The sequence below is a fragment of the Lipophrys pholis genome, assembly GCF_963383615.2.
Source record: "Lipophrys pholis genome assembly, chromosome: 2".
Taxonomy (NCBI): Eukaryota; Metazoa; Chordata; class Actinopteri; order Blenniiformes; family Blenniidae; genus Lipophrys; species Lipophrys pholis.
The window spans coordinates 4,545,104-4,617,192 of NC_137636.1; the positions used below are offsets into that span (position 1 = coordinate 4,545,104).

The 72,089-nt window shown below is 43.1% G+C and overlaps 2 protein-coding genes across 2 annotated transcripts in view; both read right to left on the minus strand.

The window, feature by feature from the left end:
- map2k5 (mitogen-activated protein kinase kinase 5) overlaps window positions 1-1,579 on the minus strand; it is a 67,682-nt gene extending 66,103 nt beyond the window's left edge. Inside the window, exon 1 of the mRNA XM_080458146.1 lies at window positions 1,176-1,579. Coding sequence (XP_080314272.1) covers window positions 1,176-1,274 — 99 coding nt within the window. The 5' untranslated portion in view covers window positions 1,275-1,579. The remainder of the gene's footprint in view (window positions 1-1,175) is intronic.
- Window positions 1,580-27,837: 26,258 nt separating this feature from the next.
- smad3a (SMAD family member 3a) lies at window positions 27,838-59,170 on the minus strand. Its single transcript, XM_080458416.1, has 8 exons — window positions 58,867-59,170; window positions 39,401-39,594; window positions 37,747-37,881; window positions 37,548-37,673; window positions 32,975-33,187; window positions 31,949-32,086; window positions 31,602-31,746; window positions 27,838-30,325 (listed from the first exon to the last, which is right to left on the minus strand). The coding sequence occupies exons 1-8, from the start codon at window positions 59,067-59,069 to the stop codon at window positions 30,202-30,204; spliced, it is 1,278 nt and encodes a 425-aa protein (XP_080314542.1). The 5' UTR covers window positions 59,070-59,170; the 3' UTR covers window positions 27,838-30,201.
- Between the last annotated feature and the right edge of the window lie 12,919 nt (window positions 59,171-72,089).

Sequence of the window (72,089 nt, forward strand, 5' to 3'; positions counted from 1 at the left end):
CGAAGCATGTTCTTTCTGTGAGTGTGTGGAGGCCCCGTTTACACAGTGTTTCAAGTGAAAACGCAGAAAGTTCGTTGCATTCTGGGCGTCAGTTTATCCAACAATGGTGCTCAGAGTCACTGAAAAATGCAACTAATTCAGAACAACTCCCAAGGTGAAGTTTTGAAAATTACTCCGACAGAGTTCTGAGTTGGTTAAAAATAAAAAAATAAAAAATAACTCACATTCTGCCCGCGATGGAGATTCTGAGGCAGAATGAACAGTGAGTCCATGTCTTTTGGTCTGATGTTAAATGTTAAATAAAGAGAACCAAAACAGAGAGGAAGCTTCTCATAAATAGATTTAAAAAAAAAAAAAAAAATTCAGCAGGCTTAGAAGAAGAACCACACCGAGTTAGAAAATACAACAGAAGCACAACTTTTCACTATGAGCTGACATGTTTACATTGTACAGAAGAATGAAGGAGTGTGGTGATGTGCAGACTGCAGAGCTTGTCTGTTGTTACCACTTTCTAAAAGCGGCACTTGAAAAAAGTTTCGGACTTTCAAAAAGTCCAAAACTTCACACAAGTGGCTCGTCGTGTCGTCAGAGCCCCGGAGTCGCCAGAAAACAATGTCTGTTTCCACAGAAACAGCATAAACACTGAAAAGAATGTAGTCAGCCTGCCAGGCCACCAGTTGGCACTGTTGTTTGTTTTTGTAATGAAACTACACAAACGTGCATGCAGAGAACAGCACATTAGAAACATTTTTAATGACTACGAGCGCCGTTGTTGTGTAAACTGACTCCCAAAATGCAACAAAAGTTTTCCGTTATCACTTGAAATCATTGTCGTTGGCCAAGGAGCAACAAGCAGCCTGACGTGTCTGATCTAGTTTATACTCCAGAGTGAACCGTAAACACACGTAACTGTGAACTGATTTGAGTTCTTACCCATTAATAACGTAAAAATATGACAAGACAATCTGGGTGACTCACTGCTGCCACCTGATGCACAGACGTGGTATTACTTCATTACTACATCCTGTACCTTTAATGAAAGTTCACACACTTTATTTCTGATTCGATTTAACTAACAAGTACAGTTTGGCGTTGGTATGTGTATTTTAGCTAAAAATTCAGCACGCAGTTGAGTTTCTGTGTGAAACGTTGGTTTATTTTAGGAGGAAATTCACCAGTAAGTCATTGAAGTTGAGCAGAGCCGGACAGTCCACGGAGGAGTCCATGTCCCCGGACGGAGTCTTGATCCGGATCACGATGGCCTCGGTGTCCATGGCTCGGAGCAGAAATTAGACTGAGATTGACTTTTAAAAAAGACAAACTTTAAAACTTCATCCCCATATTACTCGATGCTAAAGGGCTAATTTCCTGCTAGCATCCCGCTCGAGCGGCGGACTCTTCATAAAAACGTTCCCCGTTATCCTGCACCTCAGGCCCGGCTCCGGAGCCCCGACATGCCGGCACCGAGGCCGGCAGCTCGGCCTGTTCACCGCGTCCTCGGCGGGCCTCTGGAGGTCTCCTGGAGGAAGTTTCACTCTGAGCTGTGAGACATGTTTTAGCTCTGAAGCTAAATGAGAGGAAACCGGAACACGCTTCACATCAACATCCGCTCTGCCCATGTCAAAATAAAAGTCTGTGGCTCCAGACACTAAATATATTAAAATCTTAATTTGAAAGGTACGGATTGATTTTATTTAATTTTTTTTCATAAAAATTCGACTTTAGAAATAAATAGCTCTAATTTGAAATAGAATTTAATTCCATAAAGTTGAAGGTAATACTCAAAAATATAAGAAAATGAACATTATGAAACTTAAAATTCAAATTCTGTTATCAAAATAGTTTATATATATATATATATATTTTTTTTTTACAGGCACAAGATTAATGTCATGAGGATTTAAAGTCACTGTGTATTAAACAGGCCGCAATCTGGACGTCTGTTTGACAGCCGGAACTAGTTGACAAATGACACATAAAAATTATGGATATCTATGACAACTAGAATCAGTTGAAAGGTCACAAGCTGACTGTTTAGTCCAACTGCCTGTATAATTATTGATTTGTCACTAAAATAATGAGGGAAGTAGATCATGACAGGCAAGAGGAGATAGCACCTGAAGTTTAATGCAGAGTTTACAATATCTGAGTTATGACCATGTATTGCTTTAGTCGCAAGGCATTGAAACAGCAGTTTCATCAGCATTGTCAATTGACATTATCAATTGTCTGATTGGCGCAATTGTCAGGGTTCTCACCTCACAGAGAGAAGGTTGCCAGGGGGAGGTGTTTGTCGAGTTTGCCTGGGTTTCCTCTGGGTACTCTGGTTTCCTCCCACATTCCAAAATCATGCATGTGTTTGTAATTAGTAATACTAAATTGCCACTAAGTGGGAGTCCTGTGACAAGTCGGTCCTCAATATGGCTTTAAATGTATTTTCATTGACGTCCAGACAAGACGTAAATACAACATCCAAGAAAGACATGTAAAAGAACTTTCATTCCGAGCATGTCTTCTTGATGTATAGAGGTGATGTGTTTTGGACCACTTTTTGTTCAGTGGGATGTAACGTCAGCTAACATCCAGATTATAGAGCATCTTCCTCCACCTACAGCAGATTATAGAGCATCTTCCTCCACTAACAACAGATTATAGAGCAACATCCTCTAACTAACATTCTGATTATAGAGCATCTTCCTCCACTAACAGCAGATTATAGAGCATCTTCCTCCACTAACAACAGATTATAGAGCAACATCCTCTAACTAACATTCTGATTATAGAGCATCTTCCTCCACTAACATCCATATTATAGAGCATCTTCCTCCACTAACAGCAGATTATAGAGCATATTCCTCCACTAACAACAAATTATAGAGCAACATCCTCTAACTAACATTCTGATTATAGAGCATCTTCCTCCACTAACTGATGCAACTTCAGATCATTTTCATGAGTGACTCAGTCATGAAACTGACCCACACAGTGCTGACAGCTCAGCTAATGCTAATGCTAATGCTAACACTACAATAATCCAGAGGTGCAGTCGTGTGTAAGACATCTACATTGAGAAATAATTTAAAATTGTTCAAGTTACTTTTCAGTAATTAGTATGAAGATTCTTCAGAAGTCTCTAGTAAATGACATAGAAAAGAAAAGAAAAGAAAAGAAAAGAAAAGAAAAGAAAAGAAAAGAAAAGAAAAGAAAAGAAAAGAAAAGAAAAGAAAAGAATAGAATAGAATAGAATAGAATAGAATAGAATAGAATAGAATAGGACATTTCACAGTAACTTTGTAGCTCCAGTATGAATATGGGAATTACTTCAGGTCGTTCTTTTAAATGTTCAATGAAATGAAGCCCGCCTCATCTTTTCAGAGGAGTGCTCAGACGTGTGCACCACGTTCACTCCATATTAACGCAGCATCTTCATTTAATGGCTTCCACTTGACATTACTTGTTAGTGTAGCATCCAGGGTAAAACAAAGGGGCACTTAGCAGAGTTGTTGATTACGGCCTTATGATTGAGGAGCCTCGTCAGTCTCTCTGCTCCGTCTCTAAAGAGCTCCGATTGCACTTCCAAGAACAAGACATTGATCTGCAGGCAGTGTGAAGGCTCCTCTTCTGTTAATTTACAGCGTGCTGCACACAGACCTGATACAGATCAACATCTGTTGACCTTGGTTCCGTGGGAAGGTAACAACCTGTTGAAGCATACGTGGCTCTGATATAATGATGAGCCATGCAGCACTTGAGAAACATCTCGAAAGGCTGTGTGCTGTGTCTGCCGCTGCAGCAGGTCGAGTTTAATTGGCTGATTGAACATCTTTCTTCACCTCCGATTGGCCTGAGCACAAACCTCTGAACCAGTCATTACCAGTCCATTTAAAAACCAAAGGAAATGTTCAAAAAGAGGAGAAAAACAAAACCATGGGGCTAAGACTTGTGTGTGTTAGTATCTAGATCAGTGTGTATAGACAGATTTGTTTTCTTTTGCTTGCATTTTTATATTTGTGTTTGTAAGGAGAGTTGTGTAATTAGATGCTCGGAGTTTATAAATGCAACTATTTCGAAATGCTCAAGCAGATACACCGCTACTGGTCGTGCACACCACGGCCACAGTAAACAGTTGTTCTGCACATGCTCAGTAGATTCACAATAACAACAATGTTTTCCTCCAGAGTGTCATGACTCCCAGTTCATGTTCTCCTGGACTTGGTAGTTTTATTGTTGACAGTCGCTGTCAAACAATCCAACTTGGTCGTCCGTCCATGCAAATGTCCATGTTCTCCCCTTAACGTTTACTCGTGGCCTGGCATCCCAACTCCATCATTTTCAGTGTTTCTACCAATTCCATGTAAATGGATATTCCTCTCAATAAACACAAAACTATTCTGAGATGAAAACCATGCGTTTTCACTTGAAATGTTGACGTGTAAACAGGAACTAAGTACACGCTCACAAATCTCATGAACACAAAAACCACAGTCTGCACACACCAAACAAATAAGGTTATGCTCATAAAAATCTTTTCGCACACACACCGACAGATCAATCTGCTTCTATTAGCATCGTAAAAATCACCTCTTTTTTTCTTCTCACACACACACATACACAGACACAGACACATACACACACACTGAGGTTACAAGTTCATGGCATCGACCCCTCCTGAACTCATCTCATCACTTCCACCTGCGCCAACGGCCGGGTTAAACACCCATTGATTTCTATGTAATGTCTGAAATTATTACTTCCTCTAATTGTTACAGGAGAGTAAAGAGGAAAACAAAACAGGGCCATCAGGCGTCGAGATTAATGCCTCCAGCAGCACTGCCCTCTGATGAGGAGCAGCGGATCCATATGGCACTTTGTCAAACACGCTCTCCCAGGACTTGACGTTAGGGCCTTCTGCTTCAGGATGAAGCCCAGTCAGCAATCCGCCGTATCAGAAATCAAAGTCCTGACTTAGCTGGGAGGAGAAAGTGAACAAGGAAGGCCAGCATTCACTGTCTGGTAATTAAAAGCCATTTTATCAGCCCTCCTCTCTCCCCTCATGCCTCCTTTCGTGTTATTGACAAGATGCTTAGCACTAAGTGAGCTCAGTTTGACTCTAAATATATGAGGCACACTTATTTAACTTTCTCAGCAAACAGGGAAAAGCAAGTAAACGAGACAGAAAGGGGGCAGAACGGAACGATCCTCCACACTTTAAGCTTTGTTTGTGGCAGAAGCAGTCTGCCTTCACTTCCTCTTCCTCGTCCTCTTCCTCACCTGATGATTATTATTTCATTAGTCTATGTCAGATGTATTGGTTGGCTTGTTGTGTTTATTGATTAATGAGCCTCTGTCAGCAGCGTCTTCTCTCACTGTAATGCTGATATAGAAGATCTTGAAATGCTGTTTGTCTGCTCGTTAGACATCGATCCTCCTCGCAGATATTGACTGCTGGACGGGAGCTCTCACCGCCCTTTAACTTTCAGGGTAATTATTCAGAGCGGAAAAATGGGCGAGGTGGTAGTTTGAGGCCTTATTTACCCTCATGCAGGGATTTTTAAAATGAGGATCGGCTCCTGTTAAGTCTATATAGAGTGAACCTGTTAGAACTGTTTCATTCATGTTCCTGAACTAAAGCTTACTCTTTTGAACATTAACAATAGAAGCACACAGACATTCTAGTGGACAGACGACCAAGTTGGATTGTTTTTACACTGACTGTCGACTATAAAACTACCAAGTCCCAGAAGAACGTCAACTGAGAGTCATAACCGTCTGGACGCAAATATTGTTGTTATTGTCCGTCTACTGAGCATGTGCAGAACAACTATCTACTACAGCTGTGCATGAGCAATAGCAACATTTTAGAAACGTTGCGTTTTCCCCCGTTTCCATGGAGACCGAGTCTGTGTGTTTTCAAAAAGTTGCGTTTTCCCTCATTCACACTTGGATGGAGTACAAGCGTCTTCAAAAAGTTGTAATGTTTGACTTAAATATTTTTAATTTGAGAAAAAAAATATAGTACGTGTTCATATATAGTCAACAGTTGTACTTCTGTGCATTAAAGCTTATTTTTAAGGTCCCACATTATACCGTTTTTCAGCAGTTTCACATCGGTGTCAGAGGTCAGAGAACACTGTATTCAAAATGTATTTCCCCAAATCCAGCCTTGGTCCTGAAGTTCATTCAGTGTAAAAGTCCCTCTACTGAGCTGTACTGAGAACAGGCTGTTTCTATGTCTGTACCTTTAAATACCAATAACTGGTGTCTGTCCACGCCTACTTCACGCCACTCTCAGGGAGAAAAAAATGGCAGAAGAAAAAAAAAAAAAAGGCACCCGCATGTAATTTCAGAGGGCAGAGCTCATCTACCTGTGGGAAGGTCAAAGTGAGTGTCCACTACCAGACGGACTGGTTATTTTCACGCATGAAGTCATGCGGGGAAAATCTCTGAATCGCCTGTCCGAGCACACGTTCACTAAAAGATGAAGCAAGCTGGTGAGGGGGATGACAGACTTTCTTCACTTCGGGGGTCTCATGCACAGGCTGTAGGGGCACAGATTACTGGTAGAAAACGTTCTGCATAATATAGGACCTTTAACATCTTTCTATTGCAACCTTCTGTTTTGAAGTGTTTCCATATAAATTAGTACTTTGCCAATGATAAAGCGAAAACGGCATCCCCCAGACCCCCGATCCCCCCTGCTGCTGCTTCACCCTCCCTGAAGCTCGCTGGCGCCCCCGCTGGATGAGCCTTGCGCTGCCTGCGCAGATCCAGGGCAGATAAGAGGAGCTCGGGGTACGTGCAGGGCGGCGTCCAGCTCGGGTGCCCCGCAGCGAAGCCTCTGGCTGAAATAGAGCCGTGTCTCCTCAGCCTTGAAGCCTGAAGCTTGTTGTTTATTGATGCTGCCACGGTCCCGGCTCGGATCGATACCGCCGCCCTGCGATGGGCCTTCCGCACGCCGCCTCCAAATTGAGGTCAGGATATGTAGAGGGGTTATGGCACTACGGCAGACATGAATCGCCCACGAGGCTGTGATCATTTGTTACATCCTCCTTCAAAGTTCATCTCCACGCTGACCTGTGATGAAGCACGGGGAGTTTGCGAGTGACGGAGAAAAGCAGCAATGAGCGGAGGAGAGAAATGGATTGTGTGACTACCTCTGAGCTCTGGCAGCGGCTCGCCTCCTCAGCCGCTTCCTCACCTCTGAGCTCCCCTTTATGGCTGCATGTTGTTTCTGTTGTTTCTAATAAAGAGGAAATATCGGCGCCTTCCTGACCTGCTCATAGGGGCCATCGAGAAATTTATGGGGTACGTCTCCTCCATTGAGGCTGCATCTGAGCGGAGGCTGACATAAATAACCCGTCGCTGCTTCACCTGTGCCGCATCGGCTTCGGCTCCACTCTGTGGTCAAGTGACTCTATTAAATACAAGGTGTGTGTGTGTGTGTGTGTGTGTGTGTGTGTGTGTGTGTGTGTGTGTGTGTGTGTGTGTGTGTGTGTGTGTGTGTGTGTGTGTGTGTGTCTGTGTACTTAAGAATGAAAAATTTACTTTTTGTTGTAATAGACTGGTGGCAGCGTCTCAAACAGCACGAGCCTTAGTGCTTTGGGTGTTAGTTTACACAACAACGGTGCTCAGAGCAACTTTTTGAAAACACTCTGACTCTGTTGTCGTGTAAATGGGACAAAATGCAACTTTTCGAGGGGAAAAAAAAAATGCTCAGCTTCCGTGGCTGAAGGGGGAAAACACAACTTTTACCAAACAAATAACGTGAGCCGTTTCCATGGCAACACACATTGTTTTTGAAACGTCGCCATGTAAATGCGAAACTTTTTTGAAACCGAAATGCAAAAAGGATGTTTTTCAACGAGGCCTTTCACTTCTTTCTTCCGTTAACGGCTGTGTGAGTGTGTCAGATGTCGCATTGCAAATACTAGAATCATTTGTAAAAACTCTGATACTGGGGCAGACAGGAGATAATTAAAGGACAGCCACGCTAATACAAAATTAACAATTGCTTGTTTTTCAGGAGACGTCGTCACACTGAAGTTAAAATAAGACCTTCTGGGATTAACACTGTGATTGAATCACAGAAACACAAATAGAAATTAGGTCAAGCGCACAAATTTAGGCTCCTGACATTCACTCTTATTATAATAGTGCCGCTTTGCAAAATGCTGCAGTAAAAACATGAAAACATCATAAATAATACCTGCATTTAATGTATTCATTGGCTAATGGACAACTTTAGTGAAATAAAATCAAAAGTACAATAACGCAGGGAAACTGACCTGATTTTAGGTTGTTTAATATCTTTGATTGTTTTATATTTCATCATCTATGATACTTCCTGGTTTCTGAAGCAAAGTTTGAATCACACCAAGAACATGTAAACTCTACACAGAGCTCAGATCTTAATTTTCTCACAAAGTTAGCCTCATCGACACAACAATGTTCCAAGTGAACTTTTCACTCCGTCTCCGCAGAAACTGAAGGAAACACAACTTTTCCGAAATGCTGCTACCGGTCCTGCGCCTGGTCGTAGTGAATAGTTGTTCTGCACATGCTCAGTAGAGTGTCATGACTCCCGGTCCATATTCTCCTGGGACTTGCTAGTTTTATTTTGACAGTCACTGTAATAACAATCCAACTTGGTCGTCTGTCCATACTAATGGTTGTGTACTCTCATTGTGGCTGTTTATAGTGTGATATTCTCGGTGCCCATGTACGTGTGGTTTCATTACAAAAACAGCCAACAGCACCCACTAGTGGCGTGGCATGCTAACTACATCGTTTTCAGTGTTTCTGCCATTTCACTGTAAAACAACACCGTTTTAAAAATGTTGCAGTGTGAACACAAAACCTGACAAAAAATAATGTGTTTTCATGGGAAACCTTGTCGCGTAAACGAGATGTGACTCATAATGTAAATTAGCTGTGAGTAAAACACATTTAGACATACAGAGAGAGTGTGTGTGTGTGTGTGTGTGTGTGTGTGTGTGTGTGTGTGTGTGTGTGTGTATGTGTGTGTGTGTATAGAGTGTCAGGTGGCCTGTTTGTCAGCTGAAATATTCATCACACCGATCAACGGAAAGTCTGAATGCAGCTCAATAAGTGTGTGTGTGTGTGTGTGTGTGTGTGTGTGTGTGTGTGTGTGTGTGTGTGTGTGTGTGTGTGTGTGTGTGTGTGTGTGTGTGTGTGTGTGTGTGTGTGTGTGTGTGTGTGTGTGTGTGTGTGTGTCTTTCTCTTTCTGTAAGTGATGCCTCTGACCTTTGTTGTGTGAAAGAAGTCATGATGGTGAAGGCTCATGTGTCATATTAGAGCAGGTACAATCAACCCGGCAGTGAAAGTACTGAAGAAAGTAAAGACAGGTAGAAGAATTAAGATCTTTTTGTGCTTTTGTTTCCTCTGGTCTGTCTAACCTCAGAGTATTTGATGAAAGCTGTATTTCATAAAAGATTATTCAAAATTACTTTTTAATCACACTAATACATTTGTGATTCATTATTTCTTCATTTTAAGTTCAAGGTAAATTACATCATGTGGATTTTACTGGATTGAGAAGAAAATCCCCATAAAAAATACTGCTTAAAAAAAGTAATGTTTTACTTCTGCCTACAACTTTTCAAACATGTTGCATTGGATATATATATATATATATATATATATATATATATATATATATATATATATATATATATATATATATATATATGTATTTTGTTTGTGTCTGTTTTAACACGTCTGGAACAAATTAATAGTCAAAAAAGGTGAGTGGATACAAGTGACAATACAATGAAATCCACTTCTGGAGCTTTGATTAAGACCTGAAGTGTGCTTCATTTGGAGTATTTTCTCAGTAATCTATAATCTCATGTCTCTCCAGTTCCACGTCGTGCGGCGGTGGTAAATGCCGTGCCGGTTCCCGCCAAAGCCTCGCAGCCTGAGGCTCATTTCCTCCGCACACTCGCCGCCACTGAAGCCATTTAATGTTGAACAAAATGACGAGCTTGTTTGAAAGGGACACATTTTTCGCGGGAGGTTCAGTTAATCAGAGCAGGACCAAGCAAGGCCGGCCTTGATCTGCATGCAGCCCACAAAGAACTCCCAAATGTCTCGCTCCAGCGTTTTCATTTTTTTATTCCACCTAAAAAAAAATAAAAAATTATAAATTAAAAAAAAAAAAAAAACCAAGATTTCTTCTTTCACTTTTCAAAGACGCATGTGGTGGAAATTTAATAACCTCAGATGTTTCCTCCTATACTTGATGGAAGTTGTGGAGGCATTTAATACGTATTGTCTGATAGAGGCTCTTTCACATGATCAAGGATACGGCCCAAATTTGCTTTTTATAGGGAAATACATGAGTGTTTGTCAGGGTGCTGCTGCAGCGATCATTGTTGTGTGTGTGTGTGTGTGTGTGTGTGTGTGTGTGTGTGTGTGTGTGTGTGTGTGTGTGTGTGTGTGTGTGTGTGTGTGTGTGTGTGTGTGTGTGTGTGTGTGTCCACACTGCCTCATTGTGGGACATAACAAAGCCCTGGGAATACAACCTCCAGGGGTCTTACCTGGATGTGGCGGCCCCCACTTTTTCATTAAAAACTGCCATCGTGCAGCTGAGGCTCCGTTACACCACAATGTGACAGAAGTATACAAGGGCAAACATATGCGACCTGCAACCCAACCTTCAGATCTGCCCCAATAGATGGATCCCACGCTCGGCTCTATTTTACCACAACTTTGAATGCAAATGGGTGCGTCCTGTCTGTGCCGAGTGTGTGTGCATGCTCCATTGTGGGTGGCCTTGCCTGCAGTTCTCACACTCGTCCTGTTTAAGTAGTGAAACGTCTGCAGACTCAGTCATTCCCGAACCTGTCGGAGGAAACCACCCGGCAGTTGTTTCCCCAAAATAACACTTAGGGTGAGTTGATTTAATAAGGAGATATGTTTGTTTTCTGGAATACGAGGAAGAGGAGAAGTTTTCTCCGTGTCTTCTTCTGCAGTTTCCATGCTCCGTGTCGTCTTCACCATTTTTGGTGCATTTCTGTGCCATTTCAGCGCCACCTAAAGGCCTGGCATATCTACTGCATTGTTTCTGTTCATAGTTGACGTGTGGGCGGGATTTCTTTTTCAACAACGACGGGGAGAAAAAATGTCATTTTGGCTGGTGTGGACGGGGCCTTAGATTAACGTGAAAATATCAAGTATTCAAAATTACGAAAAAACTGACTGCAATCTTTTTTCCCAAAGTAACTAACATTTCAAGTGAAAATGCGAAGTTTTTGTGTTTTTGTTTCAGAAAAGTTCAGCGTGAATAATGTCCGTTTACAAGCGTAAACGGCAGAAACGCCTAAAACAATGTCGAGTCACTAGTGGGCGCTGTTGGAGGCAAAAGTTGTTGTTATTGTCCATCTACTGAGCACGTGCAGAACAACGATTCACCGCGGTGGTGGTGCACACGCGCAGTATCAGCGCTACGCAGTGTTTGTTGCACAAGCTTTGTCAAAAGTTCCACCTTGAAAAGCCGTTTTCAAAACGTTTATGTTTTCAGTGGCTCCGAACACCGTTGTGGTGTAAACAGACATCAAAAACACAATCAAAGTTTTGGATTTTCACTTCAATTTGTTGCCGTGTAACTGGTCCCTGAATCACGTCGACTGGACCTATTAAAACAGCCCTTGAATCATCAGATCATCATTTATTTTTTCTCCCTTTCCTTATTCAATCTAAATCTAAATACAACGTCATCTGCAAAGAAGCAAGAAGAGGAGAACGGAAAGAAAACAAAATGTATTTTATCAGGAAGAAACCTGCAGAACCAGAATGTAAAATTACAGACTTGGGGAAAAGTTTTACATTACAGTGTCACAGTAATCTGAGTATTTCACTTCTGATGAAACCTTTTTACGAGTTTCCCCTGAACTATGATACTCTTACTTTGTTTCTTTTTTATTGTAAATAAATACTGAGTACTCTTTCTCTTGTACTGTGTGAGTCAGTCCGTGTGACACTGCCCCCTGCTGGCGAGTAACAGAACTCCCCCAGTGGTGAATACGGTCGTTGTTACCAATCTACTGCCCCCCCCCCCCCCCCCCCCCCCCCCCACACCCCCCCACTGTGGAGTCATTTGTTATCAGCTCATGGCTGCACAGCGATGCAATTGGCCGGACTCCTGTGGGGTCAAAGGTCAAGCCTCTAAAAGGGAATTACTTCACTGACACAATAAGAGATGACATTTTATTTGACATCTTACCACCATCTCACCCCCCCCCCCCACCCCCCCCACACCCCACCCCACCCCCACAAACCTCCCCTGAACCCTAACTGCTCCCCAGGGGGCCTGTGTGTGTGTGTGTGTGTGTGTGTGTGTGTGTGTGTGTGTGTGTGTGTGTGTGTGTGTGTGTGTGTGTGTGTGTGTGTGTGTATTTGAAAGTTACTTTCACTCATGATGATTTCAAAAGTAATAGAGTACTTTGATGCAGCTCATACTTAACTGTTCTCGGAGATCCCGCTGCAGTGAGTGTGTAGAACACTTGTCAGTGTTTGTTTATGTGTGTAGTACTCTCATCAATGTGTATCTGCGTGTGGAGTACTCTTATTGGTGTGCAGTTGTATGTGAAGTATTCTTATCCGTGATTACCTGCGTGTGTAGTCTTGAGTATGTACCTCTGTGTATTTATTACTGTCGGCTGTGTTTAGACCGAACAGACTGGAAGATGGAACTCAGAATTCAAACGCAGTCGCAGGGTGTGTGTGTGTGTGTGTGTGTGTGTGTGTGTGTGTGTGTGTGTGTGTGTGTGTGTGTGATTGACAGCAGACACGTGTGTTACCCCCCCGAGGGGATTGGTGGACGCCGTGCAGCCCGTCTGTGGCAGGTCATTATCAGTGTGTCACATGGTGGCGTGACGGCTACTTCCTCTGAGACAACACACACACACACACACACACACACACACACACACACACACACAGAGGAATGCCTATCCAAGCCAATCAATCGGGCGATCAATCGGGGACCAACTGGCAATCCCCTGCAATCAATAGCCCCCTTGTTGCGCTGCTCCTGAAATGCCACAATGGCTGTGGCACTTAATTAAGTTGTTAATTGCTGCGTTAAGCTTTCTCAGGTAGCCTCCCCAGACGCTAATCGAGAGTGGCTGGACAATTCGGCTATCGGCAGCACTTTGCTAAATTTAATCACAAATCGCAGTAATGGCGGAGGCTGTAGTCCGGAGGCGGAGACGGAGGCAGGGAGGTTAATGTGGAGCACCGGCTCATCAGCCTGTTGCAGAGTCCACAGAGTCCCGCGGACTGCACGGGACTCCACCGTGACCTCTACATCTGGACGCTGCCGCGCAGCTGCGACAACATGCATGTTTGAACACTTCCACTGATTATACTGGATCCTCACAACAATCCCAGTGAGCGGAGGAGACAGATTCATGGACCCATGGCAGACCGCAGGCAGCACCGAGGCTGTTCGGAACTTAACTACGATCCCAGCTCTGAGCTGTGACGTAAAACAGGGCGGCACGGCGGAGAAGTGGTTAGGACTCTCACCTCACATTGACGTGTACATCTTTCGAGTCCACTTGGTGCGACATCGCCGAACTTGTAGAGTCGCCAAACACACGTCTCTGGACTGTGAGAGGAAACTTTTAATACCTGAAAACTATGCACAGAATTATTGTTGACGTCATCATGACGCTTGTAACAAAGGCCAATAACGTGTTCGGTTGTGTTGCAACTGGGAAAGATCTAAACGGGGCCCGGAATTGAACACCCCTGGCATAAGCAGCTTTCCACTGTTAATCAATTTCACCCATTCACACATGGAGGCGGCTGCCATGCGAGGCACTCGGTCCACCCACTGGGAGCAGTTTGGCGTTCAGCGTCTCGCTCGAGGACATTTCGACATGTGGACAGGTGGAGATGGGAAATCGAACTGGCAATCTTCCAATTGGGAGACGTCCGCTCTACCAAACGAGCCACGGCTGTTTAATCACCCCAAACTGCTGTCAGACCCGGGTTACACAACAATGGTTTCATGTTTCGTGTTTTCACTTCAGAAAAGTTTCGTGAGCTGCGTTCTCAGTGACTCTGAGCACCGTCGTCATAGAAACGGTCCAACAAAATGCTATAGAAGTTTTCCTTTTGTTGTCCTGAAGGAGGAAAAAAGTGACGAAGAAAAAAAAAACTAAACATACAAAGGGAGAACATTACACCACCAATTATTCAATGCAGTTTCACTAAATTTCTACTGAGAACAGAATGTACTGACACCAGTATCGGGTCCAGTACTGCATGCAGTACTCATGCACAGTTCGTCGATACAACCCAGCGAGTATTACGAGACATCGTATGTCAGCAACGTTGCCTGCAGTTAGGCAAGAGAACACGAGCAACGTTCACGATTTGGAGATTCTTTGAGATTAATGAGAAAATGACAGTAGATTATGTTCTGACTAAATATCAAGCGGAGCAGAAAGATAGTTCCTACAACAGGAGCAACTTTATCACCGAAGTCGCTCAGTAGTTTAACACCTTACTCTGAATTGTGCTACATGCTAAAGACTTTCGTCGCTCACACACCAGCGATGCTACATGCTAAACATGATTAAAGTCTGACTATTGGCCCGTTTACACGACAACGTTTCAGGTGACATCACCTCGTCTCTTAAAGAGGAGCGTTGCCTTTCCACTGCAGCAGCAGCAGACACGCTGACAGCGATGTAGTTAGTATGCCGGGCCACGGGAGGGCGCCGTTGCTTGGCTTTGCAATGAAACCACACAGATAAGTGTGCAGAGAATCCTGCTCTTTAAACGTGAACAAAATGGAGAGTACTCGAATCGGATGCTATCAGGGAGCGTCTCAACTATACAACTACCAATATCGACTATAAAGCTAGAAGACAGGCTGGGAGTCACGCCACTGCGGAGGCCGCCATCTTTGTTACTCACGCATGCGAAGAAGACGTATTTCACCACGGCCGAGGGGCTGCGTGACAGAAAAGTTCCGCCCTGGGAGCGGGCATGAATAAGTCACGTTTGCAGTAGATCCAATCACTGGTGTCGTCTAAACAGAGCCTCTGAAAGTGAAGAACATTTTGCGGTTACACTCATCGTCATGTCAACGGGGCCAATGACTGTCATTAACAGGGAGCTGGAGCATGCAGCGGCACACGGCAAACATACTGAAGGTATCGCTGACGAGTCTTTTTTTACTCCAAGGTTTTGTCTTGAGCTTTGATTAGAAGATTAGACTATAGATTTGAGGCAGACTGACGAAGAAGAAGTGTATTCCTGACGGCTGCATTCGATAAAACTGCTGAAATAAACCCGACTTTGATCTCCAGACAAAAGGACTCCACCTTCCTGCTATTATCCCTCCATTACCATCAGCACTACCACTTCCCCGTGAAACTGAAACCCTCTTTTTATTTATTTTTCTCATCCTCGCAATTATCGTCCCCTTCAGGAGGGATGGTGGGTGTGTGTGTGTGCGTGTGTGTGTGTGGGGGGGGGTATTTATGTCCAGCAGTTAGCAATGCATTGATTTAATACGTTTGTAATCAGGACGTACAGCTTCGGGCCCTGAAATGTTAATTTTTCCTGCTGCTTACAAAGTAGCCTTTGATTTTCTGTCACGGCAGTAATTACAGTGTTTTGCCACTAGACAGGCAGCGAGCTTTGTCTCCTCTAATTATGAGGTGATCATCGCCGGGGAGCCGGCGTGTTGGTCTCGGCCTTTTGTTCACACTATTTTCATTTTAGTATCACTGCTTATGGCTGTTACCGTGTGTGTGTGTGTGTGTGTGTGTGTGTGTGTGTGTGTGTGTGTGTGTGTGTGTGTGTGTGTGTGTGTGTGTGTGTGTGTGTGTGTGTTAATTACTGGAGTAAACAGTTGAATCCTGTCCAGGCCTCTTTGTGGCTGCAAAGGAGAGAGACTGTGGGGGGGGGGGGGGGGGGGGGGGTGAAGATGATTGGGGGTGTGGGGGGGGTAAATAGTTTTTACCATCTGGGGAGGGAAAAGGGGGAGGCAGGGGTGTGTGGGGTGGGGGTGGTGGGGCGTTTGGGGTTGAGCTCACAGAAAGGCCCGGTTGGTGTCCAGAGCTGCCTCGGGGTTGGAGGGTCCATATGGAAGCAAACACTTCACCGTGCGCTTTATTGCAAACCTTGCTGTTTTAATCAATGGAGAGACTGTTCACAGAGCCCGAAGCTCCTCGGCTCCCCGTCCTCCTCTCTCCTCTCCTCTCCTCTCCTCTCCTCTCCTCTCCTCTCCTCTCCTCTCCTCTCCTCCTCCTTAAATTGATAAAAGCTGCTTGTGGGACGTCCGTCTGATCTCGAGCATCTTTAACTTGTCCTCAATCGGCTCCCTGGGAAAACCTCTAATAACCAAACATCTGGATTTATTGGATCCACCTGGAATTCTGCTTCTGTCGCGAACCGAGGAAGGAGGAGGAGCGGAGAGGAGGAGAGGGTGGGGAGGAAGAAGTGGGAAAGGAGAGAGGAGAGGAGCTGGAAATTAAAACTAAAAACTGAGTCTGGCAGAAATTGACTCTTTTAATCGAGACGGAAGATGAAAAACCTGCAACAGGTGATAAGAGAGCGACCAGCCACTGCAGAGTGTGGGAGGAAACCAGAGTACTGGAGGAAACCCAGGCACACAGGGAAGAACATGCAAACCACACACTGAAGGTCCAGCCGGGATTTGAATCCGGGACCTTCTTGCTGTGAGGTGAGAGCGCTGACCACTGCTCCACCCAGTCCTGACTGTAGTTCATGTCAGTCAACGTGAAACACCACATGAATCCGTCTGCCCTGTTCAGTGTGAAGAGGCGTCCCTGTTCACGCGACTCAGAATAGCAGCTTCCAGCGCCCTCTGCTGCCCTCTGAGAGAACTGCACACACCTCTGAGCTGACATTATTCATTTACTTCCACATTTCCTCATATTTGCTCCAAACCTGCAGAAATGCGATGAAACACGATGAAACTAAGAGCCTCAGGATTTGCATGTGAAGGAGTCTTTTGAGTTGAAAACACGACCTATTCAGGCCCGTGAAGCAGATTTAGGACAGAAGTTCTTATTTCTTTTCCCGTTGGACACTGCAGAGCTCCAACCCTATGAGAGAGAAACATGCTGCCGCCAGCAGGCTGCTGGGCCTCCTTGATTATCTCTGGAACTCTGGAAATTAGTGTTGGGACTAAGTTTTCAAGATCTTTGTCTTGACTCAGTCTCGGTCCCTTAACGTCGGTTTGGTCTCAGGTTAGTCAGTCTTCACTAAAAACACGACTGTAAATCAGTTTTTAAAGCAGTTTTGAGGTAATTTATCAGGTAAGCTCTTGTCTGTTTCAGGTCGCAGTGGATCAGGGAGTTTTTTTTTTTTTTTTTTTTTTTTTTAATTGTTCAGCTTGAAGCTGTTTTCATGTTAAATAAGAATAAAACATTTTGAAACTTCAAATCACCTTATTTCAGTTTTGCCAAATGCAGCCAATGTCTCCAAGAATTCACATTTAGTTTACTGCTCTTGTTTTTAAGCGTCAAAATGGGTTTATTATTGAATTATTTGGGACATATCAACCATGTGTGAATCATCTTTTCCTTTTTGATTCTTGCTGTGTTTCAGATGTTGTGCTACTCTTTGTAAAACTTCATGAACAAACTTTCATGTAGTGACAAGTGAAAGCCACTCATGGAGAAACCCCAATAATCTGCATCATTTATACACCATAAGCTATATTCAAGTGCAACGATAGAAACAAGCAAAATTAACAGAGGAAAATCAAACAATAATAAGAATCATGGCTGTGAAGTTGTTTTTGGTTAAACACGTGGTCTGTATCTTTTGTTTCCATCAAGTTTGTTTTGTTTGTCAGAGTGAATTTATCTGGAACACAATAAAACTTTTATATCCACTCAGATGATTATTTTAAATTCTGGGATGCTGCGAGGCCAATTTGTCTAGAAACCGTTAGGATATCCGATGAGTATCTGTATAAACGTAGGTGAGAAAAAATATTAACCTCAAAAATCCTCAGGGAGGCTTTAGTCTGATTCGACGGGAACAATTTGAGATTTTATATTGTTGTATAAGTACACGACTGGAAATCCATTTCATCAGGTCTTCTTTTGATGGATTTCTGATTCTTCCTCAGCAGAGATCATTTAAAATGCACTGAGCTTATAAATAATCCACAGATACATCAGGATGATAAATCAAAAAACTATAATTTCGGGTTCCATTGATGGAATATTAACACCATCGGTCTCAATAATCGGTCCTCTCCCTTTCTCTCTTTCTCCAGAACAGCACGACGTCGCCACTTCCGGTTCTTCCTGTTAAAAAGTTTCTTTCTTTTCTGCTTTCCATCGTCTCCTCTTCTTGTTCGCCTGGAATTGTTTTTTCTTTCTCTGTAAAAGTGTCTTGAAAAGCTTGTTGTATTTGGTGGTATTGACCTTATTCCGCTCCGCCCACTTTCAATTCTCCTCTTCCGTATTTTGTCTTTGCACTTCCGGTTACTGAAAACTACATTGTGGTGGACGGCAGCACAGCTCTCTTTTTTTTAATCTCGTCTATAAAACATAACAAACAACGCTGCTACCAGGATATTCACGTGGGAAAACATGAAAACTGTCATGTTGCCTCATCCTTCCGCCCTGTTTTTGGCACCGAACAACGTCAATAGAAATAAATGAATCAGGACATCCAGCCTCTAGTAAAGCAAACAACACATAAATCTGAGTTAATCTCATACAAACAAACCCAAACAACTACCTCACACTTTCATTCACTGTTTAATAATCCACGAACCAATGCCTTACCTCTGTCTTTAGTCTCGTTTTAACACCCAGACACCAGTGCTGATTAGAGAGGTGGGCGGCCATCTTTCCTCTCACCTGTCTGCAGGTGTCGCTGACTTGAAGCTCCGCCCACATCTGAGTTTGGCTTCCTCGTCCACAAAGTGTTGGCCTGATGCAGCTCTGCTTCTGTCCACCTTGGCGTCTCTTTGACGGCTAAAATCTTCAAATAATCTTCAAATAAATTGAGTTTGTGTGTTTTGAATCTAGAATTAATCCGTGTTTCACGGCTAAAATACAATGGAAAGTTTATTTTTTACCCAAAACAACAAAAACGAACAAACCATCCAACCAACAAATGCACCATCCATCCATCCATCCATCCATCCATCCATCAAACCGATCAACCAACCAACCGACCCACCAAGCGAGCAAGTAACCAACCGACTGGCCTATCAAGCAACTGACCGACCGACCAACCGACCCAAACAAGCCACCACAGCCCCTCCCCCCTCTGCACCTGCAGGATATGGAGCTGACGACCCCCGAAGGCACAAAGTTTTTACAACTATATAGTTAATTTAAAACAAATGTACATATAATGTTGATTATTTAAACAGAACTTGGGGGAAAAAAGCAGGACTTTAACTTCTTAATTATTCTTGTTCACACTGCATTTACCATGCACACAGTCGCCTTAAGTGCAGATAAAAGCTCCCATCTGTTTGTAATTACAACCACATAATTTGAGTCATTGTGGAGAATCTTTTTGACTGCACATTCGATTAAAAGCGAAAACTTCCATCTTCTGTCCCACACCTTTCGTGCAGATGTTACCCCAATGTCTGAGTAGTGTGTGTGTGTGTGTGTGTGTGTGTGTGTGTGTGTGTGTGTGTGTGTGTGTGTGTGTGTGTGTGTGTGTGTGTGTGTGTGTGTGTGTGTGTGTGTGTGTGTGTGTGTGTGTGTGTGTGTGTGTGTGAGTCTCATGGTTAAAATCCTTCACAGCCCAGAAAACGACATCACTGTGAGACACTTTTCAATTCACCAAATCCCCCCAAATTAAATGATGTTTGACGCAGGCGATGTTGGATGTGCGTTCACGGTGTGTGATTTCCCGGCGGAGCCCGTGTGCGAGGCCGAGCAGGCGGCCTACAGGCTGCTCCAATAAAAAGCCATCATGTAACTGCACTTTACTGCCACTCCATGTCGGCGAGCCGCGTTATGACGCCCGGGGCCGCGGTGCAAGCTAATGATGGGAGGAGGATGGCGACGCCGCGTTGCCATAGAAGCCGGTTTCCAGTGGCTCGCCAGATGTTGAGCATCCAGCTGTGCATTGATCAGTGACAGGAAGGTCCCGGTGAGGTTTCCTCATCCGCACGAAACTGAGTCTGGTTCCACTTCCGGCCGTCCAACAGGAAGAGATACGATTGCCATTAATTACAAAAACACATCAGCTAGTCTGCAACACGACGAATAAACGATCAGAGCATGTAATTAACAGGAACCTCATCAAAACGCAGGCAGGCACGCCATTACATCAGCAGCTACTAACGGAGAGGAACGTGGACTCGCTGTTGCCACCCGGTGCGCAGAGGCGGTACTACCAAAACCTCACACGCTTCACCTTTAAAGATTTAGCAAAATAAAAGTGATTACTCTCACTCTGTCCCCTCAGCAGCTCTCATTTATAAGATCAGCTTCAGTTCTGCTGAGTTCTGGGAAACGAGTCGACTCAGCAGTTTGGGATCAGTGCTGCGTCACACACACGCACACACACACACACACACACACACACACACACACACACACACACACACACACCAGCACACAGACAACCTGAGCTGACGTCCTGCTTCAGGGACACAAAACCAGTCGTTTCTGTGTCGTCTTTCACTACAGAGAGACGGATCGGTAACATCATGTCCATCTTCTCCAGTCCAGTGTGGACCTGCAGCTCCTGTCACACACACACACACACACACACACACACACACACACACACACACACACACACACACACACACACACACACACACACACACACACACACACACACACACACACACACACACACACACACACACACACACGTTGGTGACGGGCCTCAACCAACACACACACACAACAATTAACCCGGCTATCAGCCTCCAATCAGGGAGAAGCTTTCCAGCTTTTTGGAGGGAAAACATGGAACATCTGGTGAGGCAGACAGGGGCTGGCGCTACACGATGGGAGAACAAGAGCCTGAAAGCTTCATTATGTCCCAGCTGTTGGGGTTGCTGTTGCCCTCAGCAAAAACAGCCCCGGCAGGATGATGTTTCCTGGCAAAGAACACTGCACACCATTTCAAGCAAGACCTCTTTATTTCATTCTGGTGTTTTGTGGAAAGTGGAGCCGGAGCAGATCTGGAAGAAGGAATAAAAACTCCCTTTTTTATTTTTATTTTTTTAATTGGTTTGGGTCAAATTCTGACTTAACAGGGACGGATCCAAAGAGGTTTCAGGTCGTCATTTCAGTGCCCGAAATATTGAATTTCATATAATCTTGTTTGACTCCCCCAGCGTTCACTCTTCCACCAACGCAGGAATCGAACCAAGGTTCCCTTCGAGGTGTGAGCTCACCTTTCAAACCAATGGAAGTCAGAGGGGAGGGGTCGCACAGTGGGGGGTTTATTTGGTCTTATCTTGGTTTTAATTAGGTGAAATTAAGACAAGCAACCGGGTGTGTAAAGTAAATTAAACTTTATTTATAAATCCAATAGATTTATCACAATAATTTCTTTGATTTTTACTTTTGGTTTAGCCCTCTCGCCTCACAGGAAGAAATCTACAGTATGAGGCCCCGTTCACAATGTTTCAAGTGAAAACGCATCGTTTTGGTCCCAGAAAAGTTTGGTGGGTTTGGCAACGTTTTGAAAACGAACCAAAAATGAGTTTGCACGTTGGGCCACAAGGTGGCGCTGTTGGTTGTTTTTCTAACGACACACACGCCGCCAGAGAGAAAAACGCTATAAACATCAACAATAGGAGAACGTGGACATTCCAGTGGACAGACGACCAATCTGGATTATTACAGTGACTATTCATCTAGAAAACTACCGAGTCGGAGCTTTTTCAAAATGTTCCGTTTTCAAAAAGTACCATTTTCAGTGTCTCCGTGTAAACAGAGCCCAAAATGAAACGGAGGTTTTGTCTTGTTGTGTAAGTGGGGCTTTCGTCCAGGTTTTGTGAAGCTTCCAGGAATCACAAGTAAGTTGGAATTGATAAGACTTTTCTTTTATAATCCCGATTCCATTTTCAGTTCTGCGTAACGACTTGGTTCTGTGTCGTTTGGGGGAAAAAGAGAAGGAACGGGTTAATTAGCAGCTTCTCTGTTTAAGTAACATGACCTAACAAACACAAGAGTGAGGTCTCACGAGGCCTGCAGCCTGCGGCTCCTCGCTGGGGTTCCAGGGAGTCCCCGGGACGTATGAACAGCCGAGGCCGTGGTCACGTTGCCGCCGCCGCTGGGTTGAGATTCACTCTGGAGCGTATTGAAAACGTGACATTCATTCATTCACTCCCTTTGATGGAATATCCACTTTGCAAGAATCGCAAGTTGCCTCCGTCCTCGTGAAATTCAACCGAACGTTGGGACGTCTGTGAGCCATGTTTCCTGCCGGCTGCACGGGGGAATGACCTCACCAGTTGTGAGAGCTCCACAGCGTGCGTGGTGACGTCCAGTGTGCCCGCCACGGTCGATTCACAATCATTCGCAAAATTGGCAAAAGATTCCAATGAAGTGAAACACTGGGAACCGGCTCTCAACAAGAAGCGGTTTTAACTCCCACCCGGAAGGAAAAGTCCTTCTCACAGTCCAGAAACATGTGTGAGGCGACTCCAAATCAGGGGTGGGCAACGAGTTTCCCCAAAGGGCCACGTGATGAAGTATCAATAATATTGAGGGTCAAGACATAAGTTGACCCGAGTATCGACCAATAAGAATCATCTGTGTCTTTTAAATCTTTCCCAGCCAATCATGATTATATTTTTCTACATTTCAAGTTCAGTAAATGATTAAATGAGAACTCTATTTTTCATTAATCATCGACTTTTTCTGCTGTAAAACACTAGTTTTGTGAGGTAACGTATCCCCGTCACACCCGGTAATGTAACCGTGACCATTTTAGATCAAATACATCCAATAACTAAAGCAAATTTCATTTGATTCAGGATTTTGCAGCGACGCCTGGAGGCCCTTTCGCAGAGCTGCTTGTGCTGCCCAGGTCTGCTCTAAATATTTGTAGAAGACGAACTACTCGGACTCGAACTCGGTTCCCTCTCGGTGTGAGAGTACAGCACAGTTCTCTGGTGAAGTGAAGAGAGTCGCGGCGCTCAGTGTGGAGTCAGGCTCAGGAGCTGCGAGGTCAGAGGTCACCATGTGAACCGGCAGACTTTCCTCACCTCTCTTAACTTTCCTTGTTTCGTGCGGCGGTGCAGCGGGTCGGACAGCTTGTTCGAGTCCGAGGCCATTAGTCGTGGGTCAGCTCCTCTGCAGCCTCCATTAATCAGAGCACTGACAGCCTGTGGACGTCAGTAAATATGTTTCCCTCCTTTCCCTCCTCCTCCTCTCTCTCTCCGTTCTCCTTGTTCTTTTCCTCGGGTTCCTTATTGTTGTTTTTTTTACCTCCAGTCGAGATTTTCTATATAAACACCACAGAGGTGGTAAACACCGCTGTGAGGCAAGCTTCCTCTGGGGGCGCCAGAGAGCTCCAGCTGTAAAAAAAAATCGACAGGACAAGAAGACGCCTTTTTCCCCCACAGACAGACTCAATAATGATTTTGAATTATTTTATTAAAACACACATTTTAAAGCTGAATTTAGCTTGATTGTAAGAGTTACGGGCTGTAAAGATTTAGCAGCTATCGGGATTATTTTTACCGTCTCAGGACCGTGCTCGCCACTACATATAAACATAACTATAAAAAAAAAAGCTGTTCTGTGTGTGTGTGTGTGTGTGTGTGTGTGTGTGTGTGTGTGTGTGTGTGTGTGTGTGTGGGCACGGGGCCAGCAGCAGCCGGTTGCTGGTCCCGGTGGTCCCGGCTGGCAGGTGGGCCGGTACCTGCTGCCGTCCAGCAGGTGAGCGGACGCTGCAGAAGTCTGCTCGCCTCTCCGCCTGTCACCAGACGTCTCATCAAAGTAACTCCAGAAGAGAAGCCAGCAAATCTGTGACACCAAACTCAATCACAACATCCAAGACTGGAAACTTTTCCTGTATTTATTGTAAATGACTTCACACAACCAACCTGCAATACCTGCTCAGACCACCAGGAGGCCGCAAACCATAAGTAGGGAATCCCTGTTCTAAAGAGTTAAATTAGAGAAAATAAAGCTGCGCCTCTTCTCTATGAATACTTGATTTTTAAGAGTACTGATAGAATGTTTTATTCAACTACGACAGAAATAGCATATTCAAATAACTACAAATATCTAAAATACTACCTATTTGCAATGTAATTTATAACTATTATTTATTTGAAGTAAATGACAAACACATACTTATAGAATAATATCTCAAAATACCACTTAATTGCAATCATGTATTTTTCATGTGCTACTTCCGTGAATTTAAAGAGTGTGGTAAACATGAAATATCATCATAACTTCCACTAGTTATGATTTTGAAAGATGGCAAAGTAGATTACATGATGTTATTTTTACTTGAGTCGATTTTCATAAATATGAAAAATACGGCTTAATGACAGTAATGTGAGTACCAGATTTTGTTAAGTCATATTTGACATAAAAAAAAAAAAGAAAAGTCTCTCTGACATTTAAGAACATTCACTCCTGCATGTTCAAATCAAAGTGTTGATCATTCAGGTCCATCAGCTGCTGCTCCAGAACCTTCTGACATTTGGTTCCCCACAATTACCCGTCTTGATTTTCTTCATCACGGAAACAGTTTCTCTTCTCCAGTCAATCACAAGTTTCTCAAACAGGTTTTCTATTTTTTCTTTAAATTGTGCTGTCAGTCAGACACAGTAGTAACGGAGGTTTTTCTGTGGCGCTGTAGCAGCTTTCTGTTGTCACACAGTGACATCTAGTGATCACAGATGGTATGTACTGATATATCTTGATATATAAATCACATGAGCAGAAAAACAAAAAGAAAAGTGTGACTTATTCCAAATTATAAATGGCGATTGTAATCGAAACCTTTTGTTTCTTGCGATTTTGCACATAGTAAATCGCAGCTGGTGACTTGAAGTATTTCTCGGAACTTGCGGTCAGAAGAGCAAAAAAAGGAGGAGGAGGAGGAGGAGGAGGAGGAGGAGGAAGAGATGAAGGGGAGCATGCTCCAAACAAATGGTGACCTTTGCACGGAGTGATTTGTTTACCTACAAATGTTGCGTCTGTCAGATTGACCTTCCCACAGAGACCACCCTCATCTGTTCCTCTTAGCTCCCACCCATCAACACACACACACACACACACACACACACACACACACACACACACACACACACACACGCACACACACACACACACACAGGTTTCTGCTGCGTGTCCACTCACCACACACACTCTGATCACTGCTGAACAATCACTGACAAATAAGTGTTGAAGATATAAACTCCTCCTTTATATCAGTCTACGCTAAATCAAACAGCTCAGTGGCTGCTGATGACGGTTCTCCTATGTCCTACTGTCCGGTTGTTGCCGTGACGACACAGGAGGCGCAGCAGTGAACCCACACAGACCCAAAAAGAGAACTTCCAGTCCGTCTACTTGTCGTTTAGTTGATGGTCTGTGATGAAAGGAAGAGATGAGCATACCGAGGTTTTCCTCCAGCGAGTTCTCCGTCTTGGTCGTCTGCTGGTTTGTTCCTGCTCTGTGGAGAAGCGTGTGCCTTCCTCTTCCTGTCACCTTTGCCCTCTACATCCATAACCTGGGTCTGATTACTGCCACCAGGTGTCCGAATAAGGTTTCAAAAAATTCTAAATGAACTGAACAACCTGATGAAAAGAAACAGAAATAGTTCAAATAGATAAATAAAATGGCTTCAAAAATAACAGAAAGGAAAACTAGTAGAACAAGTAAAGAAAAAGCAAACAATAAACAGCTACAATAGATCAAATTGATTAATCAAATAATTTTCAGTTTTCGGGTCTAAACTGAAGTTAAAAAACTTTAAAACTGCAACTCAAGGCTTTGTTTCTATATCAAAACTACCTGTACAAGTTTTTTCCTCTTTTTTTTCAAAATCTCTTTATTAACATTTTTCGTTAAAAATGAAATTTTAAATGAAAATCAGGTTAGAATCATCGTTAACAAACCAACAACAACAACAACAAAAAACATAAAACAGAGGATGTTGTTCACACAATAGGTTTTTAAAAAAAAAAGTTATTTCTTTTAAAGTTTCAACATGCAAACAACAGAACGTTTCCTCCACTTCTGCTTCTGAAGATTTCATCCTGTTAAAATGTTTTGTTTTTTCCTTCCCACCAACTCCTCTCATGTGGAATTGTTGGTTTTCATCTGTAAAGGTACCATGAAATGACAGCGTGGTATTTAGTGATACTTGTGTTGAATTCACCTGATGGTTGTAGTTCTCTTTGCAGCCAGCAGATGGAGCTGAGTATCCGGTTGTTGTTTTTTAACCATATCAGAGTGAGAGAAGTTCAACTGATCCATTCACATTCATTAGATTGATTTCTGGCTCAAAGCTTCACGACTTTTAAAATAACAATAAATATATTAGGAAAAATCACCATATTGAAAAATCCACAAATAAAAAATACAACATAAAATATTGACAAACACAATACTTTGTGATGTTTGGTCTCTTTCAATGAGCCTGTGGCGCTAAACTGATGATTTCCCCTCAGAATAATCCCGTTTTTAATCTTACTCATTAGAGTTTAAATTACACGTCAACAGACTTCAAATAAATTAGTTAAAATTTTCAAATAAATTAAGTCAAGGTGCAAAGTCCAAGCAGAAAGCATCAAAGTAATATATGTAATATAAACATTTGTAATATGTTAGTTTGTCTGTTGTGGTGGTAAAATTATTAAAGTAGATTGCATCATGTAAAGTGTATCTGAGCGTGAGTGAGATTACACTACTAAAATGCTGTAATCTGAGTATTTTTAGTCTGTTGCTTACAACCAGTCTCATTTTAAGAGCAGTGAAGTAGATTACAAAAAGTAAATCGTAATTACCTATTTGAGTAAAGTTACCTACTTATAAATGACACGTGACTTAATCAAAGTAATGTAACTATTTGTACTCAGTTGCTTTTGTCTGTTATGATAATTGTATTTTAGATTAAAGTCATGGACAGAAGAAAACTTCCTCCAGAGAGAGAAACTTCTGGAAAACCTTCCAGTGTGTTAAAAACCTCAAAGTTCTCTTTGACTCTGAGCTGGACTTTATTCCCCACATTAGGAACATAACAAAAACAGGATTTTATCACTAAAAGAACATAGCAACAGTCCGTCCGTTTCTCTCTCTGGCCAGCAGGAGGTGCTGATGCATGTTTTTTTTTTTTTATTATCTTCAGTTACTCAGATTATTGTAATGTAGTATCAGCAGTACGAGTGTTTCCCAGGGTGTTGTATATTTGTGTTTTATTTTTAATGTATTTTTAAGTATGTAGAGTACACTGTGCTATTAAACAATGAAAAGTGCTACACAAATAAAGTTTGAATTGATTTGATGGTAAAAGTACTAAATTAGTTGTAGTCTATCGCACAAACTGTGACTGTAAGATTATACTCCTAAAGTACAGTAATACAACTATTTGTACTGTTACTTACAACTCTTCTGATTTTAAAGGTAGCGAAGTAAATTACATGGAGTGAATTGTACTTAAAACAATTTAGTTAATTTTATTAGTAATACTCTATTACTCCTAAAACCAAACTGAAAATAGTTTTTTAACTTTTCCAAACTATTTGGACAGCTGAACATATTTTATTTATCCTTTTAAATACTAGTATTTTAGGGATTTCAGGATCGTTTCATCTTGAATAAACAGGTCAGCGTCATCAGCAAACAGTTTGATATTCATATATTTTTATTTTAATTGTAGATCGACAATAATACAGAAAACGTATAAAGCGTCACATCAACTTTTTATAGGCAGAGAAAAATAAAGGGTATAATTTTATACAAGGAATCTAAAAAAGAGCCGATTCGAAGACAAAAGGTAAATCACGACTAACAAAGACGATTAAAAGAAGGAGGGGAAACCAGAAGCACCGTAACTGGAAAAGTGTATAAAAATGAGGGTAAATACGTGGAGTGGTGGGGGTTTATGAAATACCCCCTACCCCCCCAGTCAGGACTGCTGAGCTCGACTCGCTGGTCTCAGATCAGTAGATGCTACCGTCTCTGAAACCAAATCAGCAGAGCGCAAGTTTAAGAAAAAACACTTCAATACAGATCAAACTCTACAGAGTGAAAGGTGAGCACCACCGGGCCGCTAACGCTGAGGGCCGAGGAACCGGAGGAACCCGGAAGAACCAAGAGGAACAATTAGGAACCGGGAGGAACCAGCAGGGACCATGAGGAACTAGGAAGAACCATTAGGAACCAAGAGGAACGAGCAGGAACCATTAGGAACTAGGAGGAACCAGCAGGAACCAGATCCACCTCAATCTCAGCAGGCCACTAAAAGAAGCAAAGCCACGACTCTTTTTAACCTCCAAGTTTCCAATAATAATAATACACAATTCACATGGAGCACTCTGTGTGTGTGTGTGTGTGTGTGTGTGTGTGTGTGTGTGTGTTTGCATTTTTTTAAACAGATTTGTCTGTGTCTCAAAATGTGTGTGTAATAAGATACGTGTGTGTGTGCCATTAGCTGTGTTGGAAAGGTGTGTTCACAGATGTGTACTATGTTTTGTGAGTGTGTACTTACAAATCTTACTACACGCACACAAATCTGCACGCACACACACGCACACACATACACACGCACACACACACAGTTTTCAGCTCCATAAATTCGTCTCTTCCTCACGTTTCTTCTCCTGCGTTGAAACCGTTGACATTATAAAGGTCAAAGGTCACATTAAAACGCTCATGTGGGTTTGCTATGTACAGAAATAAAAAGAACTATGAAGCTTCTCTTATTTACACGCCTCTAAGTATCTGAACATTTCCCTTTGTAAAGAGCCGTGCGTTCATGTGAACCTGCCTCGTCCTCTCAGGGAGGAACAAAACGTTTCAAGTGAAGACACCTAATCCGTAAAAAAAAAAAAAAAAAAAGGAGTGCGTTTACGCTGCAGCGGAGGACACACTGATGATGTAGTTAGTATGCCCGGCCACGGGAGGGCGCTGTTGCTTGATTTTGTAATGAACTGTTGTGGGAACAGGCCTTGTGTTTGACATCCCTGGTTTAATGGAGGAAAATGAAGAGAAATGATCAGTTGGAAACAAACCAGGACACGTTGAGGTTCCACCAATTTTAAACATCCGTAGACTATTGAAAGTCTTTTTAAAGGTTCGTAATAGTGATGCACCAATACAACTTTTTTTTTTAAAAGAACAAGTACTCGCCGATACCGAGTACTTATTAAACGTCATTAAGTTTAATTTATACTCAAAACGATATGTGAACCACTGCGCTATACGTAGTGATGATAATCGCTGTTTATGAGTGTATGAGTCACTTTAATCATGTTAAGCATGGAGTATCGCTGGTGTGAGGGCTCTGAAACCTTTTAGCATGTAGCATGTAGCATGGTTCAGACTTAAGTGCTGAGCAGTTAAAGTAATCGGGCTAACTGCTGGTCCAAACGTCTCCGGTGATGAAGTTGCTGGTGTTGTACGGAGGATCTTTCTCCTCCTCCTCATATTTTCGACAAATATAATTTACAGTCATACGTCGCCCGTGCTTTAATCCGAACCTGCCGCTGACTCCGCTGGTTGTATCGGGGACGCTTTCACGAGTATCAGACCCGATGCCGATACTTGTACTGGTATCGGTGCAACCCTAGTTTGAATCCAAACTGATAAAAGTCTTCATGGCCTTCATGGCTGAAAGTCTAAAATGCAGAAACAAAATCAGGTAAAACCAACAAAACTTTACAAAAAGTGAGAATAACGTTGAATAAGCGCCATGTTGACCCCTGTACAAAAAAAAATAGGATTTTTTTCTGAAACAGGAGAAAGAAAGACTTTTTTTTTTTTTTAAATGAAGCTCCTGTGGCTTGAAAAACATTGACAAAAATACAATTTTGAAGACTTGTGGACACGATGTTGACATCCTGACGTGGTGCAAGTCTCATTCAGCCACTGAGAGCGAGTATCAAAGTGCTACAGCCGGAGGAGAGGAAGAGGAGGAAGAGGAGGAGGGCGTCTCTCAGTCTGTGTTGAGTCACTGACGGGGGGAGGCGGTGGGCGGCGGCCTCCTCTAGGACACGCTGGAGCAGCGGATGCTGGGCGAGCCCATCTGTGTCAGCACCTTGTCCAGCCACTGCAGCGGCCCGTTGAGGTGCAGCTCGATCCAGCAGGGGGTGCTGGTCACCGTCTGACGCCTGGGGGCAGATCAAGAGGCGGAAGGTAAACTCTCGGCAAACTCAAAGATCTCCAAAAACCCAGAGTCCGGCGAGTGTGAAACACTTCAGACGCTCAGCGGAGGCAGAAAACACAGCAGGGGGGCAAATATCTGAGCAGGGCCGGCCGGGATTTGAACCCACGACCTTCTCACTGTGAAGCGAGAGCTGCAACATATCAGACACATGAGAGTCGAGATACACACACACACACACACACACACACACACACACACACACACACACACACACACACACACACACACACACACACACACACACACACACACACACACACACACACACACACACACAATAAATACGACTCTTCACTTTCTATCTGTTGGAATTAATCTTGGTTGATTTTGTGAATGAAGAAGGTATAAATAAAAGTTTAAACTAGACAATAAAGAGAGAGAGTGAAGGAGGAGGAGGAGGAGGAAGATGAGGAGGAGGAGGAAGAGGAGGAAGAGGAGGAAGAGGAGGAAGAGGAGGAAGAGGAGGAAGAGGAGGAAGAGGAGGAAGAGGAGGAGGGCCGATCTGCTCCAGTAACCTGAATCCTGTTTCTAAAGTGTCTCCACATGTCAGTGTTGCTCCTGCTGGAGCTTTCTCCTCTGTGGAAACCCTCCAGCCAATCATCTACCCTCTTCCTCCTCCTCTCTCCTCTTCCTCCTCCTCCTCCTCCTCCTCCTCTCTTACTATCAGTGAGTCAGACTGTGGAAAACAGGGCGGGACAGAAGAGGGAAAGTCTGACATCTCTTTCTGACACAGCACATGTGTGTTTGTTTAAAAATAGTCTGCAGTGCCAGCTCAGGCCCGCACACACACGCACGCACGCACGCACGCACGCACGCACGCACACACGCACGCACACACGCACGCACACACACACCAGGGGCTCTGAGGGGCTTCACAGTCTGCTTCTATCGTCTCAGCCTCAGACTTGATATCTGCTTTTAAAGTTGCTCTCCGTCACAGAAAGTCAACTTCCACCACAGTCTCAACCAGATGATCACAGCGGGGAGTCGAACCCGGGACCCGCCACATTCAGGATCTACACTTTACCCATAAAATCAACAATTCATCAAATGCAAACTGCTTCTGTGATAACTTTAATTAATTATTCAAATATTTTTGTTCGAGGTTTTATTATTTTCCTCTGTGTGTGTGTGTGTGTGTGTGTGTGTGTGTGTGTGTGTGTGTGTGTGTGTGTGTGTGTGTGTGTGTGTGTGTGTGTGTGTGTGTGGCTGCTCCTCACCTGTACTCGGCCCCCCAGCCTTTGACGAAGCTCATGCGGATGGTGCACATCCTGGTGAGCTGGTAAACGGCCTCGAAGCCCTGGTTGACGGACTGAGCCAGCAGAGCTGCAAACTCCTGGTTGTTGAAGATCTTCAGGTTACACCCTGAGGGGAACATCAGGCCCGGGACGATCCGTCAGAGAACAAACATCACCTGATCACTTTACCCTGCGATCAGCAGAGCACTCTCCACACACAAACACACACACACACACACACACACACACACACACACGCACACACACACACACACACACACACACACACACACACACACACACACACACACACACACACACACACACACCTGGAGGGATCTTGCAGACGGTGGCCGGGTGCCAGCCGTACCGCTGGTTACAGTTGGGACTCTGGACAAAGATGGCGCTGTCACTGAGACACTCTGCGAACACCTCCCCTCCGATGTAATAGAGCCGCACGCCTCGGCCTGAAGAGAACACCCAGACCAACACATGGAGCTCACACCACGAACACAGGGGGAAGAAACCGACCAGCCACAACATTATGACCACCTGCAGATCACTGGCAGAGCTCTGAAGGTTTTTCTGTGGTTCCTGACACAGGAAGCTGTGAAGTGGAGCCTCCATGGAGCACAATGTTTGTCCCGCACATCCCACAAATGCTGCATTTGATTGAGCTCTGGTAATTTGGAGGTCAAGTGAACAAATAAAACTGTTTAAAATGACTCAAAAATTTGCCTGAATTTACTCTTGAATTATCAATTTAAAAACTGGTTTGAAATACAATCACAACTAATGCCAACTATGGACAAAACTATTATAAAATATATTATAAAATCATTTTTCCGAAAACAAAACAATTCAGAAGTCCAAACATGTCCAACCCATACTACCCATACAACCCAACTACAGTCATCGCTGGTTCAAAATACTCACATATTTAATGTGGTTGTGTCCAATGTAAGTACAAACATGTGCAAATTACATTCAAAAGGAGTCCAGAAAGTGCAGAATGTCTCTGACATGTATACAGAACTAATCAAAAGTTGTCCCCTTAGATATATTACATTCCTCACATTAATGCTCCATGTCTTGGTAACATGCACCTGATGGAGGACTGAACGCTTCCCAGCAGAGGCTTCACATTGTTCCCATCATGCATCATGTGTTCCCCTGGTAAGCCACGCCCACACACCTGTCCACCCAGGTCATGAAGAAATAAATCCTGATTGGAGCAGACCCCCGCCCAGTGGTCAGAGATGTTGTTTCCATTTGTCTACTTGTAACACCTACAGACCCTCGTGTGGTCATAATATTGAGGCTGATTGTCGCCAGTTCGGGGCTGCGTGTCATACCGATGTGTCTGCGTGTCAGCTCCACGGCGGCGTTGCGGTTGACGTTGGACAGCAGGCCCAGGCAGAAGCGCTCGGAGTTGGACGGGTCCGTGAAGCCGTCCACGGTCAGCGAGGGCTGCGAGGCGTGGAAAGTCTCTCCGACCCGCTGGTTCAGCTCGTAGTACGAGATGGAGCACCAGAAGGCCGGCTCGCAGTACGTCACCGGCTGGAGGTCTGACGGAGGGACAGACAGCTTTAATGGAACCGACATGGGAGGAAGATAAAGAGGCTGCACCGGCATCTCACAAAGATTATCTCCAGACACACACCAGGAACACTGTGGCCGGTTTCCAGGTCTCCAGGAAACCAGAAGTACGACTCGTCACAGGAGTGACCAACAACCACAATACCTTATACCCCCCCCCCCCCCCCCCCCCCCCCCCCAAAAAAGTCATATTGAGCTTTGGTTTACTTCAATTTGCTTTTTTTCTGTCATATCACTACACTAATGATAACACATTGCCAGGAAGTCAGTATAAGCTGCATATATTCACAACAACGCTTTAAAAGGCAGGAAGGGTATTTAACATAAAAATGTAGGTTAGAGGTTCAAAAGTTTTCTGTGTGACCTCCCGAATAGTCTCACATCAGCATTAGGACTGAAATATAATATTTACCTTCGCCAGTGAAAGTTGGAGCAAAAATTATGTTTTTGTCAGCGTGTATTTATTGGTTTGTATGTACGGATTTGAACTACTGACCCGAGTTGCACACTTTCTGTAAATCAGGTCCTGTTTACACAACAATATCTTCAACTACAAGGGAAAACTTTGGTACCATTTTGAGAGTCCTTTTACACGACAAGAGTACTCAGAGTCACTGAAAACCCAACTTTTTGGAATGAGCTCTAAAGGAGGAACTTTTTGAAAACGACTCCCGACTCCATGGAAACAGAGGAATAGGCAACTTTTATGAAACGCTGTGATTTTATTACAAATACAAGCAAAGGTGCCAACTTGTGGCCTGGTATGTTTACTACATGGTTTTCAATGTTTCTGCTGCTTCCTTGGAATCAGACGTTTTCAAAACATTGTCGTGTAATTGCAAATCTTTTCTGAAATGAAAGTGCAAAAACTATGCATTTTCCCTTGAAATGCTGTCGTGTAAACTGGGCCTCAGTCTCACTCTTCTTTCATATTTTTTTGTCATTTTAAATTTGCGGAGAGTAAATAATACAATGTGTGGGGAAAATAATTTAGTCTAAATGAGATCATTTGCTAATGTTGATATTGTAATAATAATAATAATAATAATAATAATAATAATAATAATAATAACAACATTCGTACCTGAAACGCTATCTGGAATTTCACAAATGCTTATTTTATCATTTCTAATATATGATTACACTTAGCATATTTTCCAAATTAAAAGATGCACCTGAGAATTAGTCGTATCTGTCAAAAAGTCACAAAGAGTAAAAAAAACACGCATAAGTCTAAAGGCCGGCACACACTACAGGATTTTTTTAAATCTTCACAGATCAAGAGACCACACAGTTTATGGTCACATAAGATCTTCCTCTTCTGAGCTGTTAGTGTGTGGAGTGACTAAAGAGCTCAACACACACTAACTGATTCCTCAGCAGAGTTTCAGGCTCTTCACCATAGATCGTTTTTACTCTTCTGTTGTCATTTTTATTTTTGTCTACTCACTTTGGCTTCAGCCACAACGGTTTTAAATAGTCTATAAATACAGACGACTTGACTTGGAATCCTCAGAGCGGAGACGGAGTGTTGAGAGCCATCTTTTTGACATAATAAAATAAATCCTGGTCACTGAGGCTTTGAAGGATGTTTCTGTTCTTGTTCTTGACTTGTTCCCAAGTCTGTTTAGTTCCACGAGGGTTTATCTGTAATAATGAGGTTATTAATAAAGGTCACGACTGATATAACTGCAGAAACATGAATTTATGGAGCGCACATCTACTCTGCCGTCACAGTGATGAATTAATATTCCAACACGAAATGCATTCACCCAGTGGAAACAGCCTCAAAACAAATTAATGGAAAATATAAATTTAAAGAAGCAGTGAGCAATAATAAAGTAAAACTGAGTGATCACAGCACCGTGCAGGTTCACTTATATTGTCCAATGAATTAATATCGTATAATCTCATGAAGTCAGGTATTAACAAGTCGGGAACTTTCTGGCTTTGGCTGCAGCAGCAGTGCTGCTTTCAGCCTGGTTGGTTTTCATCCCGCCACTCATGACATCACGCTGCTCGGCTCCTCTTGAGCAGAACACACACTACAGGATTTCTCATCGCAAATATTGAACATGTTCATTATTTATGATCTCTCTTTCCGAAACCTTCCGAGTGGATCGAACTGGATAAAATTACTCTCAACACTCCCCACACCACAGGAAGATCAGACACGATATTTTTTGCAGACATCTGACAATCGGGCCTGTGCTCCCGATGCTCGGGAGGCGAGATCAGGACAAAAACAGGCCCAATTATCCTGCAGTGTGCGCCGGGCTTCAGTCATTTTGATTTATTAGTTGGTTTTCCATATGAGTCACATGAGCAGCAAAACCACTAAGTCAGTGTAACATATAGTCTTGAGCATACGGTAAAATTAATTCAGTAAATAATTGATTCGTCTTCCAGGTATTTCTTTTTTTTTTTTTTTCTTCAGGATTTAAAGGGAAAAGTCCTGCTGGGAAAAAGAGCCTGGATGTGAAGCTCAGGTCTGTCTCACACTTTAAAAAGCATCCATCCATCTTCGACACTGCTTTCTGGTACTTCAGCAGGGTCACATGGTTAGAATGTAGGTCCGCTGTCAAAGTCTTTGGTCCACAAATCTACTTTTGAGTGGACCAAAGCTTTGAAGCGACCTCATTCCTGCAGAATGAAAACCTCTGAAGTACAGAAAGGAGGGCAATACTACAACTAGATGAGCTTTTAACGGATCACTTGGAAACAGAATTCTTCATTTTATTTCTAAAAAAAAGACATAATAGATGATAAAAGGGTGCAATTACAAAAACAGATGAGGAACAATGATAGAGGAGGCTGAAATGATGACATATGGGGGGAAAAGGGGGCTGAGGTGGCTGCAGAGGGAAGAAAAACATTCGGGAGAGCTGGCGTCACAAATGTCAAAGCCATGCGCCGTTTCCCAGAAACTTTTTACCAGAGAAAATGTGGAAACTCGATCCTCAGTGGAGGCTCAAGGCACGCGCGCACACACACACCCACACACACACACACACACACACACACACACACACACACACACACACACACACACACACACACACACGCACACACGCACACACACACACACTTGTGTCCAGATGGGATAAACGTAGGATGTTGTTATTGACGTTAGCGCTCATGGTGAGAAGACAAAGGCTTCTTTCATCACCTGCTTTCCTCAAATCAAACACAGAATTCCCACCGGGCTGATGCACCATTGAAGTGTGTGTGTGTGTGTGTGTGTGTGTGTGTGTGTGTGTATGTGTGTGTGTGTGTGTGTGTGTGTGTGTGTGTGTGTGTGTGTGGTGTGTGTGTGTGTGTGTGTGTGTGTGTGTGTGTGTGTGTGTGTGTGTGTGTGTGTGTAAGAAGGTAGGTAGATAAAAAGTACACAAATGCACAAATGTTGTATTTTGGTGGCTTCTGGGACATTGTATTGACTTACATTCATTTCCTGCAGACTCAAATCCTAAAATAAAAAAAACCACCCTACCCTGTACATACTCCTAAAGTTATTCCGACCTCAAAGCATGATTGATCCAAAAAAATACCGTAACATTCCAGATGGAAACTCAATTTTTAAGGGAAAGTTTTATTCCCAAGCCTTTCTTTAACCACTTTCCTAACACCAACCATAGTATAACGTAAAAACCTCAAAACGAGTCTTTTGTTTTTAAACATAGCTCAATATGTGTCTCAATCATGACCAGATTCTTTATAGTTTATTTTCAAAGTAGATATTAAATTCCTTGGGGAGATAAATATTCAGAAGTATGCCAGATTTTATCCCTCCAGGGGTAAAAGCAAATTATTTAAATGAATTGTATTATTGTGTTTAAATAACCTACAATGCATTTTTTCACTCCACAAGTTCAATACTCATATTGCCTTTTTTCCAGTATGCATATATGTATCTATACTTTTCTAACTATGAATTTTCTATTGAATTCCTTATGTCTAACTGTTTCTGTGGCAATAACTCGTAGTCCCTAATGGATCAGTGTACAATCAGGTTTGAGTACTCAACAGTGCAAAACAACCCCAAAAATATATTACATGAAGAAAACTTTGATGATTCACAAACGGCTGTACCAGGACCGACCCCCGGGGGCACTGTGTGACACACACAAAGTTATAAATTGTTGTTGCTACATAAAAATTGTGAACCAGGAACACCAAGAGGATGTCCTCTATTGATTGTGACGCTCTTTTCTTGTGTGGACCATGTTTAAGTCCCCACAAGAGAATTTGTCCCCAGAGTGTGAGACACGTCGGAGGTCGTGTTCCTCATGCCGATAGGTAAACAACAAAACACACACCAACACTTCTCACCTAGGTTACTGTGAGTGGGTGAGACGGGGTTTGGGGACAGGTTTGGGGAGCTGGTGTCCATGCTGTGTGTCATCTGGTGGTCGCTGGTCTCTCCATCCTCACTGAGGTAGCCCGGCGGCGGTGTTTCTGAGCAACAAAAACCACCGATTATCATCCGTTCATCACACACAGCTCTGTAAAGTGCATCTTGAGCTGGTACCTGGTATGTAGTTGCTCTGAGGCTCGATGCCAGCGGGGAAGTTGGTGTTTTCAGGGATTGAATGGCTGTAGTCATCCAGAGGAGGGAACTCACTGGGGATTTCTATGTGTCTGGGCACCAGCACTGGTGGGAGCACTGGGGGGGGGGGGGGGGGGGGGGGGGGGACAAGTCAAGACATAAACACACCGTGCAAACGATTCCTGAGAACTGGAGTGATACAGCTAAAAGTACATCTAACCAGTCAAATGAAAGAAATATAACCTACAAAGATAAATATTTCAAAAATTCGGTCCGCTAAAGTGTTCCTCCTATCTTATCTAATCTTGGTCACTTCTCAGGGGAAAGCGTTTCGGGAACCTTCTACACATTTTAATAACTTCTTCTTCACTGCTTTCCAAGCTAATACTACATTGCTGGTATGACGTTAGGCAAGCTTTCAGTCCCGCAGATCCTCATCGTCTGTGTCGTGTCTAAGGATCATTTCAAGGAAAAAGGCATTTTCAAAGAATGCCTGTTTTTTCATGTAAGGCCACTACTTGGTGCTGTTGGTTGTTTTTGTAATGAAACCACACAAACATAGTCTCATAGAAAAATACACTGAAAACATTAGCAATTGGAATTCACAGACATTCGTATGGACAGACGACCAGGTTGGATTGTTATTACGGTGACTGTCAAAATAAAACTACCAAGTCCCAGGAGAATATGGACTGGAAGTCATGACATCACAGAGAAAACATTGTTGTTATTGTCCATCGACTGAGCATGTGCAGGAGAATTATTTACTATGGTCGTAGTGCGCAGGTGCAGGTGCAGGAGCAGAGTTTAAGAAAAGTTGGAGCATTTTCAAAAATTCCATTTTGGTAGCTGTTTTCAAAAAGTTGCTTTTTCAGTGGCTGTGAAAACGAACACCCAAAACATAAGGAGAGTTTTCCACTTTCGCTTGAAATTGTTGTTGCGTAAATGAGGCCTAAAATGCAACATTTCTCATTGATTAAATTAAGAAATTATTATAAAAAGATTTTGGGTGACTTCATAAAGTCATTCCTCGGGCCTGTTTTGGTCTGCAAGCCGTATGTTTGACGCTCCCAACTAACAATGTAGCCTCAGAAATTCATTTCACATGTGAAGGAAATAAACACATGTGGTGCAGCTCTTTCATAATAAGGAAGTAATTAGAAATTCGACTATAAAATGAGCCATGTGCAATGACTTATGAGAAAAATATGCTATAAACCCCCACGATAAAAACAAGGCTATAAAAATGTGCCTTGGAAAAAAAAAATTCTAAATAAAAGAGGAATTGACTGGATGAAAAGGGCAAAAATCTGAATTGAAATCGTTCATCAAGCAAAAAGATCTGCGATAACCAAAGGTGTTCCACAAGAGTCAGTTTTAGGACTTTCACTTCTTAATGTCTATTCGTTTCCCCTTGTTGACACGCTGAAGACACACACTTCTACTTTCAGTTCCACAGTTTCACTGATGACGCTCAGCTCTGAAGCCATCGTAGCTCCCGGAGAACGTTTTACAGCTCGAACAGGAGAAAACAGGTGCTGAGCAGGATTTTCATCAATCACTGGTGGAGCACCGAAGTAAATTTACAGTTTGGAAGGACTAACTGGCTGCAGGTCTGAGGGGAACAGTTCCATACCGGGGGTCTCCACTCTCTGGTAGTGGTACGGGTTGACGCACACTTCATCCTTCTTGGTGTGGAAGGCGTACTCGCACAGGTCCAACGCTCGCAGCTCGTGGTGGGACTGTAGGTCCGGCCAGCGCCACAGGCGACAGTAGATGACGTGTGGGAGTCCTTTTCTGTGGGAAACCTGCAGGCGGCCATCCAGAGACCTGAAGACAGGAAGAGAGCGAGAAGCAGAAACAATCAGCATCAATCAGCAACTTTCTGTCTGAAATTCTGATGGATTTTAATCAATTTGAGCTAAAAATACATGAAATCCTCCTTTTGTGCATTCAGTTTAAGCATCAAACATTTTTGGAATTTCCTCTGTTATTGTTTTGCATGTTCTGTGTTTTTATTTTGATTGTGACAACTTCCACATATTAACTGCATTTCCCTCCAGATTACTTGAAGCTAAGACCCAATTTAGATGGCAACACTTGAAGTAAAAAATTATAAATTTTGCGTTTTTGTTTTAAATTTGAAACTTATAATAGCACTCTTTTACCGGTAAGGCCGACTCAGAACAAAATTGTGGTGTTTGTGGCCCCTGAACTGAAACTGCTTTGGTCTAATGCTTTTAATTTATAAGAGACATTTGGATAAAAAGACATAAGTGGAAAGAAAAAATTGGTGGTGTTTCGGGACGTGAACATGTGTTTGGAGGTTCACAGGATCGAGTCCCAGGCTCCTAGTATGTGTAGTTAACTAATTTTCCAGGATTAATAATGTTTCTTTTCTTCTTCTCATGGTTTTACACTTAAGCTTCTTTTGTCTATTTCACAGTGAAAAGTTCTGTCCTATATGGTCTATAGAGCCCAAAAACTGTAATATCTGATCATGTGCAGAACATCATGAAGCCTGACATTCTATGAAAAGTTTTAAATAGTTTGAGAGTTGTGGGTGATGAGGGAGCATACACACACACACTCTGCACAAAGCCGTGACCTGAAAACACTCCGTGTGGTGTTTACTCCTGGCGAGGGTCCCAGCTGTTTGGCTATGAGCTTCTGTCTAATAATAACTAACCGGCAGTGGGATTACTGTACGTGTAACAGCAGTTCATTGTGTTGTGTAACATCTGCACTCATCTGCAACACAATGCTGCGGGCGGGATGCTGATTGAGGCCGCCGCGGAGCGAGCGGCAGCAGTTTGACGCTGCACATTGACATAATGAGGTTGTTGCCTGCAATCTCAGAGTACAATGACCCATGAAAAAAAAACAAAAAATGGAAAAACACACACTCGTCATCTTACGCAAGTAGCAATGGCAGCATATGTTGCCTCTATATGCGCCTCCCTCCCACACACACACACACACACACTCAGTGAGGGTCAAAGGCTTAAACTAAAGCCCCCTCAGAAGGGCAAATATCTACCTCTGAATAAAAACAAGGTCAACCATGTCCAGCTCCTGCAGAGCTCCACACTGCCTCATCTGGGTCAGCCATTATACATCCATCAAGGAAAGGAGGCTGCTTCAATTTTTCATGGCAAAGCTTTCATTCACCGCCTCTGTGTTGTAAAAGCAGTAGAAGGATGGGGGAAGTGGGGGGCGAATTAGCAAACGGTACATAATGTACCAGCAACATTTCAGACGCATTCAGCTGGAGGACCAAGACGGTGGCGGAGAGAAGCTCAGGATCCCAAACCCGGATGTGTTGACGACTTCCATCATCAGCTCAGTCGACACTTTTATCTTTTGTCGGTCAGAAAGTGAAGACGCAACGCTTTTACGCTTTTCGCTGCAGAAACGGAAACCGAGTTGGAGCGTTTTCAAAAAGTTGTGTTTTCAGTGCCTCCGAGCACCGCCGTCGTGTAAACAGGCCCCCCAACACATAACTACAGTTTTACGTTTTCAATTGAAAACGTTGTGGCCTCAGTTAGTTTTGCACTAATTGCACATGATCCCACATCCACAATTACCTGCAAGACCATCAGTACTGATCTGGAAACCGACTGAGCCTGTTGGGTTTCTTTAGCTCAGATCATAAATATGGTGACACCGCTTCAACCGACCGGACGGGGCCAATCAGATCCAATAGAAATCTTTATAAGTGGTAGTCATGATCAGTTAAATGTGATTAGTTACGATGCATGAAACCACAAAACAAATTCTTCAACCAAATCATGACCAAGCATGAAGACTAATTACATGAAGACTTAAAGTTTAAGATAATTCTTCATGTGAACTGTCATCGCTTAGAATATAATCCATCAAAATCAATGTTGTTTTGAATTTTTGACTTGGCAGGAATATTTTCATCATAAAAAAATCCACTTTGCACCTCTTTTATGGTAACTTTTGCGTTCCTATGAGTTCCTCATTGACAACAAATGCAGTTCTTCAGACAAAAGACATTTTAAAAATCATAATAATAATAAAAACCTTGATATGTATGATTAGTGAAAGGATTTGATGAAACGTGCTTCCAATGTACGTCTTAAACATGCACGTTCGTCCCCAGCGGGGACCTGAGGGCCTCCATCATTACCACTAAAAGCAGTTTCCATCCATGTTTCGGAGGTTAGTCATGGAAAAAGAGAAGCGTGTGAAAGGCTCCTGCAGCATGACGTGGACGCCTCAACTTTCTTTTGCTTGACGCTGCATGTTCTGCAGAGGGAAAAATGCACATTCACACAGTTTATGAGGAAACCTGACGAGTAGATGTAGAGTAGACGTCAAACATGAGGCCTGGGGGCCAAAACTGGGCCCCGATCCAGTCAAGCAACCAAATGGTAAAAATTTGAAAGAAAGCAATTTTTTTTTTTTCCGTTTCAAACACGCTTTAAAAGTGTGCACGAACATCTCCAGAGCGGAATGACTCATGTTCCGCGATGGGACAGAAGAAGTCCCAGAAGATGTGTGTGACGGTCAGAGAGGACTGATGAGACGTTCCTGGTATGAACGTGTGGGCACAGAGTTCCACACACTGCAGCAGCTTTTCAGAGATTTCCAGTCACAAGATCACAAAGAAAGAGTTTCAGTAACCGTGAGTCACTAATAGGTTCAATAGCGGATCTGCACATGTGCGGCATGTGAGGGTCGACACTCAGAAACCAGTGCTATGACTTTATTGAGCTGAAATCAAATTCAACCCCTGGACTTAAACTGTAAATGTGTGCAGGTCAGTTAGTGTTGTTACACAGCACTGTGAGGGAATACTAAATGCTTGTGCCAGCTGCATTCAGATTTGCTTGACATCGTTTATGTGGAGACTTGCGCGATAATTCCACTTGGTTTTAAAGCCAAGACAATGTTTCCAGTGAAAACGCAAAGTTCCATATCAGCATGCATTTCAAATCGCCAAATACCAACTCAACTGCAATAAGTAATGTTTCCATACACTGTGCATTCATAGAAAATCAAAAGGACAGGGTTTAAAATATGAAAGAAACGTGTGATTATTATTCAATACCAAAGCCACTGATACAGGCTGAACTATTTCTCGACGTGGCTCATGTTATCAAAACTGTGTAGGAACTGTTAGGATACTGTTATGATATATTGATATGATATAATATAATTATCTCGCACATTGACACAACAGGAACTGACAGATTAAAAAGTTAACCTGGAAAAAGCCTGGAAATACTCAACATGCACCAGAGAATCAATGAAAGAGAGTGTGTGTGTGTGTGTGTGTGTGTGTGTGTGTGTGTGTGTGTGTGTGTGTGTGTGTGTGTGTGTGTGTGTGTGTGTGTGTGTGTGTGTGTGTGTGTGTGTAAAGGTTTCAGTTTCGGGTCATTGAGCACAATCGTTCTGACACAGATTCACTGGAAGAGAAAATCCATCTCAATCTGTCTCTTCTCACTTCAGATCATCAGTTTCTGAACGAGTCCTCGGACAAACGTTGACGCGATGGAGAAATGTTAAACTGTGCTATCCTGAGATGATCTGACAGTCAGAAGTTGAAATGAGACAGCAGCACTGAAGTCCAGTCTGGAGATTTGTGAGGTGAAATGTTGGTGCGCGTCTACGTCTTCCAGCGATTTTCGGAAACTTTTCCAATATTATCAACAATTAGAGTCTCTGTTTGCTTCATTTATTTAATTCCTGAAGTTGCCAGATCTTCATTCATTCACTTCTTTAATTGATCAAATTAAAAATATAAATAAATCCATTATTATGTTTATAATAATTATAATAATAGTTCTTATCATTATCATTATTATTATTATTAAACTTATTTACTCCTACCCCTTTACTCAAAATACTAGAATTAAAATGTATATGAATACTGATGTTGGTATAGAATATATCACTAATCTATATTATAACACTGATACTAATAATAATCTTGTACGTAGATGACATTGTTATTTATACATATTGAAATACCATGCAGCGGCCACATTTGAGTCAATTCAGAGTGACAATTTTGTTAAGTGTACGAAAACTTTAAACTTATAAGATATTTTTTTTGTAACGATATAATATCTAATAGGATTCTGTGGGAGCATTTATTCAAGTCAGAGTGATGTCAAGATGAACTAACGGACACACACACACTGTGCTGAGGTGAGTGATTGTGCAGATTATTGTAGATTTGTGTGTTTTGGGCTGACTCACTGAACACACTCAGACAGCAGATTGAGCTACACTAAGCCGGGGGTGGAATGGGGGGGAAAAACAAACACTGTGGGGCATGTCCTGCTACGCTCACAGACACAAACATACACACTCTGTGTGTGTGTGTGTGTGTGTGTGTGTGTGTGTGTGTGTGTGTGTGTGTGTGTGTGTGTGTGTTAAGGCTGGACGCACACACACACTGATCATCAACATCTGAGCTCCAGAAACTGACCTCCTTAAAGTTAACTTCTTCCAAACTATTTTAGTTTAAAGGTATGAGCAGTGACGGAACGAAGTATCATGAACTAGCAATACTACTATGAACTCCTAGTAACTTGTTAGTATTACAGAGTAGCACACAGAGGTTTTGTGGTTCGTCACATTTGTGGTCGCAGAGCTGCTGTCTCGCTCCGTCCTGCTCACTGAACTAGCCGTTAGCTTCAGTACAAATCAAAAATACAGCTGTTAGTTTTGTTTAAGTCCTGTTTAATAGACGATGAAGGCCGCAGTATTCGTTAACTCAATTCTCACCCGACATGAAAGTTGTTACGTTGGAAGTTGCATTAGCATTAGCCTGTATCCAGAGTAGCTGCGATTGAGATTAGCATGATAAAATAGCAGTTAGTTCCTCTTTAAGAGCTGTCCGTGTGTCGGTGGTTTATCTCGGCTGTTTCAGCTTCTAGAGCATCTTCCTTCCATTAACTGATAACTAACTTGTTTACACGACAACGCTCCAAGTAGCAACACCTCGTTCATTTCAGAAAAGTTACGCGAGAGACACTGAAATGGATGTAGTCATCATACGAGGCCACAAGGTGGCGCTGTTAGTTGTTTTTTGCAATGAAACCACACACATATGTATGCAGAGAACTATACACTGGCAACTTTAACAAAATCGAGAGTACCAGATATTTGTGTGACAAATTACTTGCCATTAGGGGAGAATCTCAACTATAAAACTATCAATATCGACTATAAAACTACAATACAGACCTCCACTACGGAGGCCGCCATGTTTGTTACGCATGAGCAGAAATACTATTTAGCACAGTGGTGGCGTGCACGCGCGGCGCTCTGTAGCCTCCAGCGGTCTCTGCGGCCGGAGGAATTCGCAAGTGTCAAAGAAAAGTTCCACCTTGGGAGCTGGTATGACAAACTGATGGTTGCAGTGCCTCCGAGCAACGCTGTTGTGTAAACGGACCCCCGAAACGGAACTAAAGTTTTGCCGTTACATTCCTTTTTGTTGTTGTGTACCTGGGGCGTTAATCAGTAAATCAATACATTGAGCCACACAGTGCTAACAGCTCAGCTAATGCTAACACTTCAATAATACAGTTATGTGAACATAATTAACAAATCGCAGAAAGACAGAGAAAATTGAAAGTAGCCTACAAGAAGTACTAACTTCTAATTTTCTTTAACTTCTAAAATCAAGAACTCAAGTCAAAAAAACATGCACTGGGGGTCCTTGAGCAAGACCCTCGGACCCCCCAGCTCTCCAGGACACATTCGTAAATGAGATTTCTAATCTCAATGTGGTTCTCCTGGCTAAATAAAGGTAATTCAAGAACACATTTTACAAGCATTAATGTATTGTATTAATAGGTTTTTTCTGAATAAGCGCCTGTTGACATGGCAACCATTTGAAAAGAAAAAGCAAAACTTTCATAGCATGGTCAAAACATTGTCATGTAAATGGGGCCGAAGTAAACAAATCACTTCTACATAAATCCGAACGTAATAATGAAAATGTGTCAACTTCTTCACAGATGCGCTCAAGAGTTTTCTGTATTGTATTTTGCACAAGACTGCAAATTAGTTGTATTTAAAAATCACCAAATTTGGCAGGTTTGATTGGAAAAAAAAATAAAAAGTGTTGATAAACTAGAAGGACATCACTGTGAAAGCATGTAAACACGAGACGCTGCAGCAACAATCTGTCCTCTGAGGGCACAGCAGGCGAGGACAAAGTGGCTGATGGATAAAGAAAGGAGGGTGCTGCTGGACAAAAGGACCGGCAGCCTGTCTGCACAGCTCAGAGCGGCTCACAGTGTCTGTGACCGAGCCCCTCCTCCGTCTGCCCCACAATCCCCACCCCACCGGGCGGGGGGGGGGGGGGGGGGGGGGGGGGTGTAGGGACGGTGGGGGCGTATGGCTGAAATGGCCTTTGTGCCTTTCATAAAGTCTGTGGAGGCCGGACCCACAGACCGACTGCAGTGTGTGACACTCCAACAACAACACCAGGAGAGACAAATCGTTCCAGAGGATCTGCAGGAAACTCACACTGGCTTCTTTCTGCTTCACGTTTTTTTTTGTTTTTTTAATATTCAAGTTCAACTGTTGGTGAATTAATTTACTCCCGACAGAAGTGTGTACAGAGCAACATGCTGGGAAAATATAATAACCGCTCTAAAATTATGGTAAACTAAATTTTGTAGTTTAGCAACAGCAGAGGCGACAGAATTACATAATTCAGACCCATTTACACAACTCAAGTGAAAATACATAGTTTTTGCATTTTTGTTTCAGGAAAGCTCTTGAAAATGATGTCCGTTTACACGACAATGTGTGGGTGGGTGACTGTCAACTATAAATCTACCAATATAGACTATAGAACTAGAATATAGACTGGGCGTGATGCCACTCTGGGGACCGCCATGTTTGTTATTGTCCATCTAACCACACATGAGCAGAAGAACTATTTGCCATGGCGGTGTTGCACATGTGCGATCGCAGCGCTTCCGCTGTCTACTCAGGGTCAGAGCCCGAGCGTTATTCCAAAAGTTTCACCTTGGGAGCGATTTTTAAGAAGTTGCCTTTTCAGTGGCTCAGAGCACAGTTTTCCTTCAAAAAAGACACCCAAAACACAACAAAACTTTTGCGTTTTCATTGAAAAAGTTGTCGCGTAAACGGGGCTTCAGGGTAATTCGGGATCGGATCATTTAAACACACATCCCTCTGGTCGTAGTAAATTGTTTTTGTGCACGAGTGAGTAGATGAACAACAGAAATGGAGGATTCAGAGTGTTTGTCCTGTTTTGAATCCAACAGTGTTTCTGACAACAAACACGTAGCTAACATTTACTACACCATCATCTGCATACGGGGAGAACATCTCTAACATTACTGAGATAACTTGATGTTTTTTTTCTACCACTGGAGTATGGAAGAGTACTTACTCAGGATACTTTATAAATAAATATCTACTCACCAGACTCAATCACTGTAAAAATTAGGTAACTAGTCTGTCACTAGTAAATACAAGACAATGTGAATAATTCACCTGCTGGGTGCTAACAGTGGACTTAATGAAAAACCATTTTTTGTGAGTAACTTGTAAGTAAATGCAGTACTTCTAAAGGTTAAATAGGTTAATAGGTTTTAACCTAATAGGTTTAAATAGTCACTCACTTTTTGTTTATACACTAATAACAAACTGATGATGCTACAGCGAACAGACAGTGAAATAACCCGTCTCTTTGTACAGTAAGTAGTTAGAGACAGTGATACTTTTAAAAGAAGTAACTAGTTACTTGACTCAATTACTTTCAGTTTTCATGAAGAATAGCAGCCATATACTAAAGATAAAGTGAGCAGTGGACGCAGTCAGAGGGAGGTAACTACTCTATAACTACTCTATAACTTCTTTAAAAACTCAACTAGTTTTTAAAGAACTAGTAACTGTAGTGAAGTTACAGAGATTTGTACTCCTCAGCTAATAATTGCAGCCTGGTTGTACTTTCGAGGCAGTTTTACATTACGGTGGAGATTTTCCTGAGAGTAAAACTAGTTTCCAGTCATGTTTTTTTTCAGTTTACTCGTCTTCTCTCATCACAGAAAGTAAAAAAAGTAACAGGGTCCAAACGTTGGCCTGTGTCTGCATTCCTGCAGTGGTGAGGCTCATGTGGCGAAACATATTCCACCAGTCACCTCCCACTCTCTCTGGAAAAGCCATCAGACGTCTCTAACAAAGGTGGTGGAGGGAACAGAGAGGGGCGGCCCGCCGTGGACTTCAGTGATATCATCCGGCTGAAGTGTGCGGGGGCCGTGGAGGAGGAGGAGGAGGAGGAGGAAGAGAACCAGGGTGAAATAGGAAACCAGCAGACGGACGAGCGAGCGGCTGGGCCAGACGACAAACAGCAGAGTCGGCGGAGGACTGGGAACCATTAGGTTTTACTGCTAATGCTCCTTCCCTCTATCCAAATGATGAATGAGTGAAAATATTCCACATGCAAGTCGTCAACACAAACACACACACACACACACACACACGGTTTGCATCCAGTGGAAATGCAATCACTTCATACTCTGAAAGAAAGAAACTCCACAAACAGGAATCCATCTATCTTATCATCCATCCATCATCAGTCCATCATTCATCAATTTGTCCATCCATAATCCATCATTTGTCTATCATCCACCTGTCTATCCATCCCTTTATCCATCGTTCGTCTAGCGATCATCTATCCATCTATCCGTCCATCATTATTCTATCTGTCATCCATCCATCCGTTCATCTATCCATCCATCCATCCATCTAACATGTCTCCATCATTCATCTATCTATCATCCATCCGTCCAGCCATCCATCTATAATACAACATCCATCCATCCATCCATCCATCATCCATCCATCCACCATCCAGTTTCCTCATTCTTTTGAGGATTTTATTGATTGGCATCACCGGTGAGTACTTTCTCCTAAACTAAACGTCTCCTAAAGTCTGTTTTTTAATCCTCGTCCTTCTTGTTGTCTGTAGAATAATCTGTAATCGTCTCTTTTTAAAGCCACATGGACTCGTCCTCCTCACTTCCAGCTGTAGTCCAGCAGCAGCTCGCAGGGTTAGACCAGCAGAGCACAAAGGCACAGTGTTGTCTGCCGAGCGTGTGTGTGTGTGTGTGTGTGTGTGTGTGTGTGTGTGTGTGTGTGCAGATAGTGAGGCGGCCCAGGCCAAGTCTAGGCAGAGCCGTCTCTAACTAACCCTCCACCCGCGGAGCAGCCACAGACCAAACAGCAGCCCACACCCTGCTGGAAGGGAGCATTCCTCTGAGCTGAGTACGTACACACACACACACACACACACACACACACACACACACACACACACACACACACACACACAAACATAAACAGAAGCTCATCAGGTTAGACGACAGGAGATGTTTTCATGCCTCCTTAATAAACTAAAAAAATCTTCTCTTTTTTTGTTTCAGAAAAGTTCCACATTTCCACGGCAACATTTTGGGGAATCTGTTTCCATTACAAATGCAGAAGTGCTGAAGAAGATGCACGTTGGGCCACGAGTTGGTGATGCTGGTTGTTTTTGTGATGAAACCACACATACATGCAGAGAACAATACACTGTAAACATTAACCGGAATAATTAATGGGAGAACATTCATATGGACAGACGACCAAGTTGGATTGTTATCACGGTGACTGTCAACCATAAAACTACCAAGTCCCAGGAGAACATGGAGTCAAGACACTCTGGAGGAAAACATTGGATGGATGTATGATCTTGAAGGAAATTCAAATTGTCAGGTGATTACAGATAAAATAAAACTCCTGTCATACAAGGGCACTTATCGGCAAAATAAATATTTTTTGTTTAGATCCAAAAATAAGATGACGTACTGTGATCACACTGATCCATAATCTGTGCTACCAAAATGTCCCCATACTGTGACATCATCACTGCGTGACATCCTGAGCTGCCAGGTGAGACAGGTTTTTAAGGTCAAAGCTCTTTTGTTACAGCAAAGTACACACGCATGCACACACCCACACACCCACCCACCCACACACACACACACACACACACACACACACACACACACACTCAGCTTGTTACCAGCCACACGCAGACAGACAACACCTAAACCGTGTGACCTGTCCTCGACCCCGAGCTGTCTCCGATGACTCAGGTGTGAGACTTCACCTGAGAGCTGACTGAAGAAATGACAAAGAGTGTGTGTGTATGTTTTAGCCATACTGGTGAGGACCTGCAGCTGATAAAACACTGGCACATGACACACTCGGCACTGTCAGGAATTCCCCCCTCGGATTGACAAAGTATTTTCTCTTCTATAGGGACTAAAACTGACGTAACTGACTATTTTAGGTGAAGCTGAGGTTAGATCACGTGTCATGAGTCATGTCCATTACACTTTAAATCATTTTGTTTTAAATATGTGTTTTAATGAAATAATTAAAGGTTTATTCACCACTAATTTCTTTTACTTCACGAAAGTGATTGCCACTGCAACAACGGCTAAGGCCCACCTCACAATTTAAACTGATAGATTTCTGGAGGAAGCTGGTTTACACCTTGTTAAGTCTAACTGGAAGGGCACTACCTCCCATTTGATCCTGTGGTACGTCTCCTAAATGATGATTCTCCTCTTTCCCTCAAGGAGAAAACAAGAAAAACAAAACCTGGCTGTCATGCAGCCAATACGATTGAAGACTAGCGGAAGAAACCTGCAGACACTGGGAGCTTTTTTGGACGTCACAAACAGAAAAATATCATCAGCAAAGATTCATTGAAAAACAAAAAACAACCAAATCAATGTGAACGAATCTCACTTGAAAGGTTGAAGGACGTCATGGTCTTGTGACCAAAGACAATATAAAAAAAAATTTCTGACAGTGTCAGAAATTTGTGGTGATGGTGACTGCTGCTGCGACCTGCGTCAACTAACTGACCAGTAGAAATGCATCAAATCGTGGGGGTGAGGGTGGAGGTGGGGGTGTGAGATAGGGAAGTGGGAGGAAATATGAAAAACTAAATCATAAAGAGTTCTGCTTCATCAGTTCAGAAAATAACAACTGCTGCATAATAATGATACCGGAGCTTTAGTTACAATTCTGTCATTTATAATAGATTCACATCAAGAGGGTTCGATGAACTCCTCTTTGAAAAGCATCAGACTCTTTCTTCTAGAGCTTCAGATTTGACCAGAAGCAGAAACATCTGGCCGCAAAAAGCACAAACTGAAGACGTATTACAAACCAAAAAAAAAAAACAACACACAAGGCACAAACAATTATTTCCTCATACAGACCGGATGTACACACCTCCAGATGGCAGGATGTGTGTGTGCGTGCGCGTGTGTGTGTGTGTGTGTGTGTGTGTGTGTGTGTGTGTGTGTGTGTGTGTGTGTGTGTGTGTGTGTGTGTGTGTGTGTGTGTGTGTGTGTGTGTGTGTGTGTGTGTGTGTGTGTGTGTGTGTGTGTGTGTGTGTGTGTGTGTGTGTGTGTGAACCACTGCGACCACAGTCTGCCTCTGATAAACTGCAGAATCCAAACAGTCGTTCTCTTGCTTCATCTTTGGGTTTCCTCTTCACCTCCAGTCCAAATCCTCTCCTCATCTCTCATCTCTCCACTTTTCACTTTTTCATTTCCCTCCGGTTCACTGAGGTTGCCGAAGCATTCGTCAGACACCTGAAGCGTAAATGCGTGAGAGCGTGATACCCTCCTACATTTTTCATGAGCTCAACACACACACACGCACACGCACACACACACGCACACGCGCACACACACACACACACAGTCTGTAAAAGTCACTGTACAATGGATTTCAAAAACTAAATTCGAAGTGGATATGAAAACTTCCACTCTGAATGCTCAAGAATATTCAGAACTCCGAAAAATCAACGACAACAACGAAAAATCTAGAAAATGTTACCTGTTGTGGAACTCTCACATCTTCTTGAACTCTGACAAAACATAAAACTTGGCAACTTCGAAAGCCATTATACATTCTTGAACCCTCCTGTACTGCAGAACTTTTCTAGAACTCTGGCAAAGTGTGATACTTTCAAAAAATATGAGAACTCTCACATGTTCTAGAACTCCAGGATGTTGGAACAACTCTCACATACTTAAGAACTCTGACAAAGACACACCGTACAGTTCTCACACATTGTGGAACTCAAAAACGTTTTAGGACCCCTGACAAATTCTAGAACCTTTAACAAATTCTGAAAATCTCTAGAACCCTTGAATTTGACAAACCCTGCAACTTTTGACAAATTCCAGAATAATAAAACTGTCACACAATGTGGAACTCTAAGAAAACTTTCTAAGAACATTGTCAAATTCTAGAACCTTTGACACATTATGCAAAACTCATATATTCTAGAACCCTGAACAATAATAGAACCTTCCACAAACTTTGGAACCATCAGATATTTTTAAATTCTGACACATTTGAGAAGCTTTGAAAAATTCAAGAACCCTCAAACATTCCGAACCCCTCACGAATATTTCACTCTGCAGAACCCTCATGCATCCTAGAAAGGTTCCTTCTCTTTGGAGGAACCAAGTGTGGTCAGGCGCCTGATGAAAGGTTGAACGTATCGGCGCAGCACAGATGTGGAAAGATGGAAAATGTGTTTTTGTGTTGATTAAAGTGCAGGATACGTCGTGTCATCCCCATCTCTCATTAAAATAAAGTTTGTCTTCCTCGTGTCAGGTTGTTCCTTGCAGCACCGCTCACACGTCTCCGGGAATCCCCCGCTCCCCTTCAGCGCTTCCAATTACCTTTTTATCTCTCAGTTTACCTTTCAGAGCTCCTGACATGAAGGCCTGGCTGATGTAAGCTTTGTTTCTTCAGATAAAACTCACTACATTTTGAACAAAACCTTTCAAATCTAGAAAAGAACAAACTTCTGAACATGCTCAGGAATTTGTTTGGACACAGAACTTTCACCCATACACAAATTATGGAAGTTTCTGGTGCGTAAATCCTCACGGGACTAAACAAAAACTTCAATTAGAACTACTGCATGAGCATAAAAACTACAAAATGCTAAGAAAACAGTCCGATTTCACCACCTGAAGCCTTTAAACCTTCCACTAAGTGGAAGCAGATCTTGTGAGGTCACTGTTGTAATGAGGTGTGTTATCTTCTCAGACCGGGCAGGATTACAGCGTCTCTGGGTAAACAATGTCTAGTGAGCCTGCTGCTCAGTGAGGTTTCATTCACACAATGTTTTCAAGTGAAAACTGCAAACTTCCAGTGCATTTTGGTGCTCGGAGTCACTGAAAACGCAACATTTTGAAAAAGCTCCGACTCCAACTGTACCCACTAGTGGTGAAACATGAAAACTACACTGTTGTGGTGTAAACAGACATCGTTTTCAGAACGTTGCCTGGTAAAAGTGAAACTTTTCTAAAAACACAAAAACGACGCGTTTTTACTTAAAACGTTGTATAAACTAACCATTTAAAGAAATACAGACATGTCTGACTGCTGATACGACCCACTCTGTCTCTCTCTCTTTTTCCACTCTTCTGATTCCACATCTTTCTCATGCAATCCTTTCATCGCTTTACACCTTCCCTCAGTCCTGCCTCGACATGCAGCCCTGTGAATCAGACTGTCGGGGAGGAGGGATGTGCATGCACAGCATAAAAACGCTCTCCGGCACGGTGTGGCTCGAACTCAGAGAGAGTGGAGGGAGGTGAACGTGAGGAATCCTCTGCCCCGGGCTCTGTTCAAAGACACAACACTCACATACCACATACATGCATCACGCACCTTCATTAAATTCAAATACCACCAAAGTTCCCACAGTGCCGCCGCTATAGGAGCTCTATGTTGTTCTAGTCCCAGTCAGCCCCCGCCCTGTTCACCCCGTTAGCCCTCTTAAAGCTGCGTGCAGGATGCGTTGAATTGTTAAGCTTCCAGAAATAGTTTTCCACTCAAAAAGTTGTGAGGCATGACAAAGTGTGTGACTTAATTACCATTTGACATGCAAGACGAAGCAAAGTCCTCGACGAGACGTTACCGTGAGGCTGTCTACCGGTTATTTCCTCATTGAAACACTGATATCTACACAAGCTGTGCAGTTTATCTCCTCTTTGAAACACTCGCTTTCCTGCCAACTACAGTACAGAGGACTTGTGGTGCGATTCAGAGAGTAGATTGATCTTCTTATTATTTCAGATAATAAACAAGAGACTTTCAGTGCGATACATTTTGAATTCCAGCAGTAACAAAAATGGGAGAGGCGTCCCGTTATCTAAGAGCTGGTGAACAGACGTAACAGCCAAGTGGCTCTGTGGTGACTAATTAGCTGGTTATCTGAGCTATTAACACATAAACTGAGTCTGCAGACACTTATTACATAATTACTTCATATTTTCAGAATCAACTGTTATTCCATTCTCTGAGCTAAAGTCACGATGCAATAGGACAGTCCAGAAACGTGCACGTGAGGGGAAGTGACGCCAGGTTGGACAAAGTCAAACATTTGTGTGACACGTGCATGAAGCAAGTCCACCAGTTTCCCCTGCAGAGGTTGAACGTGACTAAGTGACAAACAAATGACTCCTGTTTAAATGAGTCGAACTCCTAAAAAAAAAAAAAGCCTGCAGTTCTCGTGCTGTTGCAGGATCCCACACTTCACATTAAACCTGCACGACGTGACGGTTTCTCCATAAAAGACGAGCGAATGCGGTAAAGAAAGTCTGAGAAACCGCGGTGGTTTGGGTTGAAATGACTCCATTCATGAGGTTAAAAGACTTTGAAAGGCTTTGCTGAAGCTGAGAAACAAACCTGACTAATGCACCGATTCATCCACCTGGGGGACTAATTGCACCGAACGGAACGTATATTGGTAGGAACCTTTGTGGCATCAGGTGTTGCTTGACACAGGGAGCGCATCGCATCGCAACACCGCAACACCGCAACAATGAGACAAACTGTACAACGTTTATGAGCATCGGATTATGGATTGTTTGAACGGACACTCGCTTTGGACTGAAATAAATGAAGATTATTGTACAATTCACCATCTCCTTCAGTCAGTTCAGGTGTTCACGGCGAGCGTGTCAGTTACTTATTTTTTTCATCAATGTAGCTGTAGTCTTGGACGATAGCTGTTACCTTCATGGACAATAATATTGACTGTGTCTCCTGTGTTTCAATCGATGTTTGCTGATCCGTCAACCACCCCAACCTCCTCTCAGGTCCCGTTTCAAGTGAAAACGCATCTTTATTTATTTCTTTTTTTTTTTGTTTCAGAAAAGTTTTGTGTTTACAGTGCAACATTTTGAAAACAATGTTTGTTCATATGGAAAGAGCAGACATTCGTCTGTCCATATGAGAACTGCCATTGTTAATGTTTATAGCGTTTTGTTCCCCGCTGCATCTGTGTGTGTTAGTGTGTGTGTGTGTGTGTGTGTGTGTGTGTGTGTGTGTGTGTGTGTGTGTGTGTGTGTGTGTGTGTGTGTGTGTGTGTGTGTGTGTGTGTGTGTGTTGTTTCATTACAAAAACAACCAACAGCGCCAACTCGTGGTCCAACATGTAAACAACATGAGTGTTTCTACCGTCTCTGTGAAAACTGATCTTTTTCAAAACGTTGCCGCGTAAACACAAAAATATTCCTGTATGGAAAACGTGAAAACAATGTATTTTCACTTAAAATTGTTTTTGTAGGTTTCAACATAAAAATAAATTGGTTTGATCGAGGCTGAAGGAAGATGAATAAACGTCACTTGAAATTTGAACTTTGAGCAAGCTAAAGGACGCTGTTAGCTGTTAGCTGTTAGCCTCTTGTATGTGTTGTTGACAAAGGGCCTATTTTCAGTTTGGCTGGAGCTTCCCGGAAGTTTATCAAAAACAATTTTGGCTTGTGTTTACACAGAGTCTAATTCTTAAAATAACAGAAGCGAAGAGATTGGTGAGTCATCCAGAGGCCCTGCAGGCTACTCCACCTCACAACATCCAGAAAGTGGTGGTCTCTCATTGGCTGACGCACTTTTCACACAAATGTTTGTGACTAACCAAAGTTTACAGCTCACAGGAAGAGAACCTTTAAAAGGAGAAACGGGGAGAGGAGGGAGGGCAGGTCAGGACCACAATGCCACAATTGCTCCCTGTTGAGTGACTAAGGCCCAGCTTTCACTGTTTAGCCAAAAAAAAAAAAAAAGAAAAAGAGTAAAACAGCTCATTGTCAAAACCACAGTGACCTGAAGGGCAGAGAGAAGTACTGAGGCCGAGCCGAGAGGCAACTGAAGCCTGGTACACTTTGTTTAGGTCTCCAGCAGCGAGTGTGAGTCAACGTGAGCCAACCTTTATCACCTGCTTGAACCTGCTGGGGCGTGTGCGCACGCTGAGGTTAACAACCCCAAACACACGTCGACGAAACAACACTACGCCCACACCCAAAGGTCCCACCCAAACTCACCAGCTCGAGGGGGGGTGGGGTGGGGGGGGGGGGGGATTTGCTACATATTTAGCCTGTAGCATTGCTGGTGTGAGAGCCCTGAAACTCTTTAGCATGTAGCGTGTAGCACGCCTCGGAGTAAAATCCTCCTGGATCCACTGAGCAGTGAAACTAATGAGCCAACTCTACTGGTGCACCAACCCGTGGCCTGCACAAAATAACGACATCGTTTCAGTGTTTCTGCCGTTTCCATGGAAACGGATTTAAGTTTTCAGAATGTTCCCGAATAAATACGAAACTTTGCTGAAACGGACACACAAAAATGATGCGTTTTCACTGGAAACATCATGGAAACGGGTTCTTATTATGCCGTTTGACGCCACATGCAGCCTTGAGCGTTCAGTCGCATCATTTGGGACATAAGCCCTCTTAAGACAAGTTCTGTTTCCCCCTTTTCCAATAGCCCGACCACGAACGACTCCCTTGGACACATGATATGTGAGTCCTGCTTCCCCACCGTCAGACACAAGTATCGACTCGGTCGATGGACACCGGCTGCTTCGCCCTGCACTCATCATCGCAGCACAAGGCGGTCAGGACGGGCAGCAGCGAGAGGAGTTCATGTGTCACGGAGCGAGGAGGAGCTGACCTCCCCGTGGACAGGCCCGAACACGCCGGCAGCTGCTGTCAGCCAGCCAGAACGTAAGGGGAATTAATAGAAACAGCAGCTCTCCAGGGACACAGTCCACCCACACTGACAGCCAGCCCTGGTGGTGGTGGTGGTGGTGGTGGGGGTGGGGGTGGGGGTGGGGGGGGGTGGTGGGGGGGGGGGGGTGGGGGGGGGGTGGTGGGGGGGGGGTGGTGGGGGGGGGGGGGGGGTGGGGGGGGGGGTCTTAATGCACTCTGCCTCTTCCCCTCTGCATTAGTGGTGAGAAACATGAGACCTGGATCATGACAAACATTATTTAACTTTCCGGGTAGGCTTAGCTGTGAACGCCGGGCCGGGCCTGTGCAAGCTGTGATATGCACACTTGCGGCAGTCAAGAATGTGGGAGTGCCGTGCATGAGGTTCAATTTTCATCCGACACACTGTGCTATTACAGCAGGGACGGCCCACGCAGGCAGGTGGGATTCTGCGCAGCCAAGCAACATTTTAGGGATTTTAACTCGCCAGTGCTGCCCGGGCTGACACGGTGAGGGAGCAGGTGGAGATGAACAGTTCATGTGAGGAGACTTTACTGAGGGCCCGTTCACACAGCAGCCATTTCAAGTGAAAACGCTAAACTTTCGTTGAGTCTTGGTGGTCCGTTCAAACGACAACGGAGTTGGAAGCCACTAGAAGGTGCAACTTTTTCAGAACAGCTCCCAAAGTTGAACTTCTTTAAAAATGCTCTAACTCCGTCGCCATGCCGACAAGTGAAAACGCAGCTTTTTAGTATTTATCAGTCCCGTACTCGTCGACCAGAGGGGGAATCTCTCCACCGAATTGACACATCGTTAGCAGCCACACAGAGCTGCGCTCTGGGGGAGCTGCTGGTCGCAGGGAGGACATGCAAACTCATTGACAGAGCGAGTTTGGGAATCAAACCAGCAACATTCGGACTGCAAGACCACACACTGAGCCACGACCAACTCACCAGATTCTTCAAATCAAACGAGAGAGAGAGAGAGAGAGAGAGAGAGAGAGAGAGCACAGTGGCTCATGGTGATTATCTAACTGTTACTACTGTGGTCTCATTGATACGCAGCAGAACAGGGAGGACAAAATGTACCGAGGTGAACTCAAACCTGCTTCTGAGGGGAAACGTGAAGGTTTGAACCCTACGTGTCACTTTACTACAAATCCCATGATGCTGCTTGGTTTTAGAGGCTCAGAGTCACACAGATCCGCCTCTCACAGAGAGAAACTGATGCTGAAGACAGAGTGACAGAGAGTGATGACACTATGCAAATATAGATAGATAGATAGATAGATAGATAGATAGATAGATAGATAGATAGATAGATAGATAGATAGATAGATAGATAGATAGATAGATAGATAGATAGATAGATAGATGGATAGATAGAACTAAAAATGTAAAATAGGCACATTTAGAGATAAAAATGTAAAACAATATACACCTTTTACCTTCATATATAGGAAGAGTGGGGGTCAATGCTGGAAGTAAACAAACAAGCTACATACTGTAAATACACAATACTTAGAAATAATTAGGCACAGACATAACTGCAGGTGTCTCAGTAAGGTGCTGAATAAAGTGCTGACACACACACACACACACACACACACACACACACACACACACACACACACACACACTCACACACACTCACACACACACTCGCCCACGCAGCAGCAGCAGCAGCAGCCGCAGCAGCAGCACAACGCGAGAAAGCGTCCCAGATTAAGGCCAAGTTATATAACTTGGACTCCATTTGTGCTCGTGCGCCGCGGCTCCCCAGCGAGCTCCAACCTGTGCAGGAGGACGCCAAACACGGAGGGGGGAAACACGTTTACGTGTCAGTGTGATGGACAAACTGTTGCAGAGTGGACTTTACTAAAGTGTGCACATGAGATCTGCTCGCAGCGGATCGTAACGTCAGTGCGTAAAGGCGCACGCACACGTGCGCGTAAAGCCGTAATAAAGCGTAGAAATGCGCTCGTTCGCTCTCCTCGCGCTCACCTCGGGATGGTGATGCATTTGGTGTTGGTGTTCTGGGTGGTGATGGCTTTCTCCAGCTCGTCCAGCTGGCCCGTCTTCTTCAGCTTCTTCACCAGACTCTTCACCGCCTTCTCGCACCATTTCTCCTCCTGGCCGTTCTGCTCGCCCTTCTTCCAGCCCAGCAGCCTCTTTACGATGGGGGGAGTGAAAGGCAGAATGGACATCGTTCAAGTTTACAAAAAGTCCAGTCTCGGAGCAAGAGCAGGAGCAGGAGCAGGAGAGGAGGAGCAGGAGGAGGACTAAAGTCCAGGTCCTTTCGGTTAAAGACGCACAAAGTGCTCCTGGAGGTGGAGGCGTTGTGAGGATGACAGATGACTTCTTCTTCTTAACGTTGTTTTTGTTGTTGTTGTTTATTGATCCCCTTTCAGTCGCATCCCGGACCCCGGCTGCAGTTTGAGCGGACTACTCACTCCGTCTGATCTCAGAGGACCGGCGGAGCCCCGAGCCGCGGAGTGGTGCTCCTCCGCCGCGCAACATAGTCCCTTTGACAAGGAGCGTCTGTAGGTTTAAAATAAAAAAATCCTGAAAAGTACAAAAACAAAAGCACACAAGATACGATTATCAACATTATAACTCAGGATTATAACTTTTCTTTTTAATTAGTTTAATTTATTTTCAGAATTATGCCTTTTTCTAATAAGTCTGATTTTAATGTCATAACCCTAACCCTTCCAGAAATTTGACTCCATTGCTGTATTAATTTATTCCCACTAAGTCTGACATTAACCTCAGATTCTAATCATTTGTTTCTGAATTGTTTCGAAATCGGATTTCATCTTTTTTTTAAACACCTCATAAAGAGTTTTATCTCTGAATTCTTAAATGTTTGTTTTTATTTCAGAAACAGGGGGAAAGTAACAACATTTGGGGGAAAAAGGCTTTAAAGAAAAAAAAAGAAAAGAAAAAAGAAAAGAAAAACACAATTTTTGAAGAGAGTTGTGATTTAGTTATGTTTTTCATTTAATCTAATTTTGGTTTATACTTTATTAGCATGAGTTGTTTTGGTATGTTTTTAAAAATGAAGAAATCAAAAAAATTAAGAAATACAAATATAAACATAAACATAAAAAAATTACTTGTTCTGTCGTTAAAATTGTTTAAATAAATTAAAATATATAAAACTAACAAAGAAAACCTTTTAAAAAAACATTTTCGTCTGGGAATGTAATGTTTTTTTTTTTTCTTTTTGTGAGTGGTTATTTTCTTTGCTTTGTTTGGGTTCATTTATTTATTTATTTTTAATGGACGGGCGTTGTTTGTTTTTCTTTTCCTTTTTTTTATATGAGTATTGTCCCTCACGAGCTTCCGTAGTTCGCTCTACTGTAGAGTTTGTGAAGTTCATCCGCCGTCGCTCTGAGTCCTCCGAGTCCGACTGAAGTCTGCTGCAAATGCAAATGCAGGAGCTGCAGCTGAGTTGCGGCTGCAGAGCAGCAGCTGCTGCTCAGGCTGGACCGTCCACACCTTTTCCTCATCAACTCACACTGATCACTGGGAACTAAACTGCGCCAGCGCATCATTCATAAATCACTCTCCCCCTTAAGTGTGAAGCAGTTTTAGTAAAAGTCTACATTCAATTAAGACTCTTTCAACGAAACCTGAAAAAACTGACATTTTTTCAATAAAAACGATTTTTTTTTTTAACTCCAAAGCATTTTTGAATCAGAATGTGTCCTGATGAAAAATACAGTCAAACTCTACTGAAACATAAACAAAAGTGTAATATCATAGAATTTACTTACAACTAAGCAGTTCCAGTATTTCTTGGGAATCTGAACTCAATCAGAAGATAAAACCAAAGTTATGTTTTTTGGAGTTTGTTGTAGCTGAAAAAGCTTTTATGGATTGTTTTACGTGTACGCTGAAAACGTAAGTGAGCATGTTAGGCCATGAGATTGTTTTTGTAACGAAACCACACACACACACACACACACACACATATGCACACAACAATACAGTATAAAGTTTAACAATGGGGGTACACGGACATCCGTGTGGACAGAAGACTAAGTTGGACTGTTTTTACGGTGACTGTCAAAATAAAAGTCATGACACCCTGGAGGCAAACGTTGTTAAATGGAAACAGTGGAACACTGCTACTATGCGCACAGTAGCATTTCAGAAAGTGTCTTTTTCCCGTTTCCACGGAGACAGAGCGGTTTCAAGAAGTTGCGTTTTCAAGTGTAGTGGACACAAGTTAAACTGGTGAAAGAAGCTTCAGTGCAGTGAAACAACAGTTACAGTTTGGTGAGGAGGTTGGAAGGGTTTATTCATTTTTTTTTGGCGGTGGCGTAGGGGGAGGGGGTGGAGGGGGCTCCTCCTTCCACACTTTGTAAACCTCTGACCTTCAGTTTGGCATCTAAAAATGTTGAATTGACTCTGAATCGCCGTGACAACTTCCCATCTCTGTCACATAATTACAGCCTAAAGCTCGTTTTCCATCCTCAGTTAGAAAGTTTAGAGTTTCCAGCTTCAGGGGCAAAGTGTTCTCTTCCATTGTTTCCTTTCCATTTTATTTTGGGAAATCAGCTGAGACCCAACCATTCGACCAGCAGAACCGCTCCGATTTAGTTTGTGTGCTGTTGCGTGAAAGATGCATGGTTTGACTTTCATTTTCCAGTAATTACCTCTGGTTTGCTTGTTTGTCTGCACGTGACTGAAGAACTGAGGAGCTGCAGCAGGAGGGACAACGCCACAGAGGATCTATACACACACACACAAACAAAACAAGCACAAAGAGACACAAAACTGCTACAGAGTCACAAAGCAGCTACATATACACATGAAACAACTACAGAGCCCAAAAAAACCCAACAAAGAGACACAAAACAGCAACAAAGATACATAAAACAGCTACAAAGAGGCAAAACAGCTACAAAGAAACACAACAACCAGAAAGAGATGCAAAACAGCAATAAAGAGATAAACAGCTACAAAGATACATAAAACAGTTACAAAGATACATAAAACAACCATAAAGAGACACAAAACAACTACAGAGTCACAAAACAGCTACATATAAACATGAAACAACTACAGGGGGACAAAAAAACTGCAACAAAAACACAAAACAACAACAAAGATACATAAAACGGCAACAAAGATACATAAAAGGGCAACAAAGAGATGCAAAACAATATAGACATAATACATGTCAACATATAAATGTGAGTCCTTGTGTTTGTCTTTCTTCGCGGCAGAGATCAGACTCCTTAAACTTGTCTCGTCTTGTTCCATGTATAACTGCGACGCACCTCAACGAGCTGACTGTTTGATTTGGAGCTTTTCTTTCATAATCTGAACTGTCGACAACTTTAGCTTAGCACACGCCACTAACGTGTATGTAGCCCCCCACCACCACCACCACCACCACCACACACCCCCGCCCCCACCAACAGACTGACTCAGTGTCAAGGAATCAAGTGGCAGATGTCCAATAGAGTGTGCAGCAGTGCTGAGCTCATCTCTCTCTTACACACACACACACACACACACCCACACACTTTGGGGGGTGTGAAGCCGTCTTTGTTGTTGGAGCTTCAAAAGAAACACTTTCCTGCTCCGAACTCGGCCGTCTTGTTAGCGAGCGTCTGAAGGAGCTGTGAAAGAGAGGAAACCAGCTGACTCGTCACGTTTCCAATCACAACTTCCAGTTCTCCAGCAGGTGGATCCCTGAAAGCTGAATCAACAGATCTGGAGCGAGAGCTTCACAGACCTCCAGCCGGGCCTCCTATGACACTTCACAGCCGGACGAGAATAGTAGCATTGACCTGTGGTTTCCATTCTGGTATGTGTGTACAGGAGCACTGACCCGGGTCCAGCAGATGCCCTCCAGACCCCCTCAGCCCCCTTCAAGACCCCCTCGCCCTGCACAGTGTGTAGTTTGTGCTAAAAATACAGCTGGCTTCAGCTCAGCAGGCCAGATCCCGTCACTTTCATCTATTCTGGTGAGAGCAGGATGTATTTTTACATCGACGATCTCTCGTTATTCATATGAGATCTGAAATAAACCAATTATTCATGGTGGGATTTATGGAGTTTTTCCATGTTTTCTATATCCAACATTCACAGTTAGTGAAGGTGGAACAAGTTCTGGAGATCTAGACTGGAGTGGCCAACAGTCACATGTCAACCTGCCGTTTTTGTCAATGTCAGAATGTATTTGCTACTTCGTGACATGCAGGAGGAGCATGACGGACGAACGCATAAGAGGAGGACTCTGGGGGTGCACACTGCCACTCCTCCCATGCAGGAGGAGCATGCAGCAGGGGCGCGCAGGTGGCGTGTGCAGGGAAAATGTGCAGGAGGAGCATGCACAGGGAGCATTATGGTAGAAAGGGCAGGAGGAGCACTCTGGAGGTGCATGCTGCCTTGCCTCCCTTGCAGGAGGAGCATGCTTGCCTTGCCTGCCTTGCAGGAGGAGCGTGCTGCCTTGCCTCCCTTGCAGGGCCCCGGGCCCTCTTGACACCCGTTTACGGCCCTGAGGCGACCCGGCAGGCCGGGACAGCTGGTTAGTTTTGCAGGAGTTTGGAGCAAGACGGAGCGGATATCGGGGTGCTGGGTGGGGGATGGGGTCACAGATGGGCCGCAGTAGACGGAGGGGTGGGATGTGGGGGTGCAGGGTGTGTGTGTGTGTGTGTGTGTGTGTGTGTGTGCGTCTGTGAGAAGAATTACTGAGCACAAAAGGAACGTCGGCAGCACTGAATGGGCAGCGAGCATGAACGAGCCGATGGATGATAATGACATTGTGCTGGCTGCGACCTCAGGGGACTGAGACTGTGTGTGTGTGTGTGTGTGTGTGTGTGTGTGTGTGTGTGTGTGTGTGTGTGTGTGTGTGTGTGTGTGTGTGTGTGTGTGTGTGTGTGTGTGTGTGTGTGTGTGTGTGTGTGGTCAGCTGGTGTCCCAGAGGACCAGGAGGTCACAGAGAAAGCCTCCCTGGATAGATGTGATATGGAAACAGATGACCGGTGTTCTGGAGGCTGGCAGGAGAAATCACTCCGAGACTAAAACATCTGAAACTTAAATGATATAAAGAGGCCGTGTGTGAGATTTAACTCATTCCACGTCTGTCCACTAGCAGTCAGGAGCCACCGCTCTCCTTTTATTTACGTCTCAGAGTTTGTTGATCTGTTGACTTTTCATTCTGATTCAGTATGAAATCTCCACAACAACAGAAACTTCAAAGGAATCACATCAACAGTGTTTCTATTTATTTATTTATTGTATCCATTTCTTAAAACCTTCATGTAAAAAAGCTAAAACTATGACGTACTCTTTCCAAACAATACTTGGTTACTTTTTCAACCGTTTGCTGCAGAGTCAAGACGACAACTCAAACTATCCGAATGTAAAATCTGTTCGTGTAAAGAGTACTCTATGTGAGCAGACGTCAACAAAATGCAGATTCTTCTGAATTTTAATAGAAACATGCAGATCGAAACAGAGACAAATATTGGAATTTGTGTTCTGTTGTTCACACAAAAAGTCTACTCAATTACTCTAAAGTGCAAAGAGAGAAAGCGTACAGAAACAAGTACCATGTTCTGTTGTGTTTGTTCTTGTTCTGTTGTGCAGTTGTGTTCAATTCAACTTTATTTATAAAGCACCACATATAACACCACAACTCCGTTGTGGTGTTATTCTGTAGTCCGGTTGTTTTGTGTTGTGCTGTCATGTTGTTCTGTTTGCTCTATTGTCGTGTTTTTCTGTTGTTGCATTGTCATGTTTGTTCTGCTGTTCTGCTTGTTTTATTGTTGTGTTGTTTACACTGTGACCGCGTGTGAGTGTTTGACCTACAACTGTTTATGAGTGATCTGAGCCCCGAGGCCAAACGCTGACGACTGCAGGAAAGTGTTATCAGTGATCGCCGTGGCAACAAGAGGACACACACGCACGTACACAAACTACAAATGAGCTTGTCTTCCTTTCTCACTCTTTCACTTCTGTTTCCACACCCTTTACACCTCCACCCATCTCTCATCGACAAACAGATTTATTGGTGTGTGTGTGTGTGTGTGTGTGTGTGTGTGTGTGTGTGTGTGTGTGTGTGTGTGTGTGTGTGTGTGTGTGTGTGTGTGTGTGTGTGCGTGTGTGTCTTTTGAAACGTCGTTGCTCAACTCGCTGCATAACAGGAAGACAACTATCCTTCCTCTCACTGTAATTACACGTCACTCAGTGAAATCGTCAGCGGCAGAAACTCAAAAAAGACTGTTCAAATGACATACCTGAAACATGCATGAGCCGAAACATTATGACCACCTGACTGATACTGCCGGGCTCATTTAGACCGCTGAACCTGTTTTCTGCACCAAGATGTCAGAAGATGCTTCAAGTTCTGGAACCTGTGCGGGTCAGACCTGCACATCCCACAGATGCTCCACTACTATGAAGAGTCAACACCTCAAACTGGTTAATGTGTTCCTACAACTGGTCCTGAACCAGCGCTTCAAGGTTCGTCTCAAACCAACCTAAAATGGTTCAGAAGGAGTTCAAAATAGGTCTGCGGTCAAACACCCATCTGCAGTATGGAACCAGACCAAAGTTACTTTAAAATATCAACAAAATCATCTAAAATACACCAAAACTAGTCCAAAGTAGCATGAAAATAAGGTGTCAAAAACTAGTCTAAAATGAGTCTATGAATAAAGATTATGAATAAATTACTCTAAACAAAAGTAGTTTAACATACGTACATCCAACACCAGTCAAACAAAAACATTTGTCCAAAGACGAGTCTAAAATTATTATAAATTATGAATAATCTACACAAAACTAGTCTTCAGCTCATCAGGAATATGGTTGGACTAGAATAATGTAGTATAAAATGTCCCCAAAGCGAGTTTGAATCTCGTGAAAAATATGTCCAAGCCAGTCCTAATGAAGTCCTGATCCAGTCTACATGGACGTGTAAACGCCACACAGAGAGGCCAATGACTCTGGAATCGAACATGGTATCTCTCTGTGTGGTTGGAGAACTAATGACTATACATACGTGTGTGTGTGTGTGTGTGTGTGTGTGTGTGTGTGTGTGTGTGTGTGTGTGTGTGTGTGTGTGTGTGTGTGTGTGTGTGTGTGTGTGTGTGTGTGTGTGTGTGTGTGTGTGTGTGTGTGTGTGTGTGGACCTGCTGCTCCTCTTCCCTCTGACTCATGTCTCTATAAACGGACTCTCGGCTCTCACAGCAGATTTCCTGTTGTTAGAATCAGAGCGGATATCGAGTCCAGGGTTACTTCACTTCTGATCTGATGATGTGTGCACAGTCATCTGACTCACGTCGTTCACCAGCTCATTCACGTGTGTGTGTGTGTGTGTGTGTGTGTGTGTGTGTGTGTGTGTGTGTGTGTGTGTGTGTGTGTGTGTGTGTGTGTGTGTGTGTGTGTGTGTGTGCTCACAAGGAGTAGAAACTTTGAATTTCCAGATGTTTTTTTACATCATATTATTGGTAACAGATGTTGGGATCCACAGGAAATAAAAGGCTTCTGCCTGTTCGAATAGAAAAGAATAGAATAGAATAGAATATCAAGAGGGGGGGGGGGGGGGGGGGGATCTAATCATGTTGTTTTGATTACCTCAATATTTACTGTTGTAGCTGCGACACATCGTTTTTACTAAGAAACTTTGGATTATTGTTGTCAGAGGCACAGATTAAAATGATAAAACCCTCCACCCTTTTCTATAAAAATGGACGTTTCCTCAAATTTAAAAGGAAATTAAATCATAAAGGGGAATACGATCCTGCTCTGGCCCTCCTGAAGCTCTCTGGCGCCCCCCACAGGAGTAACACTCCACACGTTGAAAACAAGTGCTGGATTATCTCAGCCTCATTGGATTCCATCAGGTAATTTAATATTAGGATTTGAATAGAATGATTTCTATTAAAAAACATTTCACTAGTTATTGCAAACACAGAGGAACTAGTTACTTGTCAAGGATTACTTAGCGATGTGCTCGATCGGTGTGTTTATTCAAAGTTTCATCTTCTTTAACACGAAATTTGTTCTAAATATGTGTTTTCATACAAGTATTAAAAGCTTTCCACCACAATCTAATTATATCACATCAATTTTGGCATTTAACTGAGATTCAAACTGGTAAGAATATATTTTTTTGACGCATTTACACTCCTTTCAGAAATACATTGAAAAGGTCATTAAAGGCTAAATAGAAGAAAAGTTGACCAAGTTCAAGAACATGTTTTTTCAGGATCAGTGATTTTAGATGAAGTAAATTAAATTCCTATCAGGACGTCAGTAAACCTAAACCTGACTACTCTAGTTTAATTGTTAAATTCTACCACCTACAGGTCACTTTGCTTCATTACAACCATTTCCCACTGCATCCCTTCATAACATTATGAATACATTTAAAACTTTAAAGATTTAAAGTTCTCTTAATTTGATGGGTTTTTTTTATTTCTAATATTTCCATTGTCTATTTTTGTTTGGAATAATGATGATCTTACATTTTATTAGATTTTTTCAGTTCGACATATATCAAGTTCCGTTTTTAAAGTTAATTTTCAGCTGCAGCAGTCAACTTAAACTAATCCTGCTCACAGCCTGAAGGTGGTTGTAGCATTAAGTGAAAAACCTTAAATGGAAAAAAAAACAATGCACAAAGTGTATTATGCAAATAAATAAATGTTTATGTGACTGAGTCAATGTGAGGTTTAATATTTCCGGGCTTCCGTACTCTCAACTTATACAATGAATGAATTTTCTTTTTCATAATTGACTGAGTGAATTCTATCACATTAAACACATTTCAATGTGAAGAAAATCACTTCTTAGGCTGTTGAGCAAGCAAATAACATGAAGACAGAAAACTTTTGTTTTTCTCCCGTTTCCATGGAAACGGGAGAAAACGTAACTTTTCTGAAACGTTGCAACTGGTCATGTGCGCAACAGTCGTAGTAAACAGTTCTGCTGCACATGCTCAGTAGACGGACAATAACAGGGTTTACCAGTCCATATTCAACTGGGACTTGGTACTTTTATTTTGACAGTCACCATAATAACAATCCAACATGGCCGTCTGTCCAGACGAATGTCTCCACCTAGTGGCCCAACATGAAAACTAGATTTTGTTTTCAGGGTTTCTGCCATTTCCATAGAAACGAACGTCGTTTTCAGAACGTTGCCGTCTAAACGTTAAACCTTTCTGAAATGAAAATGCAAAAACAATTCTGTTCCTCTCAAATCGTCGCAGAAACGGGGCCATCGGGGTCATCAGCTTACCGGCTGCCTCTCTGCCCTCAACGATGTCTGCAGGTTGCACCAGGTAACTTATAATTAACCCATAAAACCTCTTTCCTGTGGCGACGTCTCACACCAGCTCATCAGGTCCTTCTTAAAGGCACCTGGACAGTCACACAGCTGATCCTCATCAACCCATCCAACAGGTTCATGTTTCCTTCCAAGAGATCGTTGGAAAAAAACCCACTATAGAGCTTCTTCTGTGAAAATAGAGCCAAAAAGTCCGAGTCATTATTTATTAATTAAATTATCCATTTATTATGAATTGATTAATCTAATAAAATTTTGATAAAATTTTATATTTGTTTTATGGGAATATAATTTCCTTGTTTTATGTTTTTCTTGCATGTTTGATGATTTAACTGTTTCTACTGTTATTCTATTAATTTTTTTCTTTAAAAGAATATCTAACATGTCGACTCATCATGGACATATTTTGTTTCTTGTTTTGTGTGAAATAAGCTGTGATGAGCTCTTCAACATAGCTGTCACACACACACACACACACACACACACACACACACACACACACACACACACACACACACACACACAGAGTAAAAGTGCATTAGAGGGAGAAAAAAAAAATCCATATTTGAAGCATAATTGCCAATTAGCTCCTATAGACCGACGTCCCATCTGCATCTGTATGACAACAAAACCCCTCAATCTGAGACGACGTCTGCATGGAAGCAGGAGCGTTTGGTCACACACCATTGGTTTTCTCTGCCTGGTACAGTTTCTCATCCTCCTGCAGCCCGTCCACTGCCCTGCACGGCATGCTAATGACGTCCCCGGGCAACCATTGTCTGTCTGCACGGGACACGAGGAGACACTTTCAGTCTGTTGGAGTAGTTCTCAGAGCGCGCAACGGGTCCGACGAGGTTCTGACCCCGTGGACGAAATGTTAATGAGATGCTCACATGTGTGAAGCTCATCTCAGCGGACTTCACCTCAGTTCCCATTCTGAGGACGTATCCAGAGAGAGACCGCTGGGAAATGACTGAATAAAAGATGAAGACATGACTCCTCCTTCCCTTCCTCCTCCTCTTCCTCATTTCACCTTGTTCTTCATTGAACCGCAGCGTGATCGCCGAACAAAGACTGAAGAACATCGCTTCATCTTTAGGTTGATGTGTATTGGTTTGCTGTGGTGCATTCTGGGTAGTTGGAGTCACAGACACATTTCAGTAAAAACGCCACAGAAGGTTTTGAGGTGCAACAAGTTGCTCTTTTCTCGTTTGAACAGACATTCCTGATTCATAAAAACAGACGATGGTTTGATGCCTAAAAGGGGTTTAATCTGAATGTACTTTCTGCTCTCAAAGTGGAAGGTGAAATACAGATCTCTTGATGTGCTGGGACACGTCATCAGTGACATCATCAGGTGTTTTAACATGAGAGCCGCTCGCCCAGGTGACCTGACCAGGGTTGAACAGACCTCCGCCTGTCCCAGCAGCGCTTGTCCATGGCTCCGCCCTCTCGATCGCGGCCGCCTTCTGGCTTTCTCTGCCGCTTCTGAAGTGGACCTGATGGCCTTCCTCTATTCCTCTAATCCAGCGTGGACACTTTGCAGGGTGACCGCCCAGGCTGCTTCTCCAGCCTTGCCCTCCAGAACTCGTCCACCAGCTCCTGGTTCTTGGCAGGCGTCCTCTCATCGAGCTCTTTCCAGGAAACTGCGAGCTCCAGAATGATCTGCCGCCCTGTGGATTCTGACACGACGATCATATCCGGTTACAGGCGTGTTGATGTTGTGTTGGTTGGGAAGTTGAGCTGTTTACCAAAATCCACTTCCAGTTTCCAGTCGGTGGCGGAGGAGAGGAGGCCAGACTTTGCTCGACGTTGTGTGTTGGGCTTCTCTCCCGCTCTGAGGAATAAGATCTCCTTTGGCTTACGGATGTATTAAAACACTGAAGCCACATGATGGAAGCAAAAACCCTTTGTGTGTGTGTGTGTGTATGTGTGTGTGTGTGTGTGTGTGTGTGTGTGTGTGTGTGTGTGTGTGTGTGTGTGTGTTTACTTACAGTTTCACTGTATGTCATTTTGTGTCATTATATTTTGGTCATTTGGGATTAAATTGCAATTTTTTTCAGGACATTTTGAGTTTCACTGTTCAGTACCACCAATTATTTATTTATTTATTTATTATTATCATGTTTTTTTAATTGTGTTTTATTTGTTGGTCTATTGGAACGTCATTTAAACAGGGCCTAAGAGCTGGAAAAAAGCTGGTAATTCTGTGACTCTCTGCTGCCACCTAATGTGCAGAAGTGGAATTACTTGCATTTTACATTGTGTGTCCTTAAATATAACGCTGACACTGGAGAGTTATTGTGTAATTTATCATCATGAGATATTTATATTCTTACTGTTTCTTGACAGTTTGTTTTTTTTCAAAACTATTTCTTCGTCAAAATTATCTTGAAAATAGTTTTTTTTTTCAAATTAATTTATTTAATTTTGTGTTCTGAATGCACCCAATGTCACACATTTCAATACTTTTAAAACTGACTCACTAAACGAATATGCCAAAGTGGTTTTAGATTAATTATAAGCACTGTGGCTTCATTTTTAATACAAGATTAACATTTACTGTCTGGTTTTTTTTTTAAAATTGTACTTATATTGTGTATTATTTAGTCATTTATTCAGCCGTTTCTCTGATTTTTCCGATCATATGGAAAAAAGTCTGTTTCTGCAAAAAAAAATAAAAATCATTAGAACTTGGAAGTGAATGATTTTCAGTGGTTTAGGTGTCAGTATCACTCCTGAATCATATCAACAAAAGGTATTCGTCACCGTAATGAATGTGAAGAACCACAGGTCAAAGCCTGCTCACGTTTAGGTTCCTAACAAAACAAACTATGGAAGTACATGTGATATACTTCCATCAAAAAAGATAATTATTGTGTTTGAATGTTGACTTTTCAGCGACGAGAAGGGAACAAACGTGAGGATGGATAAATGAAATTCCTTAGATTCCTCTGGTGGAGGCAGAAACACACTGCTTCATTCTTCTCAAGGTGCAACGCAAATCCTGCCGCTGCTTCACGCCAACATTTCTGCGGTCTGAACTTTAGTTCTCTGCAAGTCTTCATTTTCAGGACTTTCCAGCCAGGGGCGGGTCGAGCAAATGTGAGGGCAGGAGGGGGGGGAGGGGGGCACGGGAGGGAGGCCAAGAGTCTGTTTGGGAAGGCTAATATACAGTAGCTCCAACATGTGTGTGCGTCTGCGTGTGAGTGGTGTTTTGTAGATTTGACCAATAAATTCAAATCTAAATTAGACGATCCGGACAGGACCTGGCCTGATGAAATGGAGCCTGTAAGTCCAGACTCGGGGGCCAAAATAATACGGCGCTGCAGGCAAATTCTGTTCAGAAGTAAGAGAAAAATCCGGACCGGGTCGTTTACAGGTCCTTGATGGCGTTTGCACATACTCACATAAAAAGAATATTTTACACACACCGATGTGTACCTTGACTAACAAAAGTGGATTTTAGTTTCAGAAAGGTTTCGTGTTTTGAAAACAATGTCCGTTTACACGGAAACGGCAGAAACGCTGAAATGGAGTTGTAACCTTGTTGGATCATGAGGTGGCGCTGTTGGTTGTTTTCATCATGAAACCACACACACACACACACACATGCAGAGTGATTTTCAAAAAGTTGTGTTTTCAGTGAGTCTGAGCGCTGTTGGCGCCCAAAACGCCATGAAAGTTTTGCATTTTCACTTTAAATCGTTGGCTTCGAACTCTCTACAACTCCCTATAATGGCACGACAACAAAATAAAACACAAATATTATTCTTATATCAGACAAAGGAGCGCCTGTGAGTCGACACTGGGGGCAAATCAATCAACCGGTCCTTGTAGGAACTAATGTGCTTTAGCGCCTGTCTTTGTCATCATGTCTGTGTTTTAGTTCGTTCTGAGGAGGT

What these genes read in the sequence shown, in the direction of transcription:
- smad3a (XM_080458416.1), bottom strand. Translation starts at nt 59,069, where the DNA reads ATGTCCATTCTGCCTTTCACTCCCCCCATCGTAAAGAGGCTGCTGGGC. An exon ending in ACCCACTCACAGTAACCTAG is followed by an intron (nt 33,188 to 37,547) that starts GTGAGAAGTGTT and finishes TCCCTCCGTCAG; the next exon opens with ACCTCCAGCCGGTGACGTAC. An exon ending in GGCTGGGGGGCCGAGTACAG is followed by an intron (nt 30,326 to 31,601) that starts GTGAGGAGCAGC and finishes ATCTGCCCCCAG; the next exon opens with GCGTCAGACGGTGACCAGCA.